This window comes from Sorex araneus, chromosome 1 (genome assembly GCF_027595985.1).
Source record: "Sorex araneus isolate mSorAra2 chromosome 1, mSorAra2.pri, whole genome shotgun sequence".
Taxonomy (NCBI): Eukaryota; Metazoa; Chordata; class Mammalia; order Eulipotyphla; family Soricidae; genus Sorex; species Sorex araneus.
Window position 1 is genome coordinate 140747867 of NC_073302.1, and position 72089 is coordinate 140819955.

The following is a 72089-nucleotide window of genomic DNA, read 5'->3' on the forward strand; positions in this document are numbered from 1 at the left end:
GAGAGAAAACAGAAGGGAATGCCTTGCCACAGTGGCAGGGTGGGGTGGGGGGGAGATGGGATTGGGGAGGGTGGGAGGGACACTGGGTTTACGGGTGGTGGAGAATGGGCACTGGTGAAGGGATGGGTTCCCAAACTTTGTATGAGGGAAGTATAAGCACAAAAGTGTATAAATCTGTAACTGTACCCTCACGGTGATTCTCTAATTAAAAATAAATAAATTTAAAAAAAAAGAAAAAAAATAAATCACTCACTGAGCATATTTTTCTATAAATCAAGAAGAGAGAGCTAGACTGGAGGATGGGGCATCATATAGTTGAATCTGTACAAGTAAGAAGTCTCTAGGTACCCATTCTCACAGCCTTTAAGATCCTTGATAATGTTGATCTTAGCTCAGCCCTATACTGAGGAATACACTAATCAGGAGAGCTCTAGAGAGAACAAGAAAACAGGTATTTGACGAGTGGAAGCTTCCTACCAAAGTGTCATTGGCTTAAAAATATTACTCTATTTAGTTATTTAAAAAAAAATCTGTCAAGCAGGGGGCATGTCTCTTCATTCTGCAGAAGTTTTTAAACAGAATAACAAACCTATGACCAGGGAGAAGAAAGAGCAAAAGACAAAGGGCACCTCAGAACCATGCAGACAGGATATGTGACATAGTTGACAGGAACAGTCAAGTGAAAAAGTCTAATAATGCTATACATGGAATGAAATGAAAAAAATTAAAAGGGCAGGTGGGGGGGAGACCTGGACATCAAGGAAGGTCCTTGAATTTTCTACTTTAACTGGGGTGATAGCACAGTGGGTAGGGCGTTTGCCTTGTACGAGGCCGGCCCGGGTTCAATTTCTCCTTCCCTCTCAGAAAGCCTGGCAAGCTACGGAGAGTATTCCACCCGCACAGCAGAGCCTGGCAAGCTACCTGTGGCATAGTCAATATGCCAAAAACAGTAACAAGTCTCACAATGGAAACGTTACTGGTGCCCACTCAAGCAAATTCATGAACAATGGGATGACAGTGCTACAGTGCTACAACTGTACAACTAAGAATTATTAATGTCATAAACATTAGGAGTTCTTATGTCAATTTTATACCTAAAATTCAAGGGTCAACTTGGGTGTTAACCAGCTTCTTGATAACACAATCATTTCCCTAATGTGTCACAAGTAACCAGTAACAGAAATGACAGTCAAACCTGTATTGCTCTACCTCGATAATGTATGCCCTTTCTACAAGGCTGTGAAGATGAATCTGAGGTTTCTATCCTATGCAACTTAAGGTGGAATGACCGGGTCATCAGGCAGACCTCTGAGCAGGAATGATAGATTAAAATCCCCACCGGGTCATCTCTTAGACGTGACCCTCCACATGCATTTCAACCATCCTATGACCCAGCTTCCTCCACTGTTACATGAAGATGAGAACAGTGCATCCCTGTAGGTTATAATAAATAAAAATTTAGATTTTTAAAGGTGCTGGGAGTTTTGGCCATCACTATTGATTTTTGCTGTTATTTAGGAGATGCCTGTGAACATTTTGTGCTCCACTTTTAGCAGTTGACTTTTGTCTTAGTTCCTGCATTCTTTGTCTCCTAGCTCTCTCCTTGACAGCTTCCCCAAACTGGAAGTCTGATCCCTGTTTGGTAGTTGGGCCCTCAATCTGGGACCATTTTCATGCCAAGCTTCTCTGGAGCCAGTACTACCTGTGCTTTGCTTCTGTTCACTGGAAACTGTCAGTTCATGGGTGTTGCCCTTGAGCCTTTCCAAGGAACTTAACTTACTACCATCCACTATCACCCCTCTTTCCATACAGAAAGTTTGCAAATTGGGGAAATGCCATGTTGTTGCTACTCTCCTGTTAAAACAGATGGTGATTTCAGATTCTGCCTCCCTTTCTTTCCTGCCACTGTCCACTAAGTTCAAGCTTGTATACTAAATGGAAAACTTCTCAAGCTAGGGAAAGTAGGCCCCTTCCAATCTCCATCTCACACTGTCAAAGTAGTGCTCTGTGAGAATTAGAAATGATTGAACTTAAAGCTGAAAACTTTGTGTTGGTAGGAATGTGGTGTGAAAGGGATTCACATCTGCTGCTGGTGAGAGTTTAATCTGGTTCAACCGCTATGAGAGAGAGTATGGACAGTTCTCAGCAAACTAAAATTGAGCTACCCTATGAACCCAGCAATTCAACTTTTGGGTATCAACCTTCAGGACAGAAAAAAAGTAAAACACTTATTCAAAAGGACATATGTACACTTCTATTCATTTCAGCACTCAGGATAATAGGGAAGATTTGGAATCAACCTAAATGTTGATTCCAAATAACCTAAATGTATATATATATATTATATATATATATACATACACAATGAACTACTGACTAGACAGCAGTAAGGAATGAAGAAATTGTGCGATTTGCTGAAACCTGGATAAAACTAGAAGATATCACGTAAAATAAAGTAGGCCAGGAGAAGAAGGACAAACACAGAATGATATCATTTATATATGGTATTTAGAGTAACTGAATGAGGAAATTCAATGGTTTAAGAATGGATACTGAGGGGGCCGGAGCGATAGCACAGCGGGTAGGGCATTTGCTTTGCATGTAGCCGACCCAGGTTCGATCCCCAGCATCCTATATGATCCCCCAAGCACCACCAAGAGTAATTCCTGAGTGCAAAGTCAGGAGTAACCCCTGAGCATCGCTGGGTGTGGCCCAAAAAAGCAAAAAAAAAAAATGGATGCTGAGATTATCTTTGGCCCCAGAGTGCAGGAAGGAGAAGGAAAGAAATAGAAAGAAGGGAAAGGGAAAGAGAGAGAGAGATGAGAAGCAATTGTGGTATGTGGTAAGAAAACCCAGGTACATTGGTGATGTTAAGGAATATCAAAATATCAAAACCACAGAGTCAACAACACTGAAAATGAAAGACCCAAACTTTGATAACCAAACTCAAAATGTTGCCTGTTTTCAAGGTGCCAGAATGGGGCTGAGGTGAATGGGTAGGACAGGACATCTGGGAACTCTGGTATAGAGAAGTTGACAATGGTGGTGGGACTAGTGATGGAACACCGTATGTCAAAAACCCAACTATGAATAACTTTATAACTCACAGTTCTTTAACAAAATAAAATTTTGAAAAAGAAAAATGAAAGCAGGGCAATATTTAATTTGTATGCCTAGGTGAGTCATCTTCAAAAGTGGTATCATCCCGTACAAAGAAATTCTGAGTATTTCCTGCAACAGTACTGCTTTCTGCATCCTGACTCCTCATTCCTTTTATTTTTCCCGAAAACATATTCACTGTGCACTTCATCAGACATATTCACAAAAGGATTTGCAGTATGACACCTGATTTGAAATCATCTGCAGAATCTCTCATTGCTTTCACTATCTCTAATCTTATGTTAATATGTGCCTAACAGTGCTGCAGAAGTTAAGTTCCTTCCAGATTAACTTTAATGCTAGAGGCAAATTTCTCAACAATACAGCAAAGAATTTTCAGTAAACACAGAAAATATTTTTTCTGGCTACCCAAAAAAATAGAAAAATCTGATGCTTCAAAGGAAATATATCCCAACCTTTGCTAGTACCTTGGAAAATAGAACAATGAATTCTTTAGACTCACCATTCATTAATTTCCTTCACTTTGCCCTGCACACTGGTGGAGGGATGGGTACTGGCACTCTATATGACTGAAAACTTATCATAAAGAGCTTTGTAAGAGTCTATCTCATAGCAATTCAATTTTTTTTAAATCCATGAGGATGGTGGTGAGTTGGGGGTTGGGATTCGCATAGACTTTGTGTCTAAATTCCACGCAAAATCCTTAAAATTACATTATTTAAGCATTTCACAATATGGGAATTGGAATTCAAATTTCAGAAACAATGAAAAGCATAGCAAAGTATTTTCAATTGTGTATCTGTACACAAGATGCTACAAACTGATACTAGACTGAAAGTGATCTCTGTTTGAATAAACTACATTTTACTCTGTTGTAAAATATCATGATTTCTAGAAAAATCAAAAAAGTATTTATTATAAAAGTTCAAGTACTTGGGAAACATGTTTAATGGTGCAACATCTACTCTAGAAATTATTCTAGGGAGAAAAAAATGCAGAAGACATAAATCTCTTTTAACATTATCTTGTTCAGAGAGCAAGGCTGACACTAAAAACAATTATAGAACAACACAGTCTATAATTAGAACTTAATAAATTGCATGGTACTGCTCGTAAGTTCAAAAGTAATTAAGGAAAGAAAAATGAGAGGGTGTTGTAGACTAGAGACATGAAAAACAAAATGTATAGTTTCCAAGAAGACCTTAAAAGTGGATAAGCATATGTATAGGCAGAACAGAAAGAGAAACGTGTTCATGCATAAAATAAAAAGCACAGGGAAAATAGACGTGACCTCACTAAAGAAAAACAGATATATAATAAAGGAAAGGTGACAGTAAGGAGGGAAGAAGAAAGGCATCTCTATAAGAATGAGGATTTGGGGCTGGACTGATAGCACAGCACAAGGGCGTTTGCTTTGCACGTGGACGACCCAGGTTTGATTCCCAGCATCCCATATGGTCCACCGAGCACCGCCAGGAGTAACTCCTGAGTGCAGAGCTAGGAGTAACCCCTGAGCATCACTGGGTGACCCAAAAAGCAAAAAAGAATCAGGATTTGTTAAATAAAAAGGGAAAACCACTGGAATCATTAGCAGAAACATTCGTGGAGATATTGAATGCCTATTGGACTTCTTCTGTTAGGAAACCAGTGCAGACTTTTATCAGGGCACTGCTTTAAAAACTACTTCCAGTGGGCAGAGTGATAGTACAGTGGGTAGGGTGCTAGTCTTACATGTTTTTGATTCTGGTTCAATCCCTAGTACTGCATATGGTCCCCTGAGTACTGCCAGGAGTGACTCCTGAGCATAGAGCCAGAAATCAGCCCTTAGCATCAACAGACATGGCTCAAAATCTGCCCCTCACCCCCAATTAAAAAAAAAAACAAGAAAAAAACAAGCAAGATAAAATAAGACAAGGAAAATTATTTTCTGGAGACTGGAACTCATTGGGCTAAAGCACAGGCTTTGCATTCGCAGCACAATGCAGAACCCTGAGCACTGCATCATGAACAGTCCCCAAGTTCCACCAGGTGTGGCCAAATGCAATAAATAAAACCAAGGACAAAAACAACTATTCCAGGGTCACAGAGATAGTCAAAGAAATGGGGTGCCATGGAGCACAGCAGATAGGATGCTTGCCTTGAATGCAGCCAACTCAGGTTTGATCCACAGCACTTAAAATGGTCCCCTGAGCATGGCTAGGAGAGACCCCAGGTGCAGAACCAGGAGTAAACCCTGAGCACTGCTGCCTGTGGTTCTAAAACAAAAACAAAAGTTCTGGAGCACATACCAGTTTGACTAAAACCAAACTTTGATCTTGGTGCTGCACAGATCCCTAAGGAACAAATGGCTGTGGCACTGGTAATCCCCAGCATCACTTAGATGATACCAATTATCTCTTAGTGTCTGATGAGTGAAAGGACTGGGCCAAACTTTATGGTCTCGAGAAACTGTTAACTTCTCATCCTCAGAAAGAGACCAGGAGTTTAAAGGAATGCTTTCAAATGTGGAAAGGAGGGATTTGAGGAACACTGATGGTGGAGAATGGGCACTAGTGGAGGAATGGGTACTCAATCATTGTATGACTGGAATGTAATCACTAAAGTTTGTAAGTCTGTAACTGTATCTCATGTTCATTCCTTAAAAAAAAAATGTGAAAAGGAGACAGATAAAATTGAGCTACTAGTATCAGTTGGTAAGGGAAAACTAGGCTTCCTTTTTCAATGGGACAGTGGTGGAGGGAAGTGGACGCTCTGGTGGAGGGTGTGATGTTAAACATTGTTTGCATGAAACCTTACTGTTAAGAGTATTGTAAATCAAAGTGCACTCTGTGTGTGTGTGTGTGTGTGTGTGTGTGTGTGCATGCTTGAGAGAGGGAGAAGCTAGGGTCAGAGCAGCAACGATTTTAGGGCCATGATTTATATATTTGAGGAGAAGGAGGGATGCAGAAGTCATACGCTTGATTCGTAGGAGCTACTTCCAACTATGTTCCTGAGGGTCACTATCAATAGTGCTTGAGGACTGTGTGGCTCCAGGGGTTAGACAGAGCTCAGCCACATGTGAGGCGATCATCCTAACCCCTGTCCCATCTCTCTGGCCCTTAATTAGGCCATGGAAGACATATTCTGGGTATTTGTGGAACAGAAGAAAACAGGAAATCGGTGGCTAGTATTTATGGGGGCAGAGAGTGATAGAAGAAAATGGCAAGAAAATGGCATTAACCCAATACCAACCAGTTTGCTTTCCCTGTACTGCTGCATTTAAAACAGTCCTGTCCAAATCTTAGCCTCAGACTCCCCTTTCCCATTGTATATGCCAACACGCAGTAATAATGAGAGAGCAAATGCAGCCAGACCTCATTTCACTGTGCTTCGCATCAGTGTGTGTTTTACAAATTGAAGATTTGTGGAAGCCCTGAATCATGCAAGTCGATAGGCACCATTTTTTTCCCAGCAGCAAATCTCTGTGTCACATTTAATTAAGGCAAGAACACTGGTTTTTCAGACACAATGGTACCGCACACTTAGAGAGCTACAGAATAGAATAAGCCTAACTTTTAGGTATACAGTGAAACTAAAAAAGTCATGTGACTCAGTTTACTATAACATATACTTTATTTACAATATAGCAATCTGGAACAAAGCCCATATTACTTTGAAGGTGTGCCTGCAAGATAAAAATATATTCAAAGTGGGCTTTGATAGCATTAAAACACTCAAATATAGCCCAGGGACTAGAAACAGTGCCAGAACCCCCTTTGAGAACCACTGACAGGACAGTAGGCAACATGCCTGAGGAGCCAGCAAGGACAGGTGGTATCTGAAGGAAACCCAGCAGGATGGACAGTCAGCAATGAGCATAAAAAAGGAAAGGCAAAAGGCAGCTCAATGTTTCTAAATTAAAAGTGGATTTCTTAGCTCCTCCTTTCTCCATCCACAGACTGAAAGCCAGTTTGGTTATGCTCTTATTTATGTGGACTATCTGGCTGAGAAATCTGTACTGCACACCATACAGAAACTTCAGGAAGCTTCTATCCACCAAAATAAAATATTTTTAAAGATTAATAATAGTGGCCCAGCCTTCTGTCTTGCTCCTTTTTTTATACTATAAACCATATATTTCAAGATGAGGAAATTCTTAATGATATGTCGCATCCTGTTACCCAGAGATGCCCAAAGAATATCCTAATGGAAATGTTTAAAACATTGCCATGCCATTGCTTTCTCTCTAGGTAATGATGGGGATTTTACTAAAGCTTCTTGTTGACAATTCTGGCAACCAGATAAAAAAATGAAAACACTAGAATTCTGTCAACATTTTAATCTAGCAATTGCTGCATGGCATTAAACAGAGAACCCACCAGGGATAATAATGCTACAACAGAGTGAAATGTCACCATTATCTTATTTTATGGCAATTTCCCCAGCATCTTTCTAGTGTAGGATTTTTTCCCCTAGAATGTAGCTTAGATCTAATGTTTATTTCCTGAGATATGTTTACAGATTACTGGGCACTGGTGCTGGCAGAAGAGACAGAGCTTGAAGGAAGAAATGGAAGAGAAGGAGGAGAAAGTCAGAGAGACCATGATTGCAGGCAGAAAATGATTGTGCTTTTAATTATCTTAAACCTAATGAAGTGTTTGCTTTATGTTAGGAAATGCTCAGCAATAATTACTTACTTGAGAATTTAATAAAAGCCACTATAATATCATCAGAAAGCTTGCTCAGTAAATAAATTACTTCATTGTAAACATTTTTTTCTACTTTTTCTACCACAAGGTTAAAATGCAAAATGAAAGAAAATGTGTAAAAGCTTAGAATATTGCTTCCCTCATTGTGAATTACAAGTACACATTTTGAGATCAATACTTAAAATTCACAAATTTCAAAGTATCTTCTAATTTAAGAAAGAAAATAATAGTGTTGACTTTCTTTAGTAATCAACAAATCCTAATATGATATTAACTCAGACTAAAAACATAGAATAGTAAAATTTTTCATGGTAAGAGTTTTAGCAATCTTCAGTTTTTAATTCAATAGTTCTGGCAAAGAAAAACTGAGAACTAAAATATAGATATATATGTGTGTATATATACACACATATGTATACACACACATATATATAAACTCTTAAGATTTTACCCTAAAAATCAAAACTTCAAGTTTAAAAAAAAATTACAATATAGTAAATTTATAAGATCAAACTTAACACTTGAAATATCAAAATAGTAAAATACTTAACAAATGCTTTAGGTTCTTAAAATAGGGAAACAAAACTGGATTCTGCAAGGATATTAATTTAATTACTCTAGTATAACTCTTTTGGCATGCCATTTATAAGGAGACCGTAAAGACCTTTCCTACAAACAGAAAGATCTATAGATTGAAAGAGATTCCCCAGAAATGGTATCCCGAAGTTCTTTAGTAAATGTCTAAGAAATCAAACTGACTATTTCAAAAGCCATTTAAAATATAACTCCAAATATGTCATGACACGGAACCATTTATTTTTGTTTCCCTGTATTTCTTTTATTTTACAGAAAACCTAGATTTCAGTGCTCCTATGTCTAGGGCTTTAGATGCTAAGGAAAATCACAGGTCAGCCTCAGTATGCAAGACACAGTTTCACTTTGAACCTTCAAATAGCTGTATTTCTAATAGAAAACCAGCCATAGCTCAGCACGGGTCCGAGGTTGGACTGCTGCAAGTAGCACAAGCAGAGGAAGCACAGCCAGAGGCTACTAGGCACAAGCAGGAGGGGCCAAAGGCACTATACCTGCCCCCCTTCAACTAATCCTTGACTCACGGAGAGCTCCCATTCTGCTAGACCCATGAAAGAGCTCTTCCAGCACTGAGACAGCAGTGCAGACCAATATCACAACCATCATTCCTGAAACACTGCAGCTAATACAACTCTCTGCTTAGAACCACTAGTAATAGACTAAAGATGCCTGGGGAAATGGGAGGCATTTCTCAGCCAGGAAGGCTGAAGCTGAATGGGTGGACTCTGATCAATGCCAGCAAGGCAGGAAAATAATAAGTCAAGCAACCTCCATTTTCCAGATAAGAGAACTAGTGAAAAGAGAGAGAGAGAGAGAGAGAGAGAGAGAGAGAGAGAGAGAGAGAGAGAGAGAGAGAGAGAGAGAGAACTAATGAACTGAGCATTCTGGTGATGGGGACTGGCAACTGATTCAGTGCCCATTCCACACAGTACAGGTCTCCAAGTTATCCTCGAAATGCTATTTTTTCCAGACTTGATTTGCTATCATATATATATACATATATATATACACACACACATATATATATACATATATATGACAGAATTAGTAAAAGAAATAATTAGAATAAAATATTTACTATGTACTGTGCTCACTTCACCAGTCATTGAAAATGACCCTGTAGCTTGATAATTCAAGTCTAGTTTTCATGGTATTGTCTTTAATACTGGTACTCCAGTACTCCAAAAACTAAATGAAAATGAATCTCATGACATTTTATAAATATTTATTTGTTTACTGTTGTTTGGCATATCAAATATGCCATGGGTAGCTTGCCAGGCTCTGGCATAGGGGCCGGATTCTCTCAATAGCTTGCCAGGCTCTCTGAGAGGAATGAAAGAATCGAACCGGGGTTGGCCACGTGCAAGGCAAACACCCTACCTGCTGTGCTATCACTCCAGTCCAACAAGTCTCACAATGGAGACATTACTGGTGCCTGCTTCAGCAAATCTATGAGCAACAGGACGACAGTTTTACAGTGCTTATTTGTTTAAACAGACCTGAAATTGTATACAAATCATCCTTGGGTTCCATTTGTATTCATGTCTCATCAGAGTGATTGAAACAGGCTTATAGATACAAAAGTTCTCCAAACATTACTTGAAGATATATTATATCATTATATAATATATAGTATTCATTTGTATATGTTATATATGTGAATAATATCCTAATGTATATTATTCATTTATGTTATATATAAATAATAAATATTATATAATGTTAATGTATGTATGGTATTGATATGTATGATATACAATATATATATCTAAGTTTCAATTTAATGAACTACAGTTATTAGAAATAAGTAGAATACAGAAATAATTAGAAACTAGAAATAATTAGAATACAGTTATTAGAATAACTGCAGTTATTAGAAAACAAATGCATTTTTTTTTTTTTTTTTTTTTTTTTTTTTGCTTTTTTGGGTCACACCTGGCGATGCACAGGGGTTACTCCTGGCTCTGCACTCAGGAATTACCACTGGCGGTGCTCAGGGGACCATATGGAATGCTGGGATTTGAACCCGGGTCGGCCGCGTGCAAGGCAAACGCCCTACCCGCTGTGCTATCTCTCCAGCCCAAAACAAATGCATTTTTAAGTGACACTGTATGTACAGAATTCTTCTGTAATTACAAATTTTTCAAGCAAAAATAATTCTAAAAATATCATTACTTTAACGGGGAATTATAAGCTGGATTTAATTATTTGCTTTTGGTTAAATATTGTAAAAATAAGTGTTCTTGAAGTCTGAGACAAACCTCCTTAACTTTAACCTCAAATTCCCCAGATTCTTGAATATTTTTGGCACACCTCCTTTACTAGATATAAAAAGCATAACTCCAAATCATTCTCACGAAGAATCTTTGTTCTCAGATATAGCCAAAAATATCTCCTACCCCAGCAGGGATGGACACATACATAATCCAGGCCTGGCCAATCAGAGTGCTGCCCTCTCCCAAAAGCTTGCAAATGATTGGTTAAGTGAGTGGTACATGACTCAAAACAGATTTATCTCTTGTATAAAATTAAATATGATTTACTGTAATAGAGACTGTCTTCTTTTGAGATTAAAAATAAAAATTACAAAAGAAGAGTCTTTAAACCAGGCTTAAGCAGTAGACAGGCCTGGATTACAGAATACATATTTTCCCAGCTTGCATTCCTAATGCTGTCAATACAGAACAAAGACAAGCAAACCAAAAGAGCATATGAGAGACAAAGGTTTACTGAGATGACACTATTTAGTCACCCTATGTTATATCTGTCCATACTGAACTTAAAATTGTGAGTCAAGGGCTGGAGAGACAGCACAGTGGGTAGGGCACTTGCTCTGCATGCAGTCAACCTGGGTTTGATCTAGGCATCACTTATAGTCCCAGAGTATCACTAAGGATAGATTTCTGACCATAGAGCCATGAATAACCCCTGAGCATCACCAGATATGGCCCCCAAATAAACAAACACTGTCACTGTCATCCTGTTGCTCATTGATTTGTTCGAGCAGCCACCAGTAACATCTCTCATTGAGAGACTTATTGTTACTGTTTTTGGCATATCCAATACGCACGGGTAGCTTGCCAGGCTCTGCTGTGCGGGCACCATACTCTCAGTAGCTTGCCGGGCTCTCCAAAAGGGGCGGAGGAATCGAACACTGGTTGGCCGCATGAAAGGCGAACGCCCAACCGCTGTGCTATCTATCGCTCCAACCCAAACAAACAAAAATGTTTTAAATTAATTTTATTACTTACTTTAATTTTACCCCTTAGAATAAAAAGATTGCCTAATACTGGGAGCAAACAAAAATGTCACTAAAAATATCTCATTAAAAATTTACTGAAAACTTACGGTCAAAAATGACATACTGAATGGCATCATCAGAATGGAAGGAGAGAAGAAAGAAAGTTAGGAAGAAAAAAGTTAAGAAGGAAAGAGCAGAAATGATACACTGTCAGACTGAAGAGATTGTACCAGGGTTAACGCATTTACCTAGCAGGCAATCTAGGTTTGATTCCTAGTGCAACTTACAGTTGCCCTAAACACCACCAAGAGTGATCCTTGAACACAGAGCCAAGAATAAGCCCTGGGCACCAATGAGTATAACCCAAACTCTCTCCCATGTCCCTTCCATAAAAGGACATATTCTTTTCTGCAGTATTTTCATACTGTTATTCATTCTTGCCAAGTTTCCCTTTTCCCTTGTTTGTCATAATTCTATGATAGCCTAATACTTCCTCCAGCCCTCTGATGGTTCTTTGTCTCTCCAGTTATCCATATGCTATTCTCAGTTGCTTCTCTACATTTTTCCTCATGAAGCCTCACACGTTTTTTTTCTAGTAGCAATTTATCCTAAGCGTCTACTCCACCATCTTTCCAGAGATCCCACTATCCCCGAAGACTGAACAAATAAGGAGCATGATTTCTAGACTCTCAACAATGGTTCGGAATACATGTTTGGTTCCACCAACCTAATATGCTTCTGTAAAATATCTGAAAGACTGAAATAAAACAGGAACTAGTTTCCTATTGCTTTAGTTACTGCTTTCACCAAATAAGGGTATAGAAGTTTTCCATACACAATGACCCTTTGCAGAGTTACTGACTCCAAGAAATCTGGTGAGTGGAAAGGACCATTGTGGTAAATTGCTAATTCTCAGGATTGCCAGGAACTGTGCACACTTGAACTCCAAAGACTGAGTGGCAGACTGTTAATGCTTCACCATCATCTTGGGACCAGTTGAATACTCCTGTGGGAATTATTTCTGTAAACTTCCTCTTTCATACTTGAAGGTACTGCAATTCTTCTGGGATAGATAGAGGGAGTGTTTGCTACCTTACATCACTCTGACACCAATCCCCTTAGCAAATTTCCTCCACCAACATCAAAATAAAATTAAAAATTTTCCCACATTTGTGCTAGAGTCTTAATCCTGTCTCTGTGCTCAAAAATCACCCCTGGAGGGGTACAGGGGATGGAACTCTAATGGAACTCAGTAAAATGCATGCAAGCACTTTCTCAGTGTACCATCTTTCCAGTCCTTATAAACTTTTTTTTTAATAGCCCCTAAGATCATGCAGTTTGCAGCCAAGACTTCCCAAACTGGCCTTAACTCCAGGCTGTATCTTTATTACTTCACACATAACCTGATAACTTCATTTTCCCATTTTCCTGAATGTCCTCTGTCTTGATTGCCTAAGAAGTGTTTATGCAGCATTCACCAACGTCTCTATAAAGATTTGGAATCTGTAGACACCACAAGATTCTATGCCTGTAATCAGATAGTATATAAGAATTTTCATCTTCATTTTTATCTTTGCAGTATAATTGAAATTCATTGAAATTATAAGTAGCAAATTTTCCATGGTTTCCCCAAGCCTATAGTAGTATATAATACTTAAATGAACAGAATGGGTATTAAATCTTACTTCAATTTATGAAAAGTTGAAGAGGTTTAAATGCATTTCCCTTCAGCTCCAACTCCTGGGAGAAACTATAAGATCAAAATAAAATGTTTCTACTTTAAGAGGACAATGCTTACAGGAAATTTTTAGTTACAGCACGTCTTATGTAGCTACAAACCAACTCTCCAACACCACTCAGCCCTGTTATAAGTCAAGTAAAGTTAAAGAAATCAACTGTATTCTGACATCATACAACCTCAAGTCTGACCCTTAACTCAGTCTGTCTTTTGATTCTTTTCCTCAAACTCATGAAAAGGAGATATGCTACTTCAACAATCAATCTTTTCTTTTTTCTCAAAATCTACTGTTCTGTGTGCTTATAAAATTTATAGAATTAAAATGTAATTAAATGGATCTATTCTACATTTGTTATTAAACATAAAGGGGTACAGGGAACTCAATTAAATGATATGAATGCAGTATAACTACTAGATACTATTAAGAATATTTTTCATATTGCAGAACAAAGGTTTTTTGTTTTTGTTTTTTTGCTTTATGGGTCACACCTGCTTTGCACAGGGGTTCTTCCCGGATTTGCACTCAGGTATTACTCCTGGTGGTTCTCAGGGGACTATATGGGATGCTGGGAATTGAACCCGGGTCAGCCTCGTGCAAGGCAAATGCCCCACCCACTGTACTACCTGTCCAGCCCTGCAGAACAAAGTCTTTTTATTAGTGCAAAAATTCAAACCCCAAAGTATAAAATTATGATGTGAGTAAGTATTTTGCATTGTTATAGTACATTATGCCAAAGTATTTAAACCATAGTGCATGATCCTTCAGTTACTTAATAGAAGACAGATGCCCTTATTGACCCCTAATACTTAAAGGGAAACAAATGCCATATTCCAAATAAGAATTAGACATAATAAAGACAAAAACTGAAAACCTTCAAGAAAGAAAAAAATGTGCTGGAAAATAATTTTTAAGCTCCAGAGACCCTCAGATCCTCAGGTCCAGACAATACTTAGTTTTTGTCCTCTAGAATGGACTAAATGCAAAAAACAAAAAACAAAAAAAAAAAAACAAAAAAACACCAAAAGCAGTTATTACTGTAGAATCTTTATTCTCCCTCTCATTCATGTCACTCTGCACATTACCTCCTCTTGAAAATATTGACCCGGCATTGCTACAAAAAAAAATAAATAACTTGCTTTCAGATTCTATTTTTCAAGATAGGCTAGCTGCAATTCTTTGTCATGATTGATGGATGGAAGGGGAGAAGTGTGAGTCAAGCCTCTGCAGGTTTCTATGACTCATCTGATGACCGAGTCCGGGGCTGGCAGTATTCAGCATTAGGCCTTTTAATCTCAGTTAGAAATGCTGCTAAGAGATACTCGATTCCTGCCACAAATACGAGAACACTCAAAACACAGAAAATCAGCAAGCCAGAAAATCCTATTAACCAGAAAAGATAAGAAATTTTAAGCAAAACTGAATATTACCTGGAACTTATCCTTATAGTATTCTTTATAAGGATATAGTTTTCTTTTCTTCTACAAATTGTGTTGATATCCGATAAATTGAAATTTATCCTTTATTTTCATCCTCAAGAAAGCCAAAATTGCTAATGGTAATTGTGAAGAGATTCTTTTTGTTTGCCTTTATTTTCAAAGGAAAATAGGATTTCTTCCTACAAGTAGCACTGTCGTCCCATTGTTCATCGATTTGCTCAAGCGGGCACCAGTACATCTCCATTGTGAGACTTGTTACTGTTTTTGGCATATCAAATATGCAACGGGTAACTTTCCAGGCTTCTATATAATTAAAATGCAAATTAAAACACTTATTCCTAACTAAACTTGCCCAGATTCTTTTTTATTCATTTTTTTGATGTGGAGGTTTGGTTCTCAGAATTTACTCCGGGCTCTGTGCTCAGGGATGACTTCTGGTGGTGTTTGGGGATGATAAGTGATGCCAGGAATCACTAGGATTGTTTTCTTATAAGTCAGGTGCCTTGTCCTCTGTATTAAAAGTCTCCAGTCCTCTACTCAGATTGTTTATTTTTTGTTTCTGGGCCACACCCTGCAGTGCTCAGGGTTTTTTCCTGAGTATGCCCTCAGGTATCACTCCTGGCAGACTTTGGGGACAAAATGGTGTGCTAGGGATTGAACTTGGGTTGGCTGCATCCTAAGCAAATTTCTTACCTCCTGTGTTATTAATCTATTCCCCATTTACCTAGATTTTTAAGAAATTTCATTTCATTCTTATATTTAATGAGTAATAAAGCAGCACTCACTCTCACTGTACATGTAAGGTAGCATACCACTAGAAACTTATAAGAATTACCAATTCAGGAGCTCATCACAGGTCTAAAGATCATAAATTTGTCAAAGTCAGACCCAGAAATCTGCAATCCTCTAAGTGATCCTGATGCATGATGAATATTGACACATTTCACAATATATTATCTTCTGGAATGGTGGTAAGGATTGAAGAGAGAATGAGTACTTATTGTTACAAATATTCCAAGAGGCAAAAGTAACCATTTCTTATCTATGTTATCAACTATCTAAATGCCATTGCTATATGAATTTTATATCATGTTTTAAAAAAATTGCAAAGGTTTGGAATGAAATCTAAAGTATATTCTTAACAATCTAGATCGATGGGGATAGAGTGATAATACAGCAGGGAGGACATTAGCTTTGCAAGTGGCCAACACGGGATCAATTCCTGGAATCCCGTATAGTCACAAGAGCCCAAGCAATGTATTATAAAACACATATTTGGGGACAAAGCTTTGAGAGATTCTGAGTCCATGTTTTACTATAAGGATCATCTCCCTAGTATAGGAAATTCAAGACAGAACCTGGTTTGGTATGTTTAATATTGAGATCCACTTTTGATGCGATAACCCACAAAATTCTTTTCTAAGTTGGAGCTTAGAACATTGGCTAAGATATTTGCTTAGGTAGACCCACCAATGTCTTCTCTTTTACTCTAATTCTGAGAGAAATCAAAAGAAATGGGTTTTAATATTAGAATTATTGTTCAGTTTCTATATGTAAGCATTGTGTTTCTACTCATCCCAGGTACTTTTAAATAATTCCCTTATTGAGGCTTTTAACGAATAACTCTTTTAAGTTAAGCATGTTTTTCTCTTTATAGTGTACATCTATTAATTGTGTCTTTCCATAACCTTATTCCCTTCATCATTGGAACTAATTCCTTCTTCATTTTGTCCTGCTATTAATAATAATCTTCCACCCCCCACACTCTTTTGTTCACATGAGTACAAGATTCTGTGGTCCAACCTCCATCCCCAAATTAAGAACTTATATTATTTTTTTTTAAAAATTAAAGCAAAAATAAATTCACAAAGTTAAAAAAGCCACAGAATAGAAAAATATTTATATATTTTAAATATTGTACATATTTATATTAAAGATTTATATATTTATAGATTTTTATATAATATATTTACATATATGTTCATATAAATGTATATATGTAGCACCGTCATCCCATTGTTTATCGATTTGCTCGAGTGGGCACCAGTAACATCTCCATTGTGAGACTCGTTGCTACTGTTTTTGGCATGTTGAGCACACCACGGGTAGCTTGCCAGGCTCTGCCATGCAGGCAGGATACTCTAAGTACTGTTTTCAAAATTATGAAAAATAGAAAATTAGAATGTTTGTGACAGTTTATTTGTTCTTTGCTCAAGAACATAGGTGTCTAAAAGGGAATGGAATTAAGCTTATTTAAATGGGATAACTGTACCAATTTCTGCCTAGAGTGATACAAAAGAATCTAAAAAGTACTGAAATATTTCTGGGATGCATCAAGTCACAAAATAACAAAATAAACTGATGAACAGAAAGAATTTACCTATTATTAAATCACCTTTCTTAATCCATGCTGAGTTTATACGCTATTTAAAAACAGGAGAAAATTAAGCTCATCTCCATCCAGAATCACCACATGTCTCTAGACTATACATACTGGGGAATTATGTTTTGAGTATCACTGTTATTAAATTACTATTTAATTTTTATAAATTTATTAAAATTCTTCCTAAAGCACCCTATAATGATTCTATTTTCTCCACACTTTCAAATTATCTTAGAATCATCCATAAATGAAAGAATATGAATAAAACAGCACATACAACAGCCTTATTATTTTAAGCTAAACATTAAAGTACAATAAATATGATGAAAAGCATGTCTAGGCAAATATATGCATTCACAAGTATTTTTCAATCTTTCCCTAAACCTCCTGCCTGTTGACCTTATCAACCCAATTAGTCAGTTATCCATTTTCAAGGAAAAGTTAAAAGCAGTAAACATATCATTAAGAAAAATGGGCAGAGGTTAGCTTCCTTGAGAATTGTTCTTACAATTAAATATATGGTTTTTGTCGATTTTTTTTGAGAAGCAACAACTGCTACTTGAATAATATTAATGTTTTTCACTGACCCTAGTGGTACTGTTGGATATAATATTTGGAACGGAAAGGGGCCTTATGCAATTTATAACAGACCTTATGATATTTATTTTATATATTGTTATGAAGCACCTTATAATAATTTATTCCTCATTTCAAAGATCAGAAGACTACATGAAAGAGAACTTCATTTACTTGTCTGAATCAGATATTTTAAGTACATCTAAGTTACCTTATCAATATAACTTAATATCATACTATAAGCTCCAAAGTCTAAATAGAAAGTAGGTGTTTTACAAAAACAAACAAAAAAACAATTTCCAAATGTAAGGCACCTGCCACTTCTAATCTATACTCACTGAAGCACTGACCTTGATTTCCACATTCTAAATTATATGAGTGAATTTAAGCTGAAAAAATGAGTCTAAACTAAAGTAGAATCCCTGGTAATAACGGGGAAAGTATTTAGTTGTGGTTTCTTTTACTTTTTTTAATTTGGGGTTTAGGATTGGAGAGACAGCACAGTGGGTAGGGCATTTGCCTTGCATGCAACTGAGGCTGACTCGGGGTTTGATTCCTCCGTCCCTCTCGGAGGCCCGGCAAGCTACCGAGAGTGTCTTGCCCGCATGGCAGAGTCTGGCAAGCTACCCGTGGTGTATTTGATATGCCAAAAACAGTAACAAGTCTCACAATGGAGACGTTACTAGTGCCCGCTGGAGCAAATCAATGTGCAACAGGAAGACAGTGCTATAGTGTTACAGTGACACAATATTATTTGTATTTCATACAACTATATGTGTTTTAGGATATAATTTCATGTCTCTTCAAAGTACATGTTGCCACAAAAAACACAGAGTTATCAATATCCACTTGGGTCCTTTGGCCCCCATCCTTCTTTCTGTCTGATAATCACTGCTCTGCAGCCTGGGTTCACATGTTTGCTTCCACATGGTTTTGTCTGATCAAAGGACATTGTTTTATTCCCTCCCCTTTTTTAGCAGGGGGTGTACTTTATGGGGGCTACATCCAGGAGTGCTCAGGGCTTACTCCCGGCTCTGTACTCAGCAATCACTCCTAGGAATGCTCAGGGAGCCCTATGGGGTGCCAAGGATCGAACAGAAGTCAGATGTGTGCAATGCAAGAGCCTACCCACTGTACTACCATCCTGGCCCCCAGAAGCCAATTTTTAAATGTAATAGAGAACAGTGACTTCTCAGTTTCTTGGTAGAGGTGAAATTATTATAATCTTTAATCTCACATTTTACCTGCTGTCATTTGTTTTTCTAAATCAGTCTCTAAATCACTATAAATCACTTTCAAAAGCAGAGGCTTTACCTTTAGATACAATTCTCATTGCCTAGCTTAATGGAATTTCCTAAAAACAGACTCTGAAACTAGGAGTTATGTGAAAGTCATTTATTAGGGAACATTCCCAGGAAAACAAGGAACAAGAAAAGGGAAAGGAAGGTGGCCAGGCAACACTGCAGGGGAAAGGCATGTTGCCATAGTATAAAGCTAACGCAATCTACTAAGGTCTGCTGATCCATAAGGTTCCTGCATGCTACATCACTAAGAACACTCCTAGTTCAGCAAACTTTTTTTCATTAGAGCATTTTCTTTGTGAAAATGGATGTGTCTTTTTACATTCTTGCAAAAGTTCATCTTGTCCTGGGTGGTAAGAAATTTGCAGATTGGCTACTTTCAGAAGCCACCTACTTTAATAATCACATCTCAGTATTATCCTATTTAGGAGAGGAGACTAAGTTATTTATATAGCCCATCATCATCTTCCCACACTTAGACTTCATGTAAGACTTTGCTCTGGGTGTAGAGAATGAAAGTTCCCAGGCACTTTCAGGCCTTGAAAAGGAGGTGGGAAAAAGCTGACAGCCTACAAGCAGTTTGTCCATCAGGAGACACAAGTGATAGGTGTTCGCTGGAAGTTTTACTGTATCTACACAGATACAAGGCAAGAATTTCAAAGTGATAAAGGAGGATCTCAACAGTTGACTGAATTGTCTAAAAAGCACACAATATAGCCTAGGGATTTTAGGCTCTTTTAATTTATTTTTAGCAGCTTAAAAATACTTTCATCTACAAATTACTTTTAGTTCACTTACGCATGTGTTATACTTCAGTAAGTTTCATTTAATTTTTTTTGCTGCGATTCTGTAGTTTTCAGTGTACCTCCTCTGTCTCCAATGGACACCAAACACCCCTCTCGTCTAGTCGTCTCCCTACTAAATTACGTGCATCAGTTCTCCCATTATGTTGCATTTGAATCTTTGTTGTCCCCTCGCTGTGAGTATATATCTTTAAGTGCCATATGTGAGAGATTATTCTGTATCTATCGCTTTCCTTCTAACTGACTTCACACAGCATACACTCAAGTTCCATTCATGCTGCTACAAATTGCGTGATTTTGTTCTTTCCTAGGGCTGCTTAGTATTCCACTGTGTTGGTCAGTCTATCTATCTATTTTTCTACAACTGCTTGATCCACTCACCTTTAGTTGGGCATTTGGGTTGTTTTCATGCCTTGGCAAGTATACTAAGAGTGGTGATGAACATATGTGTGCATTTATCCTTTCTAATTAATTTTATGTTTTGAGGATAGACCCCATGCTTTTAAATTTCTGACCTACAGAACAAAGCCAGTTCATAGGTTAAAAATATTGAAACCTACTATCATAAAGCATAATGCCACATTGCTAGAGATACCATCTTTTTTCATTTTGTCTCCACTTACATCCTATTCCATTCCACCTCACTCTACACCAGTGATTTCCAATTTATTTTTACATGAGGAAATTCCCTGTGGAGTTTTTAACTGATGGCTGCAAGAATTTTTATTCAACAACTTAGTTTGTTAGTCTAGTAATGGCTAAACATAAGGATTTTTTAAAATTTAACCATACGTGATTTTTTAATTGGCCTATATATATATATATATATATATAATTTTATTGAATCACTGTGAGATAGTTACAAGCTTTCATGTTTGGGTTACAATCACAAAAGATCAAACATCCATCCCTCCATCAGTGCACATTCCCCAACACCAATATCCCCAGTACACACCCTCCCCCTGTCTCCATGGCAGACAATATTCCCCATACCCTCTCTCTACTTTTGGGCATTATGGCTTGCAACAAAACACTTAGAGGTCATCATGTTTGGTCCATTATCTACTTTCGACACTCATCTCCCATCCCGACTGATTCTTCCAGCCATCATTTTCTTAGTGATCCCTTCTCTATTCTATCTGCCTTCCCTCCTCCGCTCATGAAGCAGGCTTCCAGCTATGGGGCAATCCTCCTGGTCCTGGCCCTTATAACTACTGTCCTTGGGTGTCAGCCTCATGTGATGTTCTTCTATACTCCACAAATGAGTGCAGTCCTTCTATGTATGTCCCTCTCTTTCTGACTCATTTTGTTTAGCATAATACTCTCCACTTTCATGATTCTTTGCCATGGCCAAAATTTAGAACCATTGCACCAACCTTATATATTAAACTACTTGAAATTATTGGAGCTGGAAAGATACTAAAATGATAGGGCACTTGCTCTACATGTGGCCAACGTGGGCTCAATACCAGGCTCCCCATAGGTATGCTTAACAGAGTCAGGAATGATCTGTGAGTGCAAAGCCAGGAGTAAGTCCTGAGTACTACTGGGTGTTGGACCTCCGCCTCCCAATAAAGTAAACTACTTGCAACTCCATGAGTTATTATTAATACTTCTTCCAAAGTATAGTTTAGTATAAAATAGTAAAAGTTTGATTAATAAATGAACAGGTTTTTCTCACAAATAGAGGTATTCTTCAGCTCCATTAAACACAGGATTATACAGAGTTTTATATAATCTGTAGTTCAATCATATGATGCTATAAATTTACAGAGATGCTAAAGTGTTGCTTCTCTTTTTTAGAGAGAAATATATGTACTACTCCCCCCCTTCTTATTTATGGGGATTTTTCTTTCTCACTGCACTTGGCATTGCTTTGTGTCTTGCAGGATAGGCTCATAATAATGATACATCTTAAGAGGTATATACAGATGAATGAGATGCAAGCTTAATTTATAAAAATAAGGCATAATAAATTAAATCTGATGTCTGGTGAGATAGCCTTAAACCAGAAATAGCCGACCTTGAGTATAACCTAATTAGCACTGTAAATATATCTACAGATTAAACTTGCCATCACTTGTGAGATGGTCACATTATAAAGATAAGTGGTAATCAGCAGGCCAGAATTCTTTATATAGTATGTATAAGTAAACAATAATGAGCAAAAGTGAGAAGCTCGGTGAAGAGCAAGAACTGTAACCACAAAAAAGGTGTTCTCTATTTTGGACAAAGGTGGCTCAACAAGCCTATCATCATGACCTGGAAAACACGACTCCTTTACTTTGTGCACACATGAAGACTAATCTCAGTTATAGAAAGAGTATGCAGTGGAGCAGTTCCAAGTGTTCCTATGGGCAACAAAAGAAATAGTTCCCACTACTGAAGTTAAATGGACCCTCAAAGAGATTAACTAATCAGGTAATGAGCATATTCTTTTAGGTTTATGGCCGTATTTCACATGTTTAATATGGCAGATACTGACTCACACACTGAAAACTTAGTTCCGATGAAAAAGTAACTCATTTTCTTCCTACTTCACATATTCCTATCTGAAATCTAATTGTTTCTAAAGACAAATAACCAACTTGATTCTTTCAAGGTACTTCTCAGTTAAATCATGGATTCTGATGTGATTTAAAATGTTTCTCCAGTGAAATCCATATTTACTCACTGCCCCTCAAGAATTATAATGGGCTATTATTTTACAGAAATCCAGAAATACAGCCATGATAAGTAGTATAAGTGGTAGTATTGATATATACTTCCTTTATTAAATACTTATTTACTTTTTCATGCTTTGGTTCTAGGCTTTTACTTATTCTGTGCTCAGACCTCACTTCTTATGGTGCTCAGGGTATCACATGCTGTGCTGTGGATTGAAGCCACATTAGCTGTTTGTGCAAGGCAAGATATTCTCTCTTTCTAACTCTTGCTGTGTACTTCTTGATCCACAGTTATACGCGCTAATGTCTACTGCTAATGAGAAAATGAAGTCCTCTTGTAAATACACAGAGTGGAAGACTTTCCCTCTGAGATCTCAAAAGGTTATTTATAATCTTATAAATAAATAATCATAAATAAAATGAAAAATGTATTTAGTTTTGTTTGCTTGGTGACCACACCCACCCTGCAGTGCTGGTCCTTAGGTCTTACTCCTGGTTCTGTGTTCAGGGATTTCTCCTGGGAGTGCTGGGGACTAAGCCAGAGTTGAGCACACATGAGGCAATACCATAAAGTCCATATGTTATCTTTCCATTCTGCCCTCTGAGGTCTTTTGAGGTTAGAGACGAAGCAGTCATGTTCATATATATAAGCTTATGAATTACCCTTTGACCAAAATCAGATCATTCTATCTACAAAATTCTCTACCTTTTCTGCACAATTCTAAGGGCTTTCAAAAATATATACCCTGTTTAATGTGATAGAGAAAATCACCTAAAACTTGCTGACTCATAATAATCATTGTATTATAGTCATGACCTGGAGTTAAGGCCAAATCTGGGTGTTCCTCTGCCTCTCAAGCCGTCAATCATGTTTGGCTGATGTCTGTACTGGTTTGGAAGCTTAAAATGGTTTTATTTCTCATACCTGATGTCTTAGTGGAGATGAATGGTAGTTAGGATTTAGATGGGCCCTTCTCCCTACCCAGAATATCTCAGAACTTCTTTAGGGAGGTTAGCCACCTGTGTGGTTTGACTTCAGTAATAGCTGTCTTTCCTGGAAGTGATGGTGTGGTGTGGGCATAGAGAGCATACTAAGAGAGTCAAGTGGAGATGCAATATTATTTGTAGCCTTGGCAATTACAGACTCTGACTCTTATTGCATCTCATTGGGCAACCATTCCTCCATTCCACTTGAATGGAACCCCCACTGGTTGCATTTCTTGAAACCCGTTACTCTCTTCCCCTCTTGAAACCCATTACTCCAGTTTGGGGCTACTGGATTTGTGTCCATTTAAAATCTGTGTGGGAGATGAAAACAATAGAATTATTTCAAGACACTTGGGTATCATAAGAAATAAAGGTAGTTGACACAACCCCTCCTGATCTTGGCGTTTCACTCCTGCATTCCTCTATACCACTTGTATTCATCAGGTATTATAATATCTCAAGATATGACAAAATTAGCACCTGGACACAGTTCCTTACTGCTCTCAGATATTCAAATTAAGTTTTAACTTTCACCATTACTTTCTCTACTGAATTTTTCTAAAGGCTACAAGGTAGAAAAGTGCTCATTAGGTATCAACCCACATTTATTCCATTTCTAAGCTCTTTTCTGTCTAAATCAGAAACCCATTTAACCAAAAACTAAGACAAACAGGGACTGACTAAAAATGTTCTTGTTTGACTTATATTTATGAGAGGACTTTAGAATTCTTACTTCAAGTTCATTAATATGCTATTTCTTTTTCCTATGATCTACAAAGCCTTCCTTCTCTGAGTCAAGGAGCCAGGATCTTCTAGATCAAAGTAGCAAAAAAAACTAGATAAAAGGAATTATGTGTGAAACAAAAATTTACCTCATTAATTGCTTCAAAATAATTTTGTGCTGCTTTTATAAATAGGGCTTCTGACTTTTACATTAGTAATTTGTGAGTTTGTTCATTTCCTTTTCTAAGTGACTAAAACTGATTATATTTGGAAGCACTGCTAAAACTCTATAATTGGGCCTGCAAAGCTGAAACTCAGTTTCATGCAGAACTGAATTACAAGAGGATCACTTTTGGGGATTCTACTTAAATAAAAGCTACGTTGTATTAATTGCTACCTAGTTCTATACTAATTATGCATTCCAAATACTACTGTATTGAAATACAATAAAAAATTCTTGATATGGGTTATATTATTTCTATTTACAGTAAATGAAACTAGGCACAAAGAAATTAAACAACTTATAGAAGGAGACTCAGTGATATGGATAATGTGTTGTAGTCATTTTAGCACCAGAATTAATGATTTTAATCACTGTACTATTGACTATAATTTTTCTTTTAAAACTACAACAAATTGTAATTCTATTATTCTAAATACTCTAAAGAATTATTATTATTATTATTATCCTAACCTATGGCAATATTTATGTATGTAGAGGAATATTCTATTTTAAATATTCATTTGCCAAAAGCATTTTAACAAATAACAATTGGAATTTTAATAAATCAGTATAGAGACATAAAGATTGAATATAACTAGAAAATTAAAAGTTTAATAAAAGTAAATATGTAAAACATCATAGAATATATAAAGGAAAAATAATCTAAATGTGAATTGTATGTATTTTAATATAAACTCAAAAGACCCTGCCTCAATAAATCATAGCAAATGAATATTTTTGAAAAAAAAACTACAGATCAACCATTATCGTTTTACACTTTATTGATATTAAATAGACTCCTTAAAAAATTGTGCTAAAAATACACTTCTTAATATCCCATAACATTTGATGATAGCAAAGGTTTACTAGCAAATCCTCAATTATGGACAATAAAAGCAAAGTATTAGACTTTAAGAGAGTAGAGCTATAAAAAGAAAGAAAGAAAAAGCAACAGTGAATCATGCATCACAAATCACAGCTTCTCAAATAAATAAAATATGGGACCTGAGAAAATCCATCGTTCAAAAAAACTCAGTAGGAATCAACTTTAATAAGAAGGTTGGCCTTAAGACATGTGTATGAACTTCAAATAGGTTTAGGAATATAGAAAAGATAGCTCAAACAGCAGTTAATTTGATATTAGAGAAAATTTTCTTAAATGTGTGTGCATGCTTGCGTGGTGCGTGCATGCGTGCATGCATGTGTGTGTGTGTGTGTGTGTGTGTGTGTGTGTGTGTGTGTGTGTGTGGTGCTAGAGATTGAACCCAGGGTTTCACAGGTGAAATCACACTTCCAGCCCTAAAAAGTCTTTTCTTTTATGCTGCAGAGAAAACTAATAGGCAAATATATGTGATTATAAATAGCTAAAAGAAAGCAGAAGAATCAGAATAAATAAGAAAGTTCCCCCAACCTTGAACACAACTTCAAGAGTGGTACCAGGAATTTGGGGTTATGTTTTCATTTTTCACCAAGGCCATATGACACTTTATAATGCCAACCCATTCTTCATGGATATCTGGGTTTAATTTTGGTTTAAGGAAGCAAATGTTTAAAATTTTATTTCTATATATTTTCATCTTGGCTTTAAAAAATTCCTACACCTTATTTCTCTTGTCATATAAATAATACATAAGTATGAGAATGACAGGAAATTAAGTAAAACTGGCTTAATCCACATGTATTCATCTATAAATAGAATCTGTAAATAGAAATGGTTTTTAAGATTGTGGGTAGGGAAGGTCATATTTATGCACAAATGGATGTCTTTGTTTTTTTATTTTTTAATTTCCTTACATTAACAACAATGAATACAATGATACTGTGAATATAGTGAGATACAGTGTTACAAACCCGTTCACAATTGGGTTTCAGGCAAACAGTGTTCAACACCCACTCCTCTAGCAGTGTACTTTACACCACCAAAGTTCCCAGTTTCCCTTCCGCCATTCTCCCTGCAACCTGTCTCTTTTGCAGGCACTTTCCTTCTCTCTCTCCTCCCCCCCCCTCTCTCTCTCCCTCTCTCTCTCTCTTTCTCGCTCTCTCAGTCTCTGTCTCTCTGTCTCTCAGTCTCTGTCTCTCTGTCTCTCCCTCTCCTTCTCTCCTTTTGGTCATTATGGTTTGCAATACAGATATTGAGAGTTTATCCTGTTTGCTCCTTTACCTACTTTCAGCACGAAGTTCTTACCCAGAGTGATCATTTCCAACCATCTTTGTCATAGTGTTCCTTTCTCTATTCCAACTGCCTTCTCCCCCAGCTCTTGAAGCAGGCTTCCAGTCCTCCTGGCCTTCTTTTCTACTGTCCTTGAGTACTGGTCTCATTATTATTATTTTTTACATATTCCACAAATTAATGCAATCATTCTAGATATATCCTTCTCCTTCTGATTCATTTCTCTCAGCATGATATTCTCCATGTCCATCCATTTGTAAGCAAATTTTATAACTTTATTTTTTCCTAACAATTGTATAGTATTCCACTGTGTAGATGTACCAGTTTCTTAACCAGTCAACTATTCTCTGGCACTTGGGATGTCTCCAGATTCTGGCTATTGTGAATAGTGCTGCAATGAGCATAGAAGTGCAGATAACAATTCTGTTGTGTGTTTTTCTGCCCCTTGGGGTATATTCCCAGAAGTAGTATGCTGGGTCAGATGAAAACTCAATCTCTAGCTTTCGGGGAAATGCGCATACTGTCTTCCAAAAAGGGTGAACCAGTTGGTATTCCCATCAACAATGAATAAGAGACCATCTCCCAGACCACCACATCTATGACAGCATCGATTGTTCTTGTTCTTTTTGATGTGTGCCTATCTCTTTGGTGTGAGATGGTATCTCACTGCTGTTTTGATTTTCATCTCCCTGATGATTAGTGGCATCCTGTTGTTGTTTTGATTTGCATCTCCCTGATAATTAATGATGTAGAGAATTTTTCATGTATTATTGGCCATTTGTATTTCTTCTTTGAGGAAGTTTATGTTAATTTCTTCTCTCCATTTTTTGATAGAGTTGGATGTTTTTTATTGTAAAGTTCTACTAGTGCCTTATAAATTCCAGTGCTTCCCACCCCATCCAGAAGGTTAGCACCCACTTTGGGAAACCTGGCTAGCCACAGTCTGTGTTATGCTCAGTAATTAGATGAGACAATACAAGATATAGTTAAAAATTAGTAAACTTTAATTTTATTTTCGAATCAGTTATACAGAAAATCTATTAAAGAACTGGGTGTACATAAGAGGAATACTGACAAGTCCATCATAAAATATTAGGGAGGAACATTTCATGAGGTCTGGGAATTTATGTCATCAATTGATTCTTATCACATAGAACAGTGTCTGCTGGTCATAGCAGCATTCACTAATTATTTAATAATAAATTATATGAATATATAAATGACTGATTATGTGATAGGAAGGATTAAAGGAAATCTAATTAATAAATTATGGGTCATTCTTCAATGTTCTTCATAAGACCACTGATTCTGATGTAAAATCTGAGAAATCACTTTTCCATAAAATACCTAAAACTAAACTTATGCACTGGATGTCAGGCTGGACACAGTTCAAATTCCATTTCAACACTCTGTTTTGTAAGAATTGTTAAAGTTTCTTACCCTCTTTGAGACTCAGTATTTCTGCCCATAAAACAGTAAGGGAATAGCAACATTTAGTATCTGTCATTAGTATTAATCAAAATGTGTTGAAGCCTTAATCCTCAACACAGCTAAATTTATAGGGCTTTTAAGGAGATACTTAAGGTTAGATGAGGTCTCCATAAGGTACTTTTTAAGGATACCTAAGTATCCTTAAAAGAAGAGGAGGTGGCAGCAGAAGGACATGCATACCTATAGTGGAACAGATATAGGAAGATGCAATGATAAGGCATCTATCAGCAGACTGAGAACAGAGGCTCAACAGAAACCTACACTGCAAGCCCTTGAGACTGAATGAAGAACCTCCAGAACTGTGAAAAATTATTTGTTGTTTAAGACATTCCGTCTGTGATATTTTATTATGGTTAATATATAGTAATTCATAGGGCTATCATGATCATTACTCTAGAAAATAAATGTAAGATGCTCCATGCCTATACATTTTATCTAATATTGTTAGGGGACAATTTCCATCAATCTCCCATGCTACACAGCATCTTCTGAGCAGAGGCTCTGTAAGCTTTTGATCAGAGCTATCACTTGTAATGGTGTTTTTATAGCAATATAGCTTTAAAAGATAGAGAAAGATAGCCTTTCCCTCTGGAGCAGAGGAAAGATGTGTTTATTATCCAGAATAATAAAAACAATGTATCCCTCCAGGGAGTGCATAGGTCAGGTTGGCTACAGTTTATTATGAAAGTTTCTTATTCCCTAAATTCAGAGTTCCATGGCTTTAATTCAAAGCTACTGATGGTGAAGCATCTAACCTGGCTGCTCGATGTTTGTCTCCAGAGGACTTGTGGGAAAGGGAACTGACAACAGCACAAAGCTCACATCGCTCGCAGTGCCATGACTAATAAACCCTGTCTCTGACGCAATTTCATGTCTTTAAACAGCACTCCTGCAACTTCCTCAGCTAACAGCTTATCAGAGAATAAAATCCAGATCCTTCATGGGTCTTGACAAATTTAAGTGTCATTACCTTTATTTCTGATTTTTAGAAAAGAAGAGCATGAACAACATGTTTAAATATATAACCTTGGAAAGGGTAGCTACTTCTGCTTTGGAATGTTTGTTACTTGCAAGGCAATTATTAAAGAGAAAACATGTTTTAGTTTTATTTTTGTTTTGTTTGGGAGTCATACCTAGTAGTACTCAGGAATTATTCCTAGTTCGATACTCAGATATTACTCTCTTGTGATGCTTGGGGGACCATATGAGATGCAGGGATCAAAACCAAGTCAGCAGCATGTAAGGCAAGTGCCCTTACTATCTGCTGTACTATCTCCAGCCCCAGAAAATGTGTTTTCCAAAATGAATTCTTCAACTTGTGATCCATATTATTTTGCACATTGTCTCATCTCCCTCTAAACCTTCACTTCTTCCCATAATCATATGATCTATCCCTCCCATTCTCAGCCAAAACTCTTTTAAGAGTTATATTATATTGGACCAAAATAATAGTACAGTAGTCAGGGCACTTGCCTTGCACATAGCCGAACCAGGTTCTATCTCCAAAATACATATGGTTCTCTGACCCACATCAAGAGTGATCCATGAGCAAAAAGCCAGGAATTAGCCCTGAGCACTCCCAGATATACCCCCACCATACACACAAAGCTAAATAAATAAGAATTATATTACTTTTCTTTTGTTCCTATTTCTTCAACTACAACCCACCTCTTTGTGACAGCATCTCTGTGTAAACAACTTTGGAAAAATTATCGTGACTTTCTCTTTGTCAGTAAATTCAAAGCATTTGCATTCCTCCCCATATTTCACTTTTCTGCAGAATTTAATACTCTACGCAATCCTTCTTCCTTCTTTAAAATTCTTCTTGGTGTCTTTGACATCACACTCTCTGGATCGATCGACCCCCTTTCTCAATCTCTGTGCTCAAGCTCTTCTGGGTCAGCTTCCTTAAAGGCTCAGTACAAAGTACATTTCACTCTTTCAGTGATTTTACTGTTCTGATAGGCTCAATCATCAGCAATTACTCAAAAATGTAAGCCCTAGACTAGAGTGTTCTTCTTTGACCTCTTTCAACATTTTATCTTGGATTTCTTAAAAGTATTTCAAATTGTTCCAGAAAGATACTACAGTGGGTAGGGCCTTTACCTTGCATATGGCCAACCTAGGTTTGATCCCCAGCACCACATATGAAAATTATGCTGATTTACTTCCTCAATAGTCAGGTATCTTCATGGCACCCTATACTTGGCCTTTATCATTCATAAAAAAATTATAAACACACAATCATATGTGCCTTTATATTCATTAATTTATTATGTCTCATAAATTATCACCTCCTCAAAAGCAAAATAATATCAGCTTTGCTTACTCTGATAGATGTGTATGAAATATTTTTGAGAGACAAACAAATTTTATACAAAGTCCTAGAAAAAGAAGCTAGGCCTAACTAAGTTTGCCTGCCTAAAACACAGCAGTAAATAGAAACATGGGCAAGCTTTTTTAAATGAAATACAGAAGTACAACATGTCTATTTAAAGTATTTCAAATACAGGAACTTTTTCCATTGGTGGCTTCCAATTTTTTATCTTTTGAATTGGGGACAGCCTTATTACTTATCTAATTGAATATTACAAAAATGAGGCAGATCCAGATCTAGATCTAAGATTTAAAAAGCATTATATTTTAAAATGGATGAGCTAGGACCAGAGTGATAGCACAGCAGGTAGGGCATTTGCCTTGCACGCGATCAAACCAAGTTTGATCCCCACATTCCATATGGTCCTCCAAGCACTGCCAGGAGTAATTCCTGAATGTAGAGCCAGGAGCAATACCTGTGCATCACTGGGTGTGACCCAAAAAGCAAAAATAAACTAATTAATTAAATGGATGAGTTGTCATTTGCATTCATTTAAAAAAACACAAAATATAATTGTTCCTCTCAGAAGGCTAGCAATCTAGTTTTCTTTAAAATATTATTTTTAATAATCAAAATATTTAGTCTGATATTTGGCCATCAAAGTTGATCAAAAAGTTTTTAAAGATTATTGAAATAAAGTAGTCATTTTACAGTAAAGGAAAGACAGACATTTAGATCTGAAACTGAAATTTCAAACCATTTCAGAGAAGAATACACTGTAATTTATAAACAATCATCTAAGTTCCAAAAGATACCATTCTTTCCAAAGGTTAATGGAAAAATCCATACTATTTTGTTTTATTCAACAAAAGTCAGACCTAAAATGCTCACATCCCAGATTATGACCCATTTACTATCATCAAAAGTAAATTCCTATACAATCAACTTTTTTGAACAATCACTTGGGCTTTACTTCTAGAACTCTAGAGCTAAAGTAGTTGTTCAAATGGCAAAAATCAACACTTGATTTTCGATACTTCCACAGCTGCAAGCATAGCAGTTATTGAGCAAAGTTTCATTAGAGAAATCCTGGAATTCAGCCCCATCATTTTGGACAGAAATGGTCTTACATAACTCTTCTTCAATCTAAAGGCAGTTTAGCCTCCTCCCAGAGAAACTATTTCTGCTGATGGGACATTTTTATTTCCTTACATTAATTGTTTGGATTATGCTGACCGCATAACATCCAAGCTCATCAAAGTGTACCATAATCACCAAGACAACAACATCATGGGATGTTTTGCTGGCTATAGTTTAAACTTGGTGCTTATCATTCTGTTTTATTAATGACAAAATATAAAAGGCAAAACTATCCAATGATTTGCAACATCACATTAATAAAGCCTCAGTGATTTTAAAGTATAATACAAAACAGTTGCTCAGGAAATACTTCAAACTTATAGAGGGTGTTACTCATCTACAGGAAAAGAGTTTTTCATTATTTGAAATAGCTGAAATTTGGATAAAGTTTGAAATGAGGGTATTTTAGATTTGATTCAATAAAATTACCAGACAAAGCAAGTGCCCATTTCTGTGTACTGCAATATAAATATAAAAATAGGATAATCTAATGTTTCGTGTAATGAGGAAGTTTTGTACAGTATTTCTCATTACTTTGCAGCCTCATCATAAAAGTATCTTATACTTTTAATATTTTAAATATTTTATATTTTGTTTGACATTACAAGATATTCTTACTACTTATTTTGGAAAAAACAAGGGCCAAATATTTTAATTCCAGTTATGTATTAACAAAACTAACTGAGCCTTTTTTAATGTCATAAAAGCAGTTCTTAATCTTCAACTAGAATGCCATTTAACTAAGGACAAGAACTTTGGGTAATTGCTGCTAGTAATATGTTAGACTAAATGAGTAGAAATGCATAATAAAAGGTATTGGCTTCAATTATGTTTGTAAAATTTCATTGGGGAGTTTTTCCTAAATCATTTGTCAACCTAAAGTGACCATTGGAAGCAATTTCATAGGAAATATCATCCAGCAGAAGCAGTAGGCTTTGTCACAGGCTCTGGAAGAGAACTGAACTCTGAGATGAACAAGGTTTAAGTTTTGTTCCCTCATTGGGTCTCCTATTATTCTTATTTGTTCACATGGAGAATATGGTGATGACTGAAAAATGCAGAAATCTAGATGGCTGTACAGAAGAAAGAAGATTCATGATTGTGCAAAAGAAGGAAATAGACTGGGGCCAGAGCGATAGCACAGTGGGTAGGGCATTTGCCTTGCACACAGCTGACCCAGGTTCAATCCTTGGCATCCCATATGGTCCCCCAAGCACCACCAGGAGTAATTCCTGAGTGCAGAGTCAGGAGCAATCCCTGAGCATCGCTGGGTGTGAACTCAAAAGAAAAGAAAAAAAAGGAAAAGAAGAGAAAGGAAAAGAGGAGAAAGGAAAAGAAAAGAAAAGAAAAGAAAAGAAAAGAAAAGAAAAGAAAAGAAAAGAAAAGAAAAGAAAGGAAAAGAAAAGAAAGGAAAAGAAAAGAAAGGAAAAGAAAGGAAAGGAAAGGAAAGGAAAAGAAAAGAAAAGAAAAGAAAAGAAAAGAAAAGAAAAGAAAAGAAAAGAAAAGAAAAGAAAAGAAAAGAAAAGAAAAGAAAAGAAAAAAAAGATAAAATAGAGAATGTTAGTTTATAAAGGGAGGTGAAGATGATAACTTTGCACTTGATGGGGCGTAGGGAGGGGGACAGATTCATTCTCTCATTTTCCAATGCCAACATTTTGATTTAACTTGGGGAAAACACACTTACCCCCCTCGGTCAATCTTGCCATTTCCTTGACCATAGTCATTGGTTCAGTGATGGTCATGTCACCTACCTTAGTCCAGTGAGATTCAATTTTGAGACCTTTATCAAAACTCAGTGGTAGAGAAATTGCGTTCATTAGTGAGGTATTTGGTTTGATCCCAGTACCAAAATAAAAAGTCTAATCTATTACTCCATTGTGATTGCTAAAGCAATAGATGTAAGCCTGTTGCAAAGTGTAAAAATTGTATATGTGCTTGCAATTTTCTTGTGTTTGGGGCAGGAGGTGGGGTGGAGAGCAGTTCAGATCACACATGACAGTGGTCAGGACTTACTCCTTGGCTGTGTGCTCAGGAATCTCTCCTGCCAGTGCTCTGGCAATCTTGTGCATTGCCCTGTATCAAACCAGAGTCAGCTACGTGCAAGGCAAGCACCTTAACCCCTGTATTGTGTCTCTGGCCCTTGAATGATAATATTTAAGGAAAAACTGAGCTTTGTCATAAAGAAATAGTCCCAGTGATTCTTCTGAGGTCTTGAATTCAGAACTTTCTCCTAGGCTTCTCAATAATCTGACCTATTCAATTTTTATTATTGTTATTTATAACCAGACAAAAAATAACCTATGTTTGAAATAATGCACAGTAATATAAAGAGATAGTAACTAAAAATTGTATTAAAACTGCATACCAAAGGTTACGTAAGTTAATACAAAAAATGAGGATGTAATTACTCAAATAATCCTATCAAGTTATTCTCTGTTTTGACACCAGCCTAAACCCAGATCCTTTTGACTTAATCATCCTTCAACAATAGCTCTGATCTAAGAAGCATGAGGGAGCTAGTGTGAAAGAGAAATTCAGCTGTAGAGATGAGATACTGAAATTTGAAGTAATTGACTAATAATTTTAGTGATTATGTGCTCAATTAATAACAAATAATTAAAATTTAAAGTTATTGATTATTTAATATCATTTTAATATTTTGATACTATTAATTATTTAACAATTAATTGGTGCTATTAGTTATTGATTGCTATTCATAACTATTAGTAATTAATTATAACTCCATTATTACGAGTTAGATTGACAGCAAGAGTTAAAGACATTCTTTATGAGTTGTCGTAGTACAGAGGAAGGGAGTTCTGGCAATTAGGTTTTATTTTGCTTTGGGACCACCAATGGTGCTCAGGACTAACTCTTGACTCTGTTCAGAATCACTCATGACAGTATGAAATACTGAGAACTGTTCGACCTAAGACAAGTACCTGCCTGCTGTACATCTCTCCAACCCACTGGTAGGAGGACATTTTATCATTCTTATCAGGCATGCTTAATGCTGATTTTATCATCACTAGAATCTAAAAACAACTCTTTCTGATTTTGCTATCTATAAAAAAAGAAACACATTTTAATCCTTCATGCACAAAATAGCTCATTAGGATATGTAAATAAAAATTCTTCAATTAAAGTAATTTTAAGAAATTTTAATATAAATATAATAACATTAAAAGTGATATACTGTGAGTTTAATATCAGTAAACAGTGAAATACTGTAAGAAATCCTCAAGAAAAGCAGTAAATATTAAGCAACACTACCATCCTTATGATTCTATTCTCTTAAGACAATAATTTAGTTGCTGATAGGAATATAAGCTGGTTATACTAAGCCTTATGAGTCAGGATATAATCTGATTTTCTTGCAACTTTAAATCCTTTAAATCTCTGGTCAATTATCCTTGAATTACCAGGAGAATAAGCAGTAATGTCTCCTATTCTTAGTCTCCTATGACGCTAGAAATTACTGTCATTTTGTTCCTTAGAACATCCTGGTAAATCCAAACTTGGGAAGTTACACTGAAGGTGTGCTCTTGAGACAGCAACAGAAATGTGACAGCTCCTCAGAGTCTTTGCTCTGAACTACTGTCTGCTATTGCCTTTTTCAACAAGAAGCTACATACACTCTCTTCATCCACATGCCTGTTGAACTGGTTAAAGTAGGTTATTTGACCAAGACCCAGGAAACATCATTACTACTAAGCATTTTCATAGCAGTCAGTCTGGCACTAGTTGTTCCCAATATCTAAATACTTTAATATAGCCCATAAAATAGAAAAGGTATATTAAAATCTGCTTTATAGAGATGATATATTTTTAAGTTTTATCCAAGAAATCAAAAGTGCAGAGCTGATGGTGAGACGGTCCAAATAAAATTCGACTTAGAGAGACTGAGAGGAAGCATGAAATGTACTAAAAACTTGGAAATCAAAAAGGTAAGCATGCAAATGCAGAATACTTATACCACTAATAGAAGTCATAATTGAAAACCGCAGAGAAAAATTAAAGAACTCCAGTTGTTTTTTCACACTTGGAATAAAGGACTTCTGAAACTCAACTAAAGAGCAGAAGCCAAATCGACATCTCAACGTAAAATCTCATGATAACAGGAATAATGGAATCCTAGGAACCCACACACACCGGAGGGAAACTCTGCTGTCTTAGAGAAGCAGATGACACTATGACTGCACGCGCACACACATTCCAAAATCAAATTACACACTTGCTATCTACTCATGGAGTTCATTTCTCACATAATCATTAACATCTATCACATAGCAAGGGTTTTGCTAGACAATTGAAGAGTATACATTCTTCTTAGGCTAAAACTTGAATGCTTATTATTTTTCATAAAATTTTTATGTTCAAAAAGCCAGTAACTGGAGGCATCACTATTTTGTCTATATGTAGCTGAGTTGGAAGGCTTTCCAAGCAGTATTCAGAGAGAATAGGACCATTTCTGGTGAGTGGGTCTTGTGTTTCAACTTGAGTTGCTGTGCTGGGAGCCACCAGAGTGACCAAAACTACACGTCCAGTTTGCAGGGACCACCAGCGCAACACAATACCTGTGTGGTTTACAGTGGTCTATGAGATATGAGGGATTGAACTCCAGGCCTATTGTATGCAATACATGCACTCCAGATCTTTGAGCTATTTCCTCAGCTCCTAGAGACATAGTTCTTACAGCAATACTTCTCAAATTTAAGAGTTTATGGAAGGGTGCTTGCCTTGCATTGACAACCTGGGTTTGATCTTGGTTTCTCATGTCCGTCAGGAGTGATCCCTGAGCATAGAGTCAGGAATAAAACATGAACACTTCCAGATGCTACCCAAGAAGAAAAACAGAAAGAATTTATGGAACAGAAAAAAGTATTTCAATGTTAGAAATCTCCTTGAGACTTCCTATAGACTCATATGAAAGAGTGCTGGAGTTCCATTTTTCAAATTAATTGCGTTGCAAAATAATTGCTATGTATTACGATTTTTAATTTCCATAATTTTAATTTTCAACTCCAGAGTTTCCATTTGATTTAATTTAAATTTTTTGCTTGACATTCTTCATTAGCTATAAAAACAACTTCCTTTATTAAGCATGCTTTCCTTTAGTTCTTTGAACATTTATAATAGTTGTTTTGATGACTTATCGCTCTCTGATTTTTTGCTTATTGGGTTTTCTTGGCTACACTTAGTGGTATTTAGACTTAATCCTGGCTCTGTGCTCAGGGATCATTCCTTGCAATACTCAGAAGAATATATGCAGAGCAAGAATTGAACTGGTCGACTATGTCCAAAGCAAAATACTTACCCTCTTTATTACTTCTTTAGCCCTAACTTTAATTCTTAAGTATGTAAGTGGGTCATTTCACATAATATCTCTTATCTCTTTTCTTTGTAGAGGTCACATTTTTCTATTTATTTGCATAGCTCATAATTTTTGTTAAAAAGTGGACATTTTAGATAATTTTACAAAATTAACAGTTTAGGAAATATCCAACATTTCAATTTTTTAGCAACTTTGGAAATTGACTGATATACCTAATTTTTATCATTATTCTGTGCTTTCTGAATTGTTTAATAACTTGGTTGGGATATTTCAATAAAATGTATTTCCTTTGCAATTTGAGGCTTCCTATGCAATTTCTCAGAGGATCCTTTCTTGACCTAGCTCATAATCATCCAGAGATGACAGTGGTTTTAGCATGATTGTCTTTGACTGCCTCTTCATTGATCTCTGTTAAGTTGTAAGCCTCTGTTGATAGTAAGGGTTGACTATCAGCTTTCCCTAACTGTCGGCTTGATTACTCTATTGTTTCAATAAAGCCCTGGAGGACTCACTCTATTCTGATTATTTTGAATTCTTCTAGGGGTAGAATTTGAGGCCAGATTTTGAGACTTATTGCAACCCCAGAAAGACTGAGCTGTCTCTTTCTCTGATAGTCTTTGATAAATGACTAATGACTATCCTATAGTTTATCTTTGCAGCATGCTTAAAACCAGTTTTCCATTGTTTTCAATGGTGCTCTTAGACTTGAACATTCATGTTTTCCTCCAAATAAAGTCAGTTCCCTTTGGGTACAACTGTAGATTTCTCTCTCTCGGAGCCTGTTTTTGTCCCTGGGAAAAATCTCTGTAAAGCAGCTTTGTACGTGGGTGAAGAAAGAGTGGCCTAGTTCTCTCTCCATAGCTCCTGCCAGAGGATATTGGTCAGATACAACAGCCTCTGGTCTTCCAGGCTTGCCTCTCCCAGCCTGCAAATAGTCTTAAGAGCAAACTGGGAAAAGAGGAATTGGGGAAGAGTGATCATCAATCCTAAGATCAGGGATTTCACATTATGAAATACAGATGGGAATCCCAGACACCTCAGTCATGTTGCCAGCATCAGAGCTTCTATAACACAGAGCTGAGAAAGGAGTTAGAAGCATTAATGATGCCCCCCCTCACCTCCACCAGGGAAATATTGTAGCCTTAACTGGATCTTGGAGAAGACACAGTCCACGTTTTTATGGCAACTGTCCATAGTAGTTTCTATTTCACTGAGCTGGTGAAGCATAAAAAGAAAAGTAGATTATATCTCAAAAGCCAAAAACTCTTACTGTTGTAACCACAATTTCGTAAATTTTCTTGAAAAGTTTTTTTCTCCCTCTATGCCCTTAGGAACATGAGAAACAAATGGTGAAGGTTTAAAATAAGCTTCACTGCTAATGGCCATTTGATTGAGGAGGCCATCTATGAAGCTACTCATGTGGGCATTTCAGAATTTCACCACTGATTTTCTCCTTGCTGTGCAATAAACTGATGGAACTTTTGCAACAGTCCTGAATCAGTCCATAGAACTCATATTTATGTACCAAAACCTAACAAATAAAAATTCCAAATAGAGGTATCTTCTTAAAGAAAGCTCAAATATAAATCTTTCACATTTTAGTTTGCATAATAATCAAAAGAAAAAAATAAGGCAGAATATAATTTCCAATTCATATATTCTGACTTATGAAGTTCAGAGAGGGATCTTATCAACTGTACTTTTAAGGCATACCCTTAGCAGTAGTTCTCAAATTTTTATGTGCAAAAAATATCACCTGCTTGCTTCATATATTTTAACATAGTTTGCAGGGGAAATAATTTTAAAGTTATGTACAATTTGCAAAGACGTACAGAAAACTTTGCCCAGCTTCTGCTAATAGCAACATCTTACATTACCTTCGTACTTTGCCAAAACTAAGAAATTAACGTCTACATAATGCTATTAACTTAATTGAGTCCTTCTTGGAACTTTGCCAGTTTTTTCAATAATGTCCTTTTTTATTGAAGAATACCACAATGCACCTAGTCTGGAATCTTATTTAAATGCAGATTCTGCTTCAGTAAGCCTAAAATGAAGCGTGAGTTTCTGCATTTCCAATAAACTTCCAGGTAAGAATGAAGATCGCATTTTTCAGACAGACTATCGTTAGGCAAAACTAAGAAGAGAAAGCCTCTAGGGATCACCTGATTTTACCTTGTTAAAGGTTAAATGTCATTCTGTAAGAGTACCACTTTGGTCTTATTTTGAAAAATAAATCAATTACATAAATAAAGTTTCTGAACTTTCATTATTTTACTGATACTAAAACTTCCAATAGCAAGGATCTTGAAAGCAAGATGCTTGAAGAAGAAGCAAGAGGAGAAGAAGATAAAAATTTTCTCATGTAAATTTCTTGCTCTAAGCCTCCTCAATAGACCTGGCAAACAAAGCTAGAAAGAAATAGACTGCATTCTAGACAACAGATTTTAAGTCAGAGATACATTAAAAAAAAAAAGACTTGAACCCATTACTCTGATTAAAATGTAGTAGCTAAATTGTAATTTAAATGTATAAGAAATGCTTCTTCATATCAGTTTTCAGTTCATATATGAAAAGAGTATATATGTTCCTAAGAGAGCTAAATTCATATTTACTTTAGCTTATATTTTGGGAGAGCACATCGGTGGTGCTGAGTTTACTTCTGGCTCTGTACTCAGGGATCACTCCTGGAGGTGCTCAGGGGATCACATTAAATGCCAGGGATCAAACCAGGTCGGCCACGTGCAAGGCAAGTGCCTTCTGTACTATCACTCCGATCCCAAATTCTTATTTTAAATCCTTATTATTAACTCCTAGAATTTTGAACATGGTACTTTCACATTTATAGGTCATATTTGTTTATGAATTGAAAATTAAATCTTAAGATGCATCATGCAGTGAGTATGTTACCAAATTCAGTAGTATATTAGATTTTTACATAACATAATGATCTCTTTTCATTATGGTTTTTATTTTGTTTTTGTGTTTTGGTTTGGTTTGGGGGTTTTTGGCACTTCTAGGGGGATCATGTAGTGGGGCTCCCATGTGCAGGTGTTAGAAACAGCCCTTTGAGTCTTTTCCTTGGTTCCTGATATTTCTACATTAGTATGGTTCGGTAAAAGTGTAAATATACTTCTTAGAAACAAGATGCTTCCCCCCTCACCCCCACCCATGAACCCTAGTTAATTCTGCAACACCTGCTATATAAGTAGTCTCTCTTCTTTAGACTACAAACCAGGAAAACAGCTTGGATCCCTCTTCTTATCTTCTATGCTAAGTTCAGTGATGAGTAGGCATCACATTCTCTCCAAGCATTAGCATTGCAATGAGTTTAAAGAGGTCATCTAGACCAGTACTCTCTATCCACAGAAATAGATTCTGTAGCTCAAAGAGGGATGAAACCTTGGTTAAAGTCATTAGAGCTATTAGTCTCTAATCCACTTTAGCACTCATCTCACTACATCACGCTCAATGTAAATACTCTTTTATGTCATTATGAATTCTTTTAAAGCACCATAAAATATGTTTAAAGACAGATCCCTACTGTACTTGCAACCTTATTAAACTGATAAGTTTACCATTCTCCTTTAATAGGACTAGTCAATTAATCTTCACATAAATACTCTCTATTTACTTTTTTACAAAGGTGGAAAATCAAATCAATGGAGGAAATATCACCATCAATAGTGCTGTAGTGCTGCCACCGTCCCAATGACCCTACTCCCACTGCCTCATAGCTGAGCTCTGCAGAGACACCAAACCGAAGAGGTCAGGTACACTAGTCTCCAGACAGAGTGGGAGCGGGCAGTCTCCCCACCACTGTGTTTCCAAAGCCCTAGCAGTCACACACACACACACACACACACACACACACACACACACACACCACACATCCCACCATCCCACAACTACAGCCATGGAAGCTCAATGCCCAATTAACTGTTCTAGAGTTTCTTTTGCGCATGGCCACAAACACCTCCAAAATCTAATATACTCACATCCCAGTAGGAGTATGCAAATTAGATGGGAAAGTAACATAGAAGTCAAAAAAATTCAATTAAAAATAAAATTAAACACAGAAGGCTCAACAAGCAACAATAGCTTAGTAAACCCTCAGACAAGGACTTAATGGCTCCATAGTGAGATAAAACAATTTTCACAAATTTTCTCTTATTTACATATTTTTGATAATTGCATTACTGATTTAGTTGGGATAATATAAAATAAATTGTTTTTTGTCTACGAAGACGACAGGCTTGGGGGATGACTGGGAAAATGGGGACAGTTTTAGATGGAAGGTCACACTAGTGGCGGGATTGGTGCAATAATGAATATCTGTAACAAATGTATCATGAGCAACTTTGGAAACCATGATGTTTAAATGGGCTGGAGCGATAGCACAGTGGTAGGGCGTTTGCCTTGCACCCGGCCGACAGGGGTTCAATTCCTCCTCCCCTCTTGGAGAGCCTGGCATGCTACCGAGAATATTTTGCCTGCATGGCAGAACCTGGCAAGCTACCCGTGGCATATTCAACATGCCAAAAACAGTAACAAACAAGTCTCACAATGGAGACATTACTGGTGCCCGCTCGAGCAAATTGATGAGCAACAGGATGACAGTGACAGTGACAGTGATGTTTAAATAAAGGGGGGAAATAATGCTGTAGAAATTTGCATGAACATATACAGACAAAAGCATTAAAAGAACCTTCTAAATCTTACCATTTATTTGAGTTTACTTAAAACAGTAGTAGACTTAAAATTCAGTCTATATGATCACAAATGATAAATAACAAATAATTCTAGTTACAAATGTATTCAAATATGCAGAAAAACTGATCTGTTATATGTTGCTGGAATATATGCTAAATTATGAAGTTCTCTGGGAATATTCCAAAGTTCTTAAAGAATTAAACATGTATTTACCATGTGACCCTATAATTCATTCAGGGGAATTTATCACATAGAAATAGAAATGTATGTCTAGACAAAAACCTCATCTCCATTATTTATAGCAGCTGTTTTCTGTAAGAGCAAAAATGAAGACCAAAATATTCCATTATATTATCATTTAAAATTGTGGTTTTCTATATCATTTAGTAGTATTAAGCAATTAAAAGCAATAAGCCATTGAGATGCAACAACTTGGGATGAATCACAGACATTTTGTTGAATTTTGTAAAAACTCTTTAAAAGATTCCATAATATATGGCTTTAGTTACTTAATGTCTTCAAATTAAAAATTTTATAAAAATGGGAAAGAAATAGCTGGTTGCCAGGGTTTAGGACAATATGGCAAGACTGATTAAATTTGACCCCTGAAAAATAAAAATGCAAGGAAAAATAAAAATGCCAAGAAAAATATAGTACAATTCTGAACCTTAATTTAGGTGTTGATTCTATAAATAATATGACAAAATAGTGAATAATACATAAAACATACCCTATATGCCCAGTTTTAGTATCATCTTACAGTTTTGCAAGGTGTAATCAATGGAGAAAGCTAAAAAAAATAAACCTAAAACATCTACGTCGGTATTATCTTTGCAATTTCTTTTTTTTTGAAAGTTGGATAAAACTTATTAAAGATTCATCACTTTAGTTCAGATCTTAAACTTTTTTTAAAAATTGAATCACCATGAGATAACAGTTACAAAATTTTTCATGGTTAGGTTCCCTTCATACAATGTTCCAATATCCTTCCCTCCACCAGTGTACATTTCCTGCCACCAATGTCCCCAGTTTCGCTCCCATCACCACCCCCAGCCTTCAGCCGGCCTCTTTTCTCTCTCTCTTTCTCTCTCTCTCAATCTCTCTCGCTCTCTCTCTTTCATTCCTGCTCTCTCTCATTCTAACTCTCTCTCATTCTCTCTCTCTCTTGCAAATTTATTTTAATATCAAATTTAAAAAGTTAAACGGAACTCCACTTCAGAAAGATTTGAAGCAGTGGCGTGCCCTCCCTATTGATCCCATTTCCTTTACTCCCTACCACACTTTTGTAGAGAAATGTCCTAAACCTCACCTATAGAATTTCCATTCTCACTCAATTTATTACCTACGAAAACATTACTTAGAAAATGTAGAAAATTGTTTTTCCATGTCTCAAAATTTTATTTAAACAATACTATATTAGTTCTATGCAATTGTTTTTTTTCTTTTGTTTTTGTTCTGCTTGTGGGTTTCACTAAATTTCATAACAAAATATTATTCATGTTAATAATCTCACAGACTATACATTTTATCTGTTGCCTACAGTGCACAGCATAGGAATATTTCACTATGTATACATAAATATATACGCAGAGTTGTAAACATAATTATGCATATATATTTAAGGGTAAAGTTTTCGTGATTTGCGAGTAGAGTCCCGGGAGTAAAATGGTACAGCTACACCAGAAGTTAATATCTAATATACATAAAGCATTCTCAAAGCTTAAAAACAAAATAAAATCAACAAACAACCCCATCAAAAAAAGGAAGATGAAGTGAACAGACAATTCCTCAACTATGACTTAAAGATGGCCAACAGACATGAAGGGCATGTTCATTATCAATGATTATTAAGAAAATAAAAATAAAAGTGAGAATGAAATATCATCTCACAACATCAACAGTGACCTGATTTCAAAACAGCAAATGATGGAAGGAAGAGGAAGATGTGCCAAAAAATGAACTCTCACTCACTCCTGGTGGCACTCACTTGGTTCACCCTATGTGTAAAACTAAAGACCTCTCAAAAAAAAAAAAAAAAACAAATCAAGGGTATGTAGACTTTAAACTTACTTGAATGATATCAAAGTGTTTTCCCAGTTGGTTGTACAAATTTATTCATTGATATCATTGCTAAATTTTGTATTTCAAATTTTAATATTACTTAAGTGGTGGATGAGGGAAAAACCCAGACTAATAAGGTTCAATTCATTTTTTTTTTGCAAGCACCTCATCTTTTTCCCTATACCCTTTTTTTTTTTTTTTTGCTTTTTGGGTCACATCTGGCGATGCACAGGGGTTACTCCTGGCTCTGCACTCAGGAATTACTCCTAGCGGTGCTCAGGGGACCATATGGGATGCTGGGAATTGAAACTGGGTCGGCCTCGTGCAAGGCAAACACCCTACCCGCTGTGCTATAGCTCCAGCCCCTCCCTATATCCCTTTTTCTCAAGTAAATTTAATTCTATTATCAATGTCAACTGTGTCGTTTTATTTTGCTCATTAATTATACAGTAAAATGACGTGCTACACAATTAACAAAAATATTAGTTTCATTTCTATATGCAAACAAAACTAAAAGAAAAATTCAAGAAGATAATCCCATTTAAAATAGTATTAGAAAATACTAAGTACCGGGGGCTGGAGCAATAGCACAGTGGGTAGGGCGTTTGCCTTGCACACGGCCGACCCGGGTTCGAATCCCAGCATCCCATATGGTCCCCTAGCACCGTCAGGGATAATTCCTGAGTGCAAAGCCAGGAGTAACCCCTATGCATCGCCAGGTGTGACCCAAAAAGCAAAAAGAAAATATTAAGTACCTATGAATCACTTTAACAAAATATATGAAAGACATATACTAAATAAAATATGTCACTATTAAAGGAAATAGAAAAGGAAATAAGACAATGAAAGAATAGCCCATATTCAAAAGTAAATTTAGAATGGATTAAAGATCTCATGATTAGACAAAACTCCATAAAACACATAGAGGAAATCATACACAAGATACAAGATCTTAGAGGGGTCTCCAATGAATCAGCTCACTGACAAGGAAAGTAGAGCAAAAGAAAACAATTCCAACTATATAAAACTAAAAAGCTTTGTATAGTGAAATTAAGAGATAACCTACTAGGTGGGAGAAAATATTTCTGCATTTACATCTGGTAAAGGGCTAATAGCTAAGAAACATAAAGTTATTCACAAAGCTCAACAACATAAAAACAAACAATTCCATCCAAAAAAAATAATACAGAGAGGTGATGGACACTTCTTCAAAGAAGGTAAACAGAAAACAGATGTGACAATGCATTTATCACTTATTACAAAGGAGATTCAAAAGCAACAATGAGATACTACCTCAGACCAGTGAGAATGATCTATATAAGAAATACTAGAAACAGTGAGTGAATGTCGGCAAGTATGTGGAGAAAAAAGAATGTTCATTCTCTGTTGGCAGGAATGTCACCTGGTGTAGCCTCTATGAAAAGATGGTATGGAGATGTCTCAAAAAAATAAAAATAGAATATCTATATGACCCAGAAATTTTATGCTTTGACATTAATTCAGGAATATATATATATATATATATATGTATAGCACTTTTTATTTATTTATTTATTTGTTTATTTATTTATTTTAATGACTAGGACGAGTAAAGAGAGGCTGCTAAAATCTCAGGGCTAAGACTAATGGATAGGTTACTGGGCCCGCTGGAGCAAATCGATGATCAACAGGATGACAGTGACAGTGATTTTAATGAATCACCATGAGGTACAGTTACCGACTTACAAAGTTTCATGATTATGTTTCAGTCATACAATGATAGAGTACCCATCCCTCCACCAGTGCCCATTCTCCACTACCAATGTTCCCAGTATCCCTCCCGATACCCCCACCCCTTCCCCCCACCTGCCTCTGTGGCAGGAACATTCCCTTTTATTCTCTCCCTCCTATTGGGTGTTATGGTTTGTAATACAGGAAGTAAGTGGCCATCATATTTGGTCTATAGTCTCCTTTCAGCATGCATCTCCCATCCCGAGAGAGCTCTCCAAGCATCGTTCACTTAGTGGTCCCTTCTCTACCCCAGCTGCCTTTTCTTCCAGAACGTGAGGCTGGCTTCCAGGCTGTGGAACAATACCACTAAAAAGTAGTATAGCACATTTTAGAATAGCCAAGATATAAAAACAATTCAAGCATCTAATGACAGAAAAATACACAGAGAAGTTTTGGTCTCAATAAACTGTCCCTCGGAATACCATTCAGGTATAAGTTGAACCCATATGGAGTTAGAAGGATGTCATGTTAAGTGAAGTTGGAGGGGACAATACTGTATGATCTCACTCATATGTGGTTTGTAAAGAGAGAAAGCAAGGAAATAGAAAGTATCCAAAGACAATAATCCCCTTGTATTTTGAACACAGAACTGATGTTATTGAGTGGTGTCTGGGAAGGTGGACTGAGGAGGAGGTGACATCAGGAGAGACTTAAGCTCCCTAGTGGTAGAGGAGGGCAGTAACTTTCTACATCATAGGCATGAATGTAAACACCACCAAGTTTTCACCACAATTTAAAATAATAAAATTTTAAGAAAAAAGTGAAAAATATATAGTTGACTGGATCTCTTTTTTAGTTTTGTCTTCATTTATTGTTTAATGCATCTAATTGGCAGTGGTAGGGTGGGCACCCAGAAGCATTCAGGGTTGATCCTGTCTCAGTGCTCAGCTATAATCCCTGGAGGTACTCAGGGGACCGTATTTTATTCTAGGATTTAAACTGAGGTCAGTCAGAGCAAAGCAAAAAGATTAACCCCTGTAGTATCTTTCATGTTCCATCTCTTTATTTTAATTAATACTCTCCATTTCTATTGTTTTTATAAACCAAATCTTCAACATTTATCATTTATTTTTCATATTAATTGTTCTCAATACTCTGATTATACATACCTCATGTAGTTATTCTATCGTAAAAAGGCCTTAGGACCTCCGAACCCCAAAATAGACTGCCTTGGAAGCATGAGGCAGTGAGTTATATTCCTGCCACTCCCCCTAATGGTGAGTGTGATCTAGGCAGCTCCACCATATCTACCCTGGTGCACACAAAGTGTGTGGTCTCTAAAGTCCTACAACAAAGTGTGTGTGACCCTGGGGCATGCCATAATAATGCAAACAATAAAAGGGAAGAGAAGAAGAGTAAATTCAAAAAGTAAATATCTCCTGGTGTTTTCTAAGACTCAAATGTGGAATCTCTTCTTGTGTTTAAACATTTTAGGTTATGACTTAATTTTTAATAGAAATTTACCTATAGGAAACATTAGAAACTTGGCTTAGTGGCATATCCCTCCCCTCCTAAGTGTTTTATTTTTCAGATGTGTTTTATAATTACCAGTGCTCTGAAGTCTTTCCAAGTTAATACTCAAGTTCTGACTATTTTTTTATACTAGACACCAAGTACAGAATCAAATCCCAACCCAAATGAGGTGCAAATTTGCAGTGATATTTCTTTGGTAGAAATAGCATTTTCTTTTTGTGGTGGGGAATGGAGTGGGTCACGCTCAGCAGTGCTCAGGGCTTACTCCTGGCGCTGCACTCAGGAACAGCTTCTGGCAGGCTTGAAGGACCATATGTGATAACAGGGATCTAACCCAGTAGGCCGTATGCCAAGCAAGTGCCCTATCCATTGTACTGTCTCTCTAGCCCTGGAAATATTATTTTCTAAGACACAACCTTCTTGTTTCTTCTTGCTAATGGTCTATGTTGTTGTCCTAATCCCTTGCATTCACAGGTCACAGCTTCATCCTGAAGTTCTTATTTCCAGCGCACAGTCTCAATTTTTCATTTCATCTTTATGCACAATTGTTCAAACTCAAGCCTGTGGGTTTGAGATGACTAATTGTATCTTCACAGCAGTGGCTGAAGCATCAATTCACATGTTTATCCCTGAGATTTTCAATTTCATCTTTATTTATTACCCAGGGTCATAAATAAACATGGCAATGTCTATGTTCCCTTTAAGGATCAGATATGCATGGAAGAGTTTATTTTTCAGTAGCATTTTTGAGTGCTTGTACAGGCATAATATTAAGATTATTGGCCATGTTTCTGGAGCTAGAAGAAAAAAAACAACCTTCATCTAGTAGAAATTAACTTTGGCAAACTGAAGCCTTATGATTTACCACCTGCAAAAATGTCTCAGTTCAGAATTATTTTATCCAAAATTCATTTTATATCTCCTAATTCCAGCTTCACAAAATCACATGAGAATAAATATAAATTCCATATACATATAGTTCATAGCTGACGTTAGAACTGTACTTCACCAATATCCAAGCAATTCCTTCAGTTCTCTGTACTGTCTCAGAAGTCCTTCTGATTACATTTTTCTAGAGTCACTAAGCACAGAATCACTTTTCATATACTTTCCATATACATTTTCTGTACTATCAAGAAATTTCATCAGCATTTTTTATTGTCATTCACTTACTACTACTTTTATAAGTGCCTACTATATCCTAGAGAGTAAGGTGAACTGTAGGGTGAAAAGCGAAATAAAACTAAGCTGAAGAGTCACAGAGCTTAAGTATAGTTAAGGGAAAAGAACAAACAAATTAGTAAATGTATTTTTTATTGAATCATAAAAGATGGCTAATGTTAGAATACTCTCTTCCCCACAGAAAGGTAATTTCATATGATGCACCCTTACCAGAATATAACAGGTGAACATAAGTGCTCTGAAAAAGACAGGCTAAATGGTGAGAGAGTGACAGGATAGGTTAGGTATATTATTTTAAATCACTTGGCAAAGAAGGCTCTCTTTAAATGGCTGGTTGAATGGAGATGGGAAAGAACTGAAGAAATGAGTAATGTGGATATCTGGAAAAAGAATCTTTTACTTAGAGGGATATGTATGAGGACCGGTTCTAAGAAGGAAGTAGGGAATGACATACTCAGGAAGAGCAGGAAATCAGAGGGACCTGGGTAAAGTGAATAAGCATAATAAGGGTGGGAAAGAAATGGAGAAATGGGGCAAGGGACAGGCCTGAGGACACAATAGTGAAAAAATTTTATCTAACTCTGTGAGACAGGAAACTATTTTTCAAAAGGAAACAGAAATGACTCTGACTTGTATTTTGAATGGTGTGAAGGCCAGCTGTCAGGGAGCAGGATGAACATAAGGAACTGAGAAAGGTTAGCTCAGTAGCCAAGGAAGATACCATTATAACTTTGGAAGCATCCAAGGAAATATTGAGGAGCCTCTGAATCCTTGTAATTCTTCTTCCACACCCTTCTAAGTTTGTTTTAAGTTTGTCTCATCAGTATTTTTCCCCAAATAAGCATGTTTTCAAACTCTCATGTCCTGACACTGCTTGGTGTCAAAATAAACTTACCTATCTGCTGCTTGATACCAACAGGAAAACTCTAAACCTTTCTCTCTCAGTACCCCTGGAAGCTTATCACTGCATGCCCCAGAGCCGGACATATTTGCATCACTGTTGCCCTGATACATGTTCAAGACTGTAACACCATAACTGATGGAGGAAAAACTGGCACTCATGGAGCAAGAAATGCCAGCAAAGAATGAGCACAGGGTCCCAGTCACCGCTGCTGTGATCTAACCCCACCCAAAGTCCATAATTTATGGGGACCTGGCCTAAGTCATAGCAGGAAAGGGCTATTTATGACCCAACAGGAAAAAAAGGACCCAACATGTTCCCTCCCAGAACAAAAACTCACCAGATCCTGGTCGCTGGGCTTTCCTGAGGGTTTCTGTGCTCTGCAAACTCCTCAAAGAGGAAGTTGAGGGGTTATAACCCTTTGGGGAGAAGCTGACCACAGCATAATGGCACGTGGATGTAATTTCTGGCCCCACCCCCTTACCAGATACCCACAAAGTGTTAAACATTGTCAATTAAACATTCAAAGCAAATTATAACTACCTAGTAAAGTTGACAATAGATTACCATGGCTTTGTAGAAATTCAGTTTTCTTTCTATACAAGTCACTCATGAGAAAATAATAAAAAATGTTTATAAAATCTAGTTAGTTCAAGATGGCAAGCTTTATCCAATTAACTTATAAAAATATTTTATGTTTCTTAAAAAGTTCTGAAATAGAGCTTGTGTGCATTTTGTAGCTAGGCTAATGAGACAATAGAACATTAAAATATTACCAAGAGTACTGTTCAGCTTTAACAATTCAAACCTTTAAAATAGAAAGAAGCTTACATATAGTCACAAGAACTTGTATTAAAATGAATTTTAAATATTCTCTCAAAAGGCGTCAGTCTAAGATAAATTCTGAGGGGTAGTAGGTTGGGTGGGAGAACCTTCATTTATACTGTGAAATGGAATGTGAACAGAAATGAAACATATTTGCCACTCTGGCCCCTCTTATAAATAAGGCAGAACTGGCACATCTTAAGATTTGAGAAAATCAAACTAGATCTTAAATTGATAGTACTTAAGGCCCCCCCAAAGCTGAGTATTGCAGCTCAAATTCAATATACTGGCAAGAGCAGATGCCAAATAAATAATGCAGCAAGTGCAACAAAATTATCAAAATTCCGCTTTAATAAGATGACTCCTTGATTTTTACTATTAAAAATACTCCTTTACTAAAGTTTTAAGGGTTCTTGTTCTGTGTTTCTACATTCACTCTAATTGATAACCTGCCTTTCGATAGATACTGACTCAATCATCATACATACAAAAAAACTGAGAAAAATAATCCAGAGGCAGAGGGATAAATACAGGATGATATCACTCATTTGTGGTATTTAGAGAAATAAATCAAGGGCCTGAAAAATATCAACTTATAATAAACTTTGGAGACTACAGACCTGAGAAAGCTAAATTGTTGGGGGGGGGGGGCATTGGGTGGTAGGGAGTGAGAGGACAAAGAGGCTGCCTGTAATACAGAAACTTAAGTGAGGTCTTAAGCACATGGTTGGTGCTGAGAAAGGTAAGAATATGCAACAAAACCTAAATTTTCTATTAACAAATAATGGGGACAAGGGTGGGAAGAAGGGAACATTGGATGGGAATGGATATATGTATGGGAGCAGCAGCAGGTAATGGAGAGTGGAGTGGGAAGTATCTTTGGACATTGATGCCCAGAACTTGGACTCTATTGTATTGCTATAATCTAATTATAAAATAAAAATTAAGCAATGCAGCACTGTCGTCCTGTTGTTCATTGATTTGCTCGAGCGGGCACCAGTAACATCTCCATTGTCAGACTTGTTGTTACTGTTTTTGGCATATTGAATATGCTATAGGTAACTTGCCAGGCTCTGCCCTGCAGGCAGGGTACTCTGGGTAGCTTGCCGGGCTGTCTGAGAGGGACAGAGGAATCTGTGCAAGGCAAACGGTGCAAGACAATCTGTGCAAGACAAATGTTGTACCCATTATGCTATCACTCCAGTCCTTATTAAAACCAAAGGGGTTCTTCAAGGAATGGATAATTTTTTATTGATAAATTATCATTCGTTGTAACGTTGTAATAGACCCAAGCCCCAAGCAATTAGTAAAGTGGGTAGGGAACTTGCCTTGCACATAACCAACCTGCGATGGATCCCTGGAAACCCAGATGATTCCCTGAGCTGGCCAGGAGTGATCCCCAGTCAGAAATAAGGCCACACGAGTTGTGACCCCAAAGCCTATCTTTATACCCTTACATGTAAACATAAATGTATACATGTGTATATATATATATATATAGTTCATTTTCCCTAAAGCCATGAAAATGACATAAGAAAACGTTAAGAGGGAAACTTTTTTCTCAAGCTTGAAGATTTATTGCACATAAAATCCCACTCTGAGCTGGAGGTCCCCAGCTCCAGCTCAGAGAGGAGAAGCATCTGCTGCTAAGAAGTGTCACCTAGAGGGCAAGCATCGGCGTCTGGCCTAGCTAATGAAGTTTTAACAGAAATGATGCTGCACTCCTGGGTACTCTGTGTTGTAACTCTGATCATATTTTAAAAATCTTAGACTAGAATAATAAAGTTGGAAATGTCTGAGGTGGGAAATACTACACTAGCATACTTTTAAACAAAGAACTATAATTTTCTGACTTATAAATTAAATATGCTCTTTTTAAAAATCCTGCTTCTATGTGTACAATCAATACGATTTTATAACTCATATTTTCTTTAATTATCTGTCCATATTTTTGGACTCCTTCCAGGCTACATACTCACCCCATCTCATTTAATTAGATCATTATAAAGATGTTTCAAAATAACTAAAGTTCTACCAAAGAGGAGAGTTGCTGAAGTACATAGAAAAACAAAGTCATTATTAAGCTGTGGGAGAACTGACAGATCTTTATAATATATTCATAATGGTAGGGCTCTGGACTAGTGATGAGATAAAGACTGAAAAACATTACAGTATTTAATCGCTTCAATTTAAGATTTTGCACTTCTGAAACAGTAGAGAATCGAAATATCATTTAAGAAAGCAGGAAGCAGTTAGAAGAAACAAAATATACTAAGTCCTGTGCTTTTCTACTTTTCTTTCTCAGGGATCCCACCCTGCTAATATATTTAAAATCATGTTTATACCATTCTTCAACTCTATGTTTTATCCCATGACACATTTCAGGAGAAGAGACATAAGAAAAATAGATATGAACATTGGGAATATTTTGATTTCACTTGAAACTGGTTACATTTTGATGACCAAGTATATTGGTGTTGGGGCTGGAGTGATAGCAGCGGGTAGGGCATGCACAAGGCCGACCCAGGTTCAATTCCCAGTATCCCATATGGTCCCCCAAGCACTGCCAGGAGTAGTTACTGAGTGCATGAGCCAGGAGTAACCCCTGTGCATTGACAAAAAAAAAGAAAGAAAAAACCAAAGATATTGGTGGATTAAGTCAGTGCTTTGAAAGGCCAATCAACACTGAAAAAACAAATCATAAACATTTTGGGTGAATAATAAATTTGGAGAACAACTAAAGCCAGTTTATTGAAACTAATTAAATGGCACATAGTTAACCAGAAAGTGCCTATGCTTTGCTAACAGCACTACCCTGAAGGTTCCAACCATTTCATTTTTAACCTGAGCCACTAGTGTAGGCTCTTTGCACCTTTCCCTAGAAATTCATAGTAAATGCATTTTACTTTTAGGTATTTTCTTCTTTTTTTTTTTTTAAATTTTTTTTATTTTTTTATTTTTTTTAATAATTTATTTATTTTTAATTAGAGAATCACCGTGAGGGTACAGTTACAGATTTATACACTTTTGTGCTTATACTTCCCTCATACAAAGTTCGGGAACCCATCCCTTCACCAGTGCCCATTCTCCACCACCCGTAAACCCGGCGTCCCTCCCACCCTCCCCACTCCCATCTCCCCCCCACCCCACCCTGCCACTGTGGCAGGGCATTCCCTTCTGTTCTCTCTCTCTAATTAGCTGTTGTGGTTTGCAATAAAGGTGTTGAGTGGCCGCTGTGTTCAGTCTCTAGCCCTCATTCAGCCCGCAACTCCTTTCCCCCACATGGCCTTCAACTACAATGTAGTTGGTGATCGCTTCTCTGAGTTGCCCTTTCCCCGGAACGTGAGGCCAGCCGAGAAGCCATGGGGTCAACCTCCTGGTACTTATTTCTACGGTTCTTGAGTATTAGTCTCCCACTCTGATATTCTATATACCATAGATGAGTGCAATCTTTCTATGTCTGTCTCTCTCTTTCTGACTCATTTCACTCAGCATGAAACTTTTCATGCCCATCCACTTAACTACAAAATTCTTGACTTCCTTTTTTCTAACAGCTGCATAGTATTCCATTGTATAGATGTACCAAAGTTTCCTCAACCAGTCATCCGTTTTGGGGCATTCAGGTTTTTTCCAGATTCTGGCTATTGTAAACAGTGCTGCGATGAACATACATGTGCAGATGTTGTTTCGATTGTACTTTTTTGCCTCTCTGGGATATATTCCCAGCAGTGGTATTGCTGGGTCAAATGGGAGCTCAACCTCTAGTTTTCTGAGAGTCGTCCATACTGTTTTCCAAAAGGGCTGAACTAGCCGGCATTCCCACCAGCAGTGTAGAAGGGTCCCTTTCTCCCCACATCCTCTCCAACAGCGGTTGCTTTTGTTCTTTTGGATGTGTGCCAGTCTCTGTGGTGTGAGGTGGTATCTCGTGGTTGTTTTGATCTGCATCTCTCTGATGATTAGTGATGCAGAGCACTTTTTCATGTGCCTTTTGGCCATTCGTATTTCTTCCTTGGTAAAGTTTCTGCTCATTTCTTCGCCCCATTTTTTGATGGGGTTGGATGTTTTCTTCTTGTAGAGTTCAACCAGTGCTTTATATACCATTGATATCAACCCCTTATCTGATGGGTATTGTGTAAATATCCTTTCCCATTCTGTGGATAGTCTTTGGATTCTGGTCACTGTATCTCTTGCTTTTTAGTTTAATGTAGTCCCATTTGTTTATCTCTGTTTTTACTAGATTGCTTAGTTCCGTGTCACCTTTGAAGATACCTTTATCTTCAATATCGTGGAGGGTTTCGCCGACCTTGTCTTCAATGTACCTTATGGTTTGTGGTCTAATGTTGAGGTCTTTAATCCATTTTGATCTGACTTTTGTGCATGGTGTCAGGTCAAGGTCTAAACCCATTTTTTTGCATGTGGTTGTCCAGTTGTGCCAGCACCATTTGTTAAAGAGGCTTTCCTTGCTCCACTTCACATCTCTTGCTCCCTTATCAAAGATTAGATGATCATACATTTTGGGTTGTGTGTAGGGATATTCCACCCTGTTCCATTGGTCTACGGCTCTGCCTTTGTTCCAGTACCATGCTGTTTTAATTGGTACTGCTTTGTAGTAAAGATTGAGGTTGGGGAGGGTGATGCCTCCCATCATCTTTTTCCCAAGAATTGTTTTAGCTATCCTTGGACGTTTGTTATTCCATATGAATTTTAGGATTGCTTGATCCATTTCTTTGAAGAATGTCATGGGTATACTTATAGGGATCGCATTGAATCTGTATAATGCTTTAGGGAGTATTGCCATTTTGACAACATTGATTCTCCCTATCCACGAGCAGGGTATATGTTTCCATTTCCTCATGTCCTCTTTGATTTCATGGAGTACGGTTTTGTAGTTTTCTTTGTAAAGGTCTTTTACTTCCTTGGTTAAGCTGATTCCAAGGTACTTGATTTTCTGGGGCACGATTGTGAATGGGATTGCTTTTTTCATGTCCCTTTCCTCTGCCTCATTGTTTGCATATATGAAGGCCATGGATTTTTGGGTATTGATTTTGTAGCCTGCAACTTTACTGTATAAGTCTATTGTTTCTAAGAGTTTCTTAGTAGAGGTTTTAGGCTTCTCTAGATATAGTATCATGTCGTCTGCAAATAGTGAGAGTTTGATTTCTTCCCTTCCTATCTGGATGCCCTTAATCTCTTTTTCTTGTCTAATAGCTATCGCAAGTACTTCCAGTACTATATTGAAGAGGAGTGGTGAGAGTGGGCATCCTTGTCTTGTGCCCGATCTCAGAGGAAAGGCCCTTAGTTTTTCCCCGTTGAGGATTATGCTTGCCGTAGGCTTGTGATAGATGGCTTCGACTATCTTGAGGAAAGTTCCTCCAAACCCCATTTTGGCGAGGGTTTTCATCATGAAAGGATGTTGGATCTTGTCAAATGCTTTCTCTGCATCTATTGATATGATCATATGGTTTTTGTCTTTACTTTTGTTGATATGCTGGATTATGTTGATTGATTTCCGAATGTTAAACCATCCTTGCATCCCTGGGATGAATCCCACTTGGTCGTGATGTATGATCTTTTTGATGAGTTGTTGGATCCTATTTGCTAGTATTTTGTTGAGGATCTTCGCATCGGTGTTCATCAGGGAAATTGGTCTGTAATTTTCTTTCTTAGTGGTGTCTTTGTTTGCTTTTGGTATTAGGGAGATATGTGCTTCATAGAAACTGTTTGGGAGAGTTCCTGTTTTTTCAATTTCCTGGAAAAGTTTGAGGAAAACAGGCAATAGGTCTTCTTTAAATGTTTGGAAGAATTCGCCAGTGAAACCATCTGGGCCTGGGCTTTTGTTTTTGGGGATGTTTTTGATTACAGTTTCAATTTCCTTAACATTGATGGGTCTATTCAGGTATTCCAGGTCTTCTTTCTTCAGTGTTGGGAGATTGTAGGAATCAAGGAATCCATCCATTTCTTTTAGGTTCTCCTTTTTTATGGCGTAAAGACCTTCAAAGTAGTCTCTAATGATCTTTTGAATCTCACTGGTTTCTGTTATGATGTCCCCCTTTTCATTTCTGATTCGATTTATTAGAGTTTTTTCTCTTTCTTTCTTTGTGAGTCTTGCTAGCGGTTTATCAATCTTATTTATTTTCTCAAAGAACCAACTCTTTGTTTCATTGATCTTTCGGATTGTTTTTTTGGTTACGATGTCATTAATTTCTGCTCTAATTTTTATTATTTCTTTCCTTCGGTCTGGTTTGGAGTCCTTTTTCTGGTCCTTTTCTAAGGTCTTGAGTCGTGAAGTCAAGCTATCTATGTGGGTCCTTTCTTCCTTCCTGAGGAATGCTTGGAGAGCTATAAATTTTCCCCTTAACACGGCTTTAGCTGCGTCCCATAGGTTTTGGTAGCTCGTGTCTTCATTCTCATTTGTTTCTAAGTATCTTTTGATTTCTTCCTTGATTTCCTTCCTGACCCACTCATTGGCCAACATTGAATTGTTTAGTTTCCAGGTGTTTGATTTGATTTTCCGTGTTTGTGAGTGGTTAGCTTCTATCTTCAGCGCATCGTGGTCTGAAAAAATGGTTGATACAATTTCTATTTTTCCGATTCTATTGAGGTATGTTCTGGGGCCCAGTACATGGTCCATTTTAGAAAATGTTCCGTGTGCACTGGAAAAGAATGTGTATTCTTTCTTTTTGGGGTGTAAGGCCCTGTATAGGTCTATTAGGCCTCTCTCTTCTATTTCTTCTTTCAGAGTCAGTGTTTCCTTGTTGAGTTTTGTTCTTGTGGATCTATCTAGAGGCGATAAGGCCGTATTGAAGTCTCCGACTACAATTGTGCTGTTAGTGATGTCCTCTTTGAAGTCTGTTAGGAGTTGTTTTAAATATTTAGCCGGTCGTTCGTTAGGAGCATATACGTTTAAGAGTGTGATTTCTTCCTGTTGTACATATCCCTTGATAAACAGAAAATGACCTTTGCTGTCCCTTTTGATCTTTTTCATCCTAAAATCTATGTTGTCGGATACCAGGATGGCCACTCCAGCTTTTTTAAGGGGGTTGTTTGCTTGGAGGATTGTTTTCCATCCTTTGACTTTGAGTCTATGTTTACTCTGTTTGTTCAGGTGTGTTTCTTGCAGGCAACAGAATGTTGGGTTTAATTTCCGGATCCATTTAGCCACTCTGTGTCTCTTGATAGGTGCATTTAGGCCATTGACATTGAGAGAGATTATTGTGATGTGGTTTTGTGTCATCTTTCTGTGGGATTTGTTATTCTTATGGGGCTCCTCCTTGTCTTACAGTAGCCCCTTTAGACCTTCTTTCAAGATTGGTTTTGAGTCTATGAAGGACCTGAGCTGTTGTTTATCCGAGATGTAGTGTATGGTTCCTTCGAGTTTGAGTGAGAGTTTAGCCGGATAAAGTATTCTTGGTGAGGCATTCATTTCGTTGAGTTTTTTCACTATGTCCCACCATTGTCTTCGGGCTCGGAGGGTTTCTTCTGACAGATCGGCCGTAAATCTGAGGGGTGCTCCTTTGTATGTGATTTCCTTCTTTGACCTTGCTGCTTGCAGAATTGTGTCTCTATCCATGGTATCCGCCATTCTGACTATGATATGCCTTGGGGTCTTTTTATTCGGGTCTCTTTTTGCTGGTACTCTTCGGACTCCTTGTATCTGGATGCCTGCCTTCTCCAGCTCTGGGAATTTCTTAGCAATGATATCTTTGACTGTGTTTTTTTCATTGGGGTTGCTTCCCTGCGGTTCTGGTACTCCAATGATTCTTATGTTGTTCCTCTTGAAGTCATCCCCCAGGGCTCTGATTCGCTCGATAGCCATTTTGAGGTCTTTGGCCATGATTTGTTGTTGTCTATAAGCTTTCTGCAGCTCATCTTCCAGATCACTGATTCTGTCTTCGGCTGTAGTCATTCTACTGTTGAGGGCTTCTAGTGAGATTTTTATTTCATCTACCGATTCCTTTATTTGTGAGACTTCCGTTCGAAGGTTTGAAATTTCTGCTCTCATTTCTGCTCTCATTTCTTCGTGTATTTTCTTGGTAGACCGTTCCAGCGCTTCATTCATCTCCTCCCTTAATTTATTGGATGTCTGTTCCATATTTGCTTGGAGTAGGTCGACTCTCCTCCAGATTTCCTCTCTGAATTGTTTATCTGAGAGGTCGTAGATGTTGGGAGCCTCTTTTGAGGTTTCTAATATCTTTTCTTCTCCCTCTCTTCCTGGAGAGGATTTTCGCTGCTTCTTCATATTGTTATGGAAGTATAGGATTGGAACTTTGTAGGTGTTTATTCCTCCTACCTCTTGCTGAGAGAAGGAGGGGCTCTGTTTGTGCTATTTCTGATGGCAGCTTTATTCCTATTCTAGAAGTCTTCCTTACACTCAGCCTTTTCTTTGTGATTGATGTTGGGGCCTTAATGAAGACTTAAGGCTAAGTTGTCTTTACAAAAGCTTTGCTAAGCTTCTCTTATTCACTGATAATTTTTCTAAACTTAGAGCTAATAGGCTAGGTCTCATAAGTGTATGAGATGTGTTAAACCGATTTTCAAAGCAAGAAGACCATACCTAATGTGCTAAGGTAGGAGATAATAACTGCGGCCGCTCTGGCAGGAGGCCACGCCCCCTTTTAGACCACGCCCCTTTCAGGCCACGCCCCCGTTTCTTCCTAGCAGGGGCTCCTGGGACAATGGTCCCAGGAAAGCCGGGGCGGTGGGACGCGGGAAGTGGCGGCGGCAAGGGTCCCAAGTCCCGGTGGCCGCGTGGGAACCAGGGGCGCACTCGGGAGGCGTGGCTGGGAGTCTCTTGATTACCTGGGAAAAGGCCGGGTTGGAGGGAGCTGGGCGGACGGGAAAGCCGGGGCGGTGGGACGCGGGAAGCGGCGGCGGCAAGGGTCCCAAGTCCTGGCGGCCGCCTAGGTATTTTCTTCTTGACACAACATGAAAGAACAAATCATCCTCTGGGCATGTTAGAGATGGCTCTTCTCTCTTACTCTGCTAGCATTTAAAATGACAATATGCCAAGAAATTGTTAACTGCAGAATAAACCACAATGTACCTCAGTTAAAGGGTTTAGTTGAGGCTGGTAAGATAGTACAGCCAGAAGGCATAGAACTTGCCTTGCACATGCCCAGCCAAGATTCAGTCCTTGGCATTACATATGGTTCCCTGAGTGCTGCAAGAGTGATCCCTGAGCACAGAGCCAGGAGTTAACCCTGAGTACAACAAAGTATAGTCCAAGAAACAAACAAAAGAAAGCATTGATTCTGTTTTGCAATATTATGTTGGACTTATTTGATAAATTGGATATATTTCTGAATTGAGAGATCATCTCAATTTAATAGTAAATAAAGAAAATTTCAGATGGGGTTTTTTTATTGAAAACACTATTATTGCTATTCTATCCAAAGAATCGATTGGGAGGATTAAAAGCACAATTAACTTGATATCAATGATTCACTTATCTTTATAGGTGTGTAGCAAATATTACATGTCCAATACAGGAAGAATAACCAAAGTTAAGGGTATCTGAATCCAAAGGAGTCAAAGGTATTCATATTTTTTTTATTGTTGTCATTGTTTTTGCATTTTGGGGTCACACCGAGCAGTGCTCAGAGAATTTCCTCGCTCAGCACTCAGGAGGAATTACATCTGTCAATGCTTAGAGGGCCATAGGGAATGCCCAGGATTTAATCTGGGTTGGCCATGTGCAAGCAAAATGCCCTACCCACTGTTTATTGCTTTGGCTCCAGACCTTCATGTTTTCTAAGATAATAAATCAAAATAGGTTGGATTTATTTCATAAACATTTTTTAGATTAATATGTAGTATGGGATAGAGTTAAAATGAAACAAACTCATGATAAATTATTCATAGAGCTAAGTGGTATGATAAACTACTAATTCAATAAAAATCATTAGCATATTATGTTTTACTTAAAATCATACTTCTGGGAGAGAGAGAGAGAGAGAGAGAGAGAGAGAGAGAGAGCACAAAATGGTGAGCTCATGCTCTATCTATGGAGAGATTCAATTCCCAGCATCCCATAGTCCCCAGAGCAACAGGGCCCAATTCCTGAGCACAAAGTCAGGGATTATTCCCTGAGTACTATCAGAAAAATAAGAATTATTCATATTTCTGAAAAAAATCAATAAGTTTTGGATTTGGGAAACCTGTACCTTAGATATTATCTCTTCTTTACACAGTCTCCTAAAATGATTTTTCAGCTAGGAATAACAATCTAAAGAAACCACTATCAAAGTAGCAAACAATGTTTCTCAAAGGAGAGAAATTGCTTCCTAGGAAATTGGATCTATTGCCTTTGTTCTTGGCTAAAGATCCCTCTGTAGTGAAAGTACACTATTCAAGGTTCAAAATGAAATGTCAAAATTATACTGAAAGTCAAGATAGTATTTTCTTCATGATAAGTTTATTATATTATTAAGATATCTAGGTCATATTCAGCATTCCTGGTCCCTAGAGAACACAATCAGAAATGTGTTGTCTTCTGACTCTTAAAAGACGCCATCTGTGCAGTTCCTGACTTCAGGTAGGTCAAGCATTGTTCTTTCCACTTTAAAGATGATGTAAATGATTCCTAGTGTGTTTTTGCTGCTAGAGATCATCTGTCCTGAAGCGCAATGCAATGTGCCTCCCAGCAAAACCAAAAATAATAGCAATCAATAACAACACATAAGATTTCCATGCTATATTTTCTATACAATCTTTCAACCATACTTCATGAAAATTTCAGAACCATTCAGGTAATTCATGGGCAAAAACATGTGTAAAATTATGTAGAATTCTTAAGTATAAGAAGCAGGAGATAGTTGTTCATAATATATACTTGTTATCAAGATATTTAGGCATAATCTGATTTAGCCAGTAATGAGATATATAAACGTGGTTCACTCTTTTCAGCTTCAACTTCTGCATCTGTAAATGGAAATAGTGATGGGATCTATATAACAGGGTCATTGAAAATATTAAGTAGAAAGCATACATTTAGTAATATAATAACTGGAATGTTGCTAGACTAAATGCTCAATTAGGATGGTTATAAAAATCCAGTAAAAGTATATTTGTAGTACCTGTCTAATAGATGGTCGTCTTAAAAATCGCGTAAATCCAGCAAAAGAGAACACCCCTCTTAGTTTCTACTTGTTTCCCTGTACAAATGTCACATTTGTATTTTCTCTTTTTTGCATATTTTCCCCTTCAAATTAGAACACATAAGCTGAGATTAGAAAAAAGCCAGGTAATTCAGTTCTACCAATTTTCAATCATAGAACAACTTAGAATTAACCAGATTTCTCTCAACTGTGACATCGCAACTATTTATAAACAATTTTCTGTTCCTTGAAAAATTTTCCAATATCTCAAGATATTAGTATTTGAAATCAGTGAGTACTGATTTACTATTTACTTGCTTCAAGACCTAAGCAACTTCTCTATAAAACTCAATTTTCTCATGGACATATATGTATGATCATTTCACACATTGTTACCTCATACACAATTATGGCACAGAATTTTGGCTTTCTTTTTCTTTGTTTTGGACACTTTTATTTGTTTTGGGGCCACATCTGAAAGTTCTCAGAAATCCCCCACCCCACCCCCACCCCCTTTTTTTTTGGTTGGACTGGAGCAATAGCACAGCGGGTAGGGTGTTTGCCTTGCACGCAGCTGACCTGGGTTCAATTTTTTTTCCATCCCTCTCGGAGAGCCCGGTAAGCTACTGTGAGTATCCTGCCTGCACAGCAGAACCTGGCAAGCTCCCTGTGGTGTATTCGATATGCCAAAAACAGTAACAACAAGTCTCACAATGGAGACATTACTGGTGTCCACTCAAGCAAATCGATGAACAATGGGATGACAGTGCTACAGTGCTACAGTGCTTTTTGGGTCATACCTGGCGAAGCACAGGGGTTACTCCTAGCTCTGAACTCAGGAATTATTCCTGGCAGTGTTCGGGGGACCATATGAGATGCTGGGAATCAAACCTGAGTTGATCGCGTGCAAGGCAAATGCCCTACCCTCTATGTTATTGCTCCAGCCCCAGGAATCACTTTTGAAAATGCTCAGGGACCACATGTAGTGCCAAGTATAAAAATGGGGTTATTCCATTTCTAGGCAAGCACCTTTACCCCTCGGCTGTCCCTCTCTGGCTCCAAGAACATAGTTATAAGGATCACATAATTTAAATTACCAAGTAATTGCTCCTTATCAATATTATCACCACGTTTTCCAAACGTAAATGTATTTGAGCAATGATTTATTCCTGAATCAAAAACATATCCACATTATATTTTCTGACCTAACCTGAGCAATTGGTTCTTCTGTTTAAACATTGTTTCTATAAATCTATTTTACGTTTCTCCAAATTGATAGCATCATTTTGGATTACAACCTTAACAGTGAGCTCATCATCTGTCTAGACATATTTATTATCAAAGAAATAGCTTACAACTTCAGTATTGTATGTAAAATCTCAGAATTAAATTTTGTTGGACAAAAATCAAAGTTTTCCATATATCTTTACCAAGTCTAACTTACATAGAATCTCTAGCAAGATAACAACACCAAATTCTATTCTCATTCTGGTTAACCAAAGTGGTTTGCTCTATTCTTAGTTGCTGTTGGAATTTAATCTGCATGTAGAATTCCCAAATTATGCAATAATCACACCCCAACATTACCATCAACTATGCTAAGAATTGTATAGTTTGGATATTTTTAACATGGTCTCATAAGAAATTTGAAACATCTCTGTAAGTTTTTGATGTATTTTAAGATAAAAGGAAAGACAGATATCATGATTTATTTTATTTTATTTCATGATGCTTATATTGTGATGTTTACCAACTACCTAAAGACGTGGAAATTGTTTTGTTTGGTTTTGGTTTTGGGCCACAAATGTCCATGCTCAGTGCTTAATTCTGACTCTGTACTCAAGCATCACTTCTAGCAGCCTCAGGGAACCCTATGGGGTAACAGGGTCAAACCGCGGTAGGCTGCATGCAAGGCAAGCACCCTATCCACTGGACTATTTCTCTGGCTCCTAAAAATGTGTTTTTAACTTGAATCTCATAAATATTTTAGGATAGGCAATTACATTTATAGAATTCATGGAAAACTTTCAACATACAGGAAAAGAAGCAGTCTTGATTGTCATATCAAGGAAATAATAATGCTCACACATTAGCAATAGGATTTGCAGCACTTGAATATGTGAGCTGATGGATTATGGACAAGATAGAATGAGGAGATAACTTGAAAGGAAGATGGCTGAATAAGTCAAAACCAGAGATGGAACTGGATTATTTCTTTGGTACAAACATACTGTAACGGAATCAAGAATATCAATTTCAAAATTATTAGACAATAGTATTAAATCTACACTACACAGCAGAGATGACAATGAGAACTTGGATTAAACCCTACAATACAAATAATCCATGCATAAAACAGTGTATTCAGCAAAGACTACAATCCTCAAATCATTTCCTCCTTAACTGTCCTATAGAAACCCTTACTTTTGGCTTGAGAGATAGTCCAGAGACTAAGGTGTTTGCCACACACTTTGTACATCCTGGTTCTATTCCCAGGATCCACATATGGTCCTCAGGCATCTCCAGAAGTGATCCATCAGTACAGATCCAGGAATAAAGCACAGACCCAGGCTTAATCCCTGAGCACTGCTGGATGTGACTCAAATACCCTCTCTCCTCTCCCAGAAAAGAAAAAAAATATTTATTAATACAAAGTACCTTTGGTTTTATTTGGTGGAGAACATTAATCAATGCCTGAACTGTTTTTTAGTATTTCACATAGGATGAAAAAAAAACATATTACTAAGAAAATTTGGCCCAGGCGTTTTTATGGCATTTTAAAAGTTTCTGCCTTGTTTTAAAATGTGTCTGAAGGCATTTAGCATTTAGCTTCCTGATAAAATGACAAGGGACTGAAATAGACTACAGAGATCTTACATTAACTTCTGTCATGTCCAGTGGTTTGGAGAGTGAAGCTCTGCTAGAGCGAGTGTTACTGACAGATGCTGACAGAACTTAGCAGCTTCTCAGACAAAATGAACATTTCTCTGTCAATATGGGCCCCTCACCTCCTTAGAGTCTCTTAAGCAATCCCAGCTGCAAAGGGATGTGGGTTGCCAAAAACAGATACAATCTGTCCCCTCTCCTAAAATGAGGTTGATTCTCATTTATTCTTAAGGAGACACACTCAAGCTGTTGGCAATTTGCTGAAGTGAAGAGCAAACCATATTGAGTGGTTGCAACATTTCAAAATTCAGAGAGCTACATAAACCAAATGTGCCCATAGCCCTGGTTCGCTGGCAATTTCTGAACTTATCTAATAATAGCTGAGACAGGGAAGAATGAAATTTGTCCCACCCACCTCAATTTTACAGGCTTCCATGTTGCAATATTCAAGTAACGGAAAGAGGGACGGTTTAGTCACTTAGCTCCCTCCTCAATTGCTACATTACAAAACTGTGCCCAGAACGGCCCGCTCTGACCCTGCAGAACGGCAGCTTCTCCCTGCTACACACTCTCTGTGGTGTCCAATAAAGCTACATTGCGTGACTATACAAGGAAAAAGTTAACACTCACCATGGAGTAAAGCACACCCACGGTTCAATAGGGAAATAAACTGAAAAACATGAATGGGCAACCTGTAAGAGTATACAAATAAGTGTATAAGACAAAGCACGGCCTCTTAATTGGACAATGAAATAAAATTATGGAACCACCTTACAGTGAAAATTTACAGTGATCATTTTTTAAAAAAAGACATCGGGGCTGGAGCGATAGTACAGCGAGCGGGTAGGGCGTTTGCCTTGCACGCGGCCGACCAGGGTTCGATTCCCAGCACCTCATATGGTCCCCCGAGCACCGCCAGAAGTAATTCCTGAGGGAAAAGCCAGGAGTAACCCCTGTGCATCGCTGGGTGTGACCCAGAAAGCAAAAAAAAAAAATGAAGAAAAGACATCCATTCCTGGTAAACATAGAGTAATTTTAGACTGTTAGAAATAGCCAGCACTGGCACAAACTTCTGAAATGCTATTTACCTATAGGCATATGATTGTTGGGCAGCATCCAAAAGAAAAAATAGACATACCAAAAATGCTCATTCCAGTCTTTATAAAGAAAAATCATATAAGAAAAATATGAAGACTCTAAGATGAAAGCTTAAGAAAATCATGAAGAGAAACCCAGCTCCGTCCCGGGCATCACAGGGCTGACAGGAAGGGCATTTGTCTTGCATGCAGCTAACCTGGGCTAAATCCCAGTATCCCATATGTTCCCCTGGCTTGGCCAAGTGTGAACCCTGAGCACAGAAACAAAAGAAAACCTTGAGAACTTCCAGTGGCCTAAATCCAAAAACAATCCCTGAACCACTTATGTATGGTCCCCTGAGCTCTGCTAGGAGTGATCCCTGAGCACAGAACTAGGAGCATAGCTGGGGATGTGCCTGACATCCCCCTCCAGAAAAAAAAAAAAAGAAAGAAATCATACAGGAATAATTTTTAAATTGCTTGTGAAAACTATGCCACATGGGATTTCTGTAACATTTAGATTTTTATTATGAAATATTTTTACATACAAAATAGTTCATAAAATGATTATAAAGATCTCATAAATTTAAGTGAAAAAAATCAAGGCAAAAATTGTGTATGAATATGATTACAATCATATATAAAAATTATTTTTGCACAAAATATGCCTAGAGGGAAATATCCCACATGATCTTAATGGTGACTATTCTTTGGTAGAAAAATGATAGAAAATATTTTTATGTGTTTGCTATTTTCATAACTTTATTTAACTTTTTATAAATATAAACTTATTCTATTTACTCTTTAACTCCAGATACTAAATTGAGAAAAAATATCTGAACCACCATATTCATCTAAATAATATTTCAACAAATTTTTATGTGTCTTATGATCACAGAACACTAAGTATCAAGGAGAGATAAATGCATGAGACATATTTCATGCTCTCCAGAATCTTGTAAAATTCAGATAGAAAGTAAATTCATAAATGTAATGAACTAAATTTACAACTGTAGAGTGATATTATAAAATAGGAAGGATGGTGTAAATTCATCATCATCCTTCCTGTACTAGAGCGATAGCACAGAGGGTAGGGCATTTACCTTACACGCAGCTGACCCGGTTCGATTCCTCCATCCATCTTGGAGAGCCCAGAAAGCTACCAAGAGCATCTCGCCCACACGGCAGAGTTTGACAAGCTATCTGTGGTGTATTCGATATGCCAAAATACGGTAACAAGTCTCACAATGGAGACGTTACTGGTGCCCACTAGAGCAAATCGGTGAACAATGGGACAACAGTGCTACAGTGCTACCGATGTAAATTTCAGTGGGCTTTTCCTTCCTTGTGCATTGATTATCTGGACAATCTCCCTCAATTAACTATTCCATATTCTCTAGTAGAGGTTTTGTTTGTTTGGTTTTTGATTTTTGGTTTGTTTGAAGACCATACCAGGCGATGCTGAGGGCACCCTATGGGGTGCCAGGGATGGAACCATGTGCATGACAAATGCAAGTCTCTCTTCATAGAATCTTAACTCAAAGTAGTCAGAATTTCACCCCAGAGTTAAGAAAAGAGGAGGAAATGCCCGCAAACTTATGCTCTACTTTTCCTAACCTACATGTGCCTTTATTCTGAAATTCTGTTTATAATCATAGGTTATTCATAAATTACCACTTTGAGATGTCATCTTAATTACAAATTCCACCCTTTTAAAGCCTACTGTACTGTGGCAAAAACTTCAGGATGTTGTCTTCCATTTATGGAAAGTTCATCTCAGAGCAACATTAAAATGTTTTAGTGTCATCTACTGAACTAAATCCTCTTACACAAAATGAAAAAGAAAATATCACTACCCACAAAGATCTTACTATGCAAAAGGGAAGGCTAAACTCCATAAAAAAATATTATCTACACCGAGCACTGAATGCGTCTATGGCAACTTTACCACTTTTATGGGATGGACACTTCCCACAAAGTAGATACTTCTGCTTTGCAGATGAGCCTGATCAAGCATAGATAGCATAAAGGTAAATTTCAAGAGAAAAATAAAAGAAAACCATATTTAAATAACTATTGACAATGTATACTTCTAAATTAACGAAATGTGCTTATATTCGTTTCTTCTTTTACCCTGACTATGACAACCTGTATATTTTTTTAAATTTTATTGAATCACTGTGAGATAATTACAAGCTTTCATGTTTGGGTTACAGTCACACAATGATCAAGTAGCTATCCCTCCACCAGTGCACATTCCCCACCACTAATATCCCCGGTATACCCCCCATTTTCCCACCCTCCCCCTGCCTCCATGGCAGACAATATTCCCCATACTTTCTCTCTCTACTTTTGGGCATTATGGCTTGCAACACAGACACTGTGAGGTCATTATGTTTGGTCCATTATCTATTTTCAGCATGCATCTCCCATCCCAACTGGTTCCTCCAGCCATCATTTTCTTAGTGTTCCCTTCTCTATTCCATCTGCCTTCTTTCCTCCACTCATGAAACAGGTTTCCAGCTATGGGGCAATCCTCCTGGCCCTTGTATCTACTGTCCTTGGGTGTCAGCCTCATGTGATGTTATTCTATATTCCACAAATGAGTGCAGTCCCTCTATGTCTGTCCCTCTCTGACTCATTTCACTTAGCATGACACTCTCCATATCTATCCATTTATAAGCAAATTTCATGACTCCATCTCTCCTAACAGCTGCATGCTATTCCATTGTGTAGATGTACGAAAGTTTCTTTAACCAGTCATCTGTTTTAGGGCACTTGGGTTGTTTCCAGATTTGGCTATTGTGAACAGTGCTGCAATGAACATATAGGTACAGATGTCATTTCTACTGTGCTTTTTTGCATCCTTGGGATATATTCCCAGAAGTGGTATTGCGGGGTCATATGGAAGCTCAATTTTGAAGGACTGTCCATATTGTTTTCCAGAAAAGCTGGACCAGTTGGTATTCCCACCAACAGTGAAAGAACATCCCTTTTTCCCCACATCCACGCCAGCACAGTACAACCTGTATTTTAATATGACCACTTTTTCACGTCATATCTTTTAACATCTCATAGAAAATTTACTGGGGAAAACTATTCTGATGATCACACAGTTAATGTGGCAAATAGGCTCAGAGACTTGTTAAATTCCAATTTAAAATAATTAGATAGCAGCAATCATTGTGGTGTAAATCCTGTGTTCTACAGATCAAAGAGTACAATCTCCACAATATTTAAAAATCACATATCTTGGATATTAACTGACAGAGAAATATGATTTTAAGCACAGAGCAAAGCAATACACACAGCTGTTGGGGACTGCTCAGGACCCTGAACAAAAGAGGACCCCAAAACCTTTACCCTGGACAAACTGGAAAATTCCATTACCAGCTTTGCTTGACCTGAGGCAAAGGTGCCCTTGTGACAAAGGAAATAGCCAAACTCAAGAGGTAAAAGTAGCCAAGGGCAGTTAACTAAGAGACGCCATAAAGCCCTAAAGTAGAATACCTTCCTCTACCTTGTGTATTCCTCCTGCCAGATGCTCCTGCCAGATAAACCCTTGCCTTCCCCTCCCCACTATTTCTCAATCTACTCTTGAAGAATGTTGTAAGCCCACCTAATACATCCCAAACCTTTCCTTATTTGGTCTGAGAAGACACTTCCCTGATGATTGACAACTTATGTACCAACCCCCTGCTAAGAAAAGTATAAAACCAGCGTGGCAGTTAATAAAGTTGCCCTTGATCGGCATGTGTCGTCTTGGGCCCCCTATTTATTATCCTCACTAGTCTTATTTCAGATCGGGACCCTCACAGAATCCACCTAATTAGGAGCGCTTTCCACTGTTGTCTCTCCGCGGGCCGGAGAGATCTCCAGGGGAACGCGCACACAGCTAGCAAAAAAAAAGTAAAGTTCTGAAGCAAATATGAGTCAATAACATAATATGAATGTAAAATAGGGAACACCAATTCTCAATCTACAAGAGAAAAGACAAACTGATAACAATGAAGGAACTGGACCAGTTGTTCTCCTGGGTAGTGGAATTCTATGTTAATCTGTTCAAGTGCCACAGACAAAGACTTTACATGATGAAACTCTGTTTAAATAAAGTTGATTATCCCAGTGGAGAGAGTAAACAACAAAAATAGACAATAACAGAATTTTTCTCTGAAAACCATCTCACTTGAGTTCCTGAGGGAGTTTGTGTCCTCTACAGTGGAAGTTTCATTAAAAAATAGGATAGATTATCATCTACTGGGAGCAGTATAAGAACGTTCCTGCCTAAAGGAAAAGAGATGGACTTGACTTTCAAAGTCATTACCAACCTTAGGAGACAATCTGAGTCAGAGGCTGGCCACTTTTTCTATGTGCTGTCTAGAGACTGTCTCTTATTCTACTTCTCCACTGCACCCTTTGATCATTTTGCTGTTTACTGACATTTCTAACCAATGGGAAGTATGAAAATAAAAGACTGGGAACAGATTATTATATTAAATTCCCTCTTAGAGGAATTTAATTTTTTGGTTTAGGACACAAAAAAGAGAAGGTAAAAAAGGTATGGCTAAAATATGATTAAGATTATATATGTATTTTTATGATCCAGTTGGAGGTGAGTTCTCTGGAATTGCTCAGTTTACACCTGGCTCTGTGTTCAGCTCAATGATTATTCCTAGCAGTGTCAGGGGACCATACATGGTCTCACGGATTGAACTGGAAACTGCTGTGTTCAAGGAAAATGAGACCATAACTATCTCTGCAGGGTAGTATTCCATTTTTCACCATGTAAAAACAATTCTGAGTGCAGAAGTGGCCATCAATGACCAAGCTCAATTAGAAAGAAGTTGACTAGATAATGTTTCAACTTAGATTTTCAGAATCAATTTTTCTACTCCAAATCATAATCTAAGAAAGTGGGAACCAATTTTCATTTTACCGTTTACCATCCCCTCTGTATCTTCATATAATGTACTGCTAAAAGAAACTGACCTGATAAGGCTTTGAAGGAGTTTCAACACATTACCACACTGACTAGCTTTCTATTCAACTTTAACTTGAAGCAGTATAAAAATAAAAATATAAAAATCTCTCTCACGTATTACATATATGTATATATGTTGGATTTATTCAAATTAATTAGCACTGCGGTCTATAAAATCACCTGCTATTACATGATATGGGGGGGAGGGAATGTTGTAGATTAAGTTTGGCATATATAGTCTAAGAATAAGATGCAAAGATATGCCCAATGCCAAGAAGATGGAAACAAAGAAGCTAAAATTCATGGAAACACCCCCTCAGCTGAAAAATCTGGAGTATCCTCAGGAGTGTGACGGACTGAGTCCCTATCCTGCTGAAGTCCCAGCAGCCACACCCATACCCCATGGCTGCAGTCAGGCCAATGGCTCAGCTTCACTGCTTCACCAATGAGAACCAAACTGCACAAAATTTCTGTTATCCCAGTGGCCATGCTGTGAACTCTGGGGTCTTCTCAGAGTGGAGGCTGGCAGCCTCCCCACCACAGCCATACTTTCAGAAGAAGTCAGAGCAACCATGCCTATCTACCACAACCTCACCCACGTTGACTCATCCAGCAGCCCTGCTCTACCGATTCATGACTAAATCTAATCTAAGCCAAGCAGCTAAAATCTATGGACACAACCCTATCCCTAGCAGGAAATACTGAAGCACTTGCTAAAGCCTCAGAAAACTCCCCCACACTCTACTGCTCCAGCCACACCGACTGCTCAACTCCACCACTTCATTGATATACTCTGCAGAGGGACCGAACTGTAAAAAATTTCAGGTACCTCAGTGCCTAGGCTGAGAACTCTGGAATCTTCTCAGAGTGGGAATGGGCAGTTTCTCCATCCCCACTCCCATACTTCCAGAAATACAGGCAGCCAGCCCATTTTCCACAGCCACTGCCATGTCAACTCACTGGCACAGACCATAGATTCTGAAGTCTCTGGACCATGCAACTTTTCCAAATTCCCCAATATTGAAATTCCAGTAAGAGCATACCAAATTAGATGTGAAATTAACATTGAAGCCAATTAAATTCAACAAACAACAACAATAACACAGAAGGTTCAACTAGCAACAAACAACTTCATAAATTCTTAGACAAAGACTTAACCCCGTAGTGAGATAGCAATTTTCACATAAAAATTGGTTTTTAAACTAATTGATTTTAATATTGGAGCTTCATCTAATCAATTTCACTCTAGATTTGTATCACAGTTGTGGTTTTTGTCTGTTAAAATAAATAAATTAATTTTTAAAAAGATATTCTCAAGGTATATAGTTTTTAATAGTTTTTAAAAATAATTTAGATTGATCGAGTTTAAGTCATACTATAATCACTTTGCAGATAAGAAATCTCTTAAATACAAAATAGTAAAGAAATTGGGCAACATCCCCTTATATCTATAAAAACAAAAAAGCAAAATTTACCACAACATCATTCCAGATTTATTTTTGATGGCGGGGAGACATACCTAGTGGTACTCAGGGATTTATCTTGGTTCTGCATTCAGAAATCACTCTTAGCAGGGCTGAAGTGATCATATGTGATGAATAGATTGAATCTGGGTCAACCATAAAGGCAAGCACCCCAAACATTGTACCTGCCTCAGTCACCACAGATTTTGTGAGAATTTTTTATCTTTTTGCAAAGAGTGGGGTGTAACTGTTATGTGCATCTTTGGGGGAAAATGCTAAAATTGTGCTTATCTGACATTAAAAATCATTACTAAACTTCCTTTGGTGCAAGTTTTGAATGCATGAATATTCATAAATATATGTTAAAACCAAATATTCTAAACGAGACACATTATTTATTTATTCATGACAGCTTAGCAAACAATTTTTTTGGGTCTGGAAAAATAAGTTAACACACTTGTCATTATTAATTTGTTCATTATAGTCAAAATATTACATGGGAAAATTTGTTACATCTTGCAAATTGCAGACAGAAAATTAAATCTTCTGGCTTGAGAATTCTGTGCCACTATCATTGGTTTCATTATTTGACATGCTGTCTTATGAGTGCTACACATACTTCATTCTCCCAGTATGTCATCTTCAGATCCATCTAATACATTCAAAACTCCTGTCTTTTTGAAGTTCTAGATAACTGCTTCCTGAAGTCTAAGGTTCCAACTCTTAAATTTC